Consider the following 72,089-nt stretch of genomic DNA (forward strand, 5'->3'; position numbering starts at 1 on the left):
TAACTGGTGCTAATATTCTAATAGCTTTTCCAAAAAAAAAACCCAAAAAAAAAACTTCTTGCTTGTTTTTGTTTTAAGTCAAGGGCTTGGCTACATAGCTGCTAGGGACTTATTGGCTCAGGCTGGCCATGAATCTCTCCATGCTCACCACCACACCTACTTTAAGAGAACTCAATTACATAAACATTAATGGATATTTTTCAATGACTTTGGTATACTAAAGATCTTTGAATCAATAAAAAAGAAAAGTGCAAACTGAATCTTTCAGATATATTCTTTGAGTTTTAACAACAAGGATAGGTTTACAAAGTTGAATTTAAATTTGTTACACCTTTCAATAAATAACGAAGGGTTTCACCAGAACTCACATTAACACTTGTTTTATTTCATTGGGAAAAATAAAAACTGGGAAATGCTTCCTCTCCAGACTGTTTTTTGTTGTTTTTTTTTCATGCCATGGGCACTGCAAGTGCTTTCAGCTCTCCGGTTACTTCTGCCTTGTGTTAAACCTGCGTCTCTACCAGCCGCAGCTACTAACAACACAAGCATTCATTCTTCCGTTCCTAAGAAACTAGGAGACCAATAACATATTTTTGTTTGTAAGTTTGGAGAAGGCAGCTGCTTTGACCGCCAAGGTTCTTTTCCAACTGAAATGATGGCTTTCAAGTGTGAAGTTCTAGCATGCGCTTCTGCAGGCATTGACAGGGCCTCACTGCCCTCACTAGTGTGGATACAAATAGTTCTAAGCCTTCTGTTTCTGATAATCGGCTGCAAGGATGGCATCGGGAACAAATGCAGACATACTGGGAAGACGATTGTAAAGCTGTCTTGCTGGGAGCATTCAGAGGAAATGTGCTGCCTCCCTGGCTCTGTCATGATATCATAGGCTGTTTCCCTCCCGCAGCGGTGCCCACTGGGGTTACCATTGTTAATTTTACACTGTACTTTTCCAGTTCAAGACACTTGGCCCTTGGCCTCTTTCTCATTCCCAGCATGTCCAGTGGGTGGCCTGTGCTGTCTGGCTGCTAACCTTAGGCGATACTTCATCTGATCTAATAGGTACTCAGCTCAGATGGTCGCCTGTGCAAATGCCACAAGGAACAGCTCCCGTGGGACCCGAAAGAGTATTCATTTTCCAAAGAGAATGAAAGCTCACATGGATAGCATATAAAATAAGAGCTCCTTAAAATGTAGAGTGACCAGGTTACTTCACCCCTTCCTTATGCTATTAGAAAAAGGCAAGATTTAAATACTGTAGAGACTTATATGCCTACTTGACACTTTAAAGGTAGAAAATGACCCATAAAATGTATTCGGATCCCCCTCACCAGCCTCTGCAGTCACCAGATTGGCAGCTCTTTTTTTGTAAATGTGTGTTTATTTTTTATCTTATTTGTGTGTGTGTTTGCCTGCCTGTATACAGACATGAATGCCTTGGAGGTCAGAAGAGGGCCTCAAATCTCCTAGAACTGGACTTCTGGGTGGTTGTAAGCCACAGTGTGGAATGAATGCAGAGCCTCGGCTTGAGCAACAAGGATCCTAACCACTGAACCACCTCTCCAGCCCCTTGGACCGTCCTTTTGCAGCTGATGTTTTCATTCTCCTCCTAACTTCCTGGTTTCAGACATTTGGAGCCTGCTGCTCCTCCCTGTGGTTTAAGCAGCAGGAGAAGCTCTTGCTGTGCTCTTATTCCCTCCAAGCCTTTGCTTCTCAGCACTGACATGCATTCCACCGGACTCTATCTGCATGCACATACGCTGGTCCCTGCCTGCAGATGCCCCAGGGTGCACCTTTTTTTCCTTATCTCCATTTCACTGAATGTTCACAGTGGTTCATGGTGTTTCAATCTCAAGCATACATCCTCTGCTCCGGCTTCATGGCTTAGTCCTATCTTCACAGGCCTTTCCTCACCCCTCTTCAATATCTCTTCTCTCTTTCAGACAAGTAGTCAATCTTCATTAAGTTTCATTTATTATTTTCTTCTAATAATTTAGGAGAAAGAGATAGAGCTTAGTGACCAAAGGATTCCCCTTCCTTGACAAGCATGGCAGGAAGGTGTGGGTCTGGCAGAGGCAAGCGAGTGAATCAGCATCCCATGAGATTATAAATGAGACCTTGCAAATACCACCAGAGCCGAGGACTGGTTCTCCAGGCAAAAGCAAGGAAGAAAGATTTAGGAGGAAGAGCTGATGGAAAGTAAGTTGCCACTGTGAAAACTTACTATTTTCTAGAACATTCTACAATGAACCATCATCTCTGTGGCATGAATGGGTTGATTTCCTGTGTTAATTTGACAAGGTTAAGAGACACCCAGGTGGTAAAGCATAATTTATGCTTAGTCACTGCATGGACTGCAGCCAGTGAGTGCTTCAGTATGCTCCCTGGCCAGCCGTAGCCTAATGAGTGGACTCCTAGGCAATGAGAGACCCTGTGTCAAAGAGGGTCATTCCTGAGGCTGACCTCCAAGGTTGTACCAGGGACATACATACAGTAAGAATATACACACAACACCCACAAAGATTTAAGTTCTATTAAATTGCCTCTACAGGAACAATAGGAGGACTTGAAGCAGTTCTAACATGTATACTCTAGCCTTCCCTAGGACCTAAAGGTGTTTCAGAAGAGTAGAGAGGGTCCCAGATTGAGAGGGAAAGAAAGGAAGGAGGGAAAACAAAAAGGAAGTTTCTGCAACTAGAATCCAATAAGGCTAAGTGTTAATGAGCCCTCATTCTAAAAAGCTAGTTAGTGACAATAGTAATTCACAGGGCCCATTGTTGACACAATGAATAGCTGCTATTACCACTTATTAGTACCATGTTAGACACCTTCACTGGTGTCTGGGCTGAAGATGGGATTGCAACTTGATAACCCATTGTAAATGGAAAATTAAGTCGAAAATTCGTGTCATACTCCTAACCTAAGCAACTTAGCTTAACACCTCATACTTCCTGCTGCAACCTGTGGTGACTGGAAGCCTGAGTGTGAAGAGTCTCGGGACAATATTCAAAGTTCAAATTCTGTTATCTACTAAATGTGACTGTAATGTCTCAGTGCTGACTCTATGAATTAGGCATCATTTTCCTTTGGTTTTTACTTGTTCAGTATTCAGGGAAGAAGCTGTTTGAGCCACTCAAGGGCATGGTATCAGAAGGGAGACAAAATGTCTCCATGTTCCTCCAGTGCCAGCCCAGATGCCAGGTCTGCAGTATGGCTGTGGTTCTGCTGCCCCAGACCGTTACAGGCCTGGGCCAGCCATTCCTCCAGCTACTTCCCTTCATCACCGCAGGCGTGAAGCCAATGAAACTCATTTCTAATTCCTTGCTGACGTTCACTTTGCTTCTCAAAGTACCTCCGATAGTTGTAAAAATTTGTATTTTAACTGCTGTGATGGTGTCTGCAGTAATCTAGCCCTGTTTCAGAAGAATATCCCTCAGCCATCATAGGCCGAAACCAGCCATCTGAAAGGGAAGCAAGTGTCAGGCATAGAGAGAGGAGAAATTAGCTACTGTTGATGGATAGTCTCAACTAGACACAGGAGAGTGGCGCACAAACACCAGGTGAAAGTGATCATGGTGCACTCTTTGGGGCCAGCTCCCTAACTGGGAGGAAAAAGGACACCAGAAGCTTCCTTCCTGACTACAGGGTTTTAATGAGTCTCAGATGATAGTCTTGAAAGTCAGTTGATGGGCAGTCATTTCCAAGGAGAAAGCAAGCCTGCAGCATGGCTTACAAGCATTGGGTTGCAAGGACACTGATTTCTGGAGCTCCCTTCTGTGAATGCATGGGAGCACACATTTCTGTCATGTTCCAGGTGATGCTGCTGCCAGTGGGAACTCTACTTTGAGAGCTACTAGCCTTGGTTAGAGAAACCAAGGCTATGCCTTAGAATCTCCTAGAGAGTTAAAATTTCTGAGGCAAACCCACCCAGGATAATTCAATCTGGACCTCCAGGTATGACCCAGACTTGGAAAATTTAAAGGTTCCAAGTGATATTACCAAGTACCCAAGATTAGGATTAGGAATCACTGACAGTGGATGCTTTTGTTCAGGATATTAGAAAAATTAAGTCATAGTTTGAATATACAATCTATCCCATGGCTCATGGTGCCAGTGCTTGATTTTCTAAAGGTGATGGTAATTTTAGGGGCCTCTGGGAATGAAGCAGATGGGTCCAAGCTAGGTCTATACGTGGGGAGTTAGGGTTCTATTATCCCTAATTGCTACCTGTCTTACTCTTTCTGTCTGGTCAGCTAAACAACCTTTTCCACACATTCCCTTTGCCATGATGTTCTGCTCACACAGGCGAGGACAAGTAACTATGGACTGAAACTGCTGAGTCCGAGGGCCAAAGTAAATGTTTTCAGCCTTATGCTGTTCCATTAGGTGTTTTGGTTAAAGTGACAGAACAGAACTAATTGTGATAAGCTTATTGGTTCAGAGGGCTAGGGACTTACCATTGGGATTTAACAAATGAGATCAGATATAGGATCTGTGTCCAGGCTCCTGATACGGTGTAATTTTAGCCTTTGACTGATGTATTCATCATCATCAACTGTCATCATTTTAAGTTCAGTTTATTTCAAAGTCCATTAATATTTCTCATTTTCAAGTCAGTATACATTTAATTTTTCAACTTAGCCTTTACCAAGACAATTGTTTTGACTTTTCCAAAAGACACAAGAATATGGAAAAAGTAAATTCCAGAAACTGTCACATAGCAAATTTGATGTCAACCCTCCAGAAATACCTTCCAAACACTGCCTATTTCTGGGAGCCAGCCCTAATTCGACAAATCAGTCTTTAGCAAAACAAGTTGGATTTCCTCCCTTGACAGGCTCACAGGACGGAATCAGCGAAACAGGACAGGCCAAAATATATCTTAATTTTAGCAAAGAATCTGACATCCTGTGGACAAGCTGAAGACATGAACGACAGTGGAGAGGAGTGAATTTGTAGCTGGCTGGACAGCTCTGCCCTAGGAATGTTGACTGTTTGATGAATCACTGCCTATCTGAGGAGCAGGGACTATGGCAGGCTCCCAAGAATTATCAGTGGCTTATCCCATCCAAAACATCAACTAATGATGGATGAAGACATACAAGATATTTCTATTCAAATTTCAGATGCGATGGACAAAGCTGATACAGAAACCTAACTCATTAACTGTCAGACAAATTAAGAGGCAAAGGGTTTCTAACAGCTGACATGAAAACCCAGTAAACTTAGAGTAAATGAAATTATCTATTTAAAGATAAATACAAAAGGATGGAAGGTCGAGGTTAAAAACAGCTTTGTTAGAAGTAAAAAGAGATCCCAGGAACTTTAGTGATTAGAGTCTCAATACAATGGAGGAAACCTTACCCTTTTATATTTGCAGGTCTCTTTGCAGCCATCTCGGTCCTTCCCGTAGTCAGAAATTGTTTACAATTTCAAGTGGCTCATGGAACCCTGGGATCCATCTCACTCAAGGTTACACACATCTCAGTGAGGATCTTTGAATAGCATAATTGCTGACATGCAAACTACAGGAAATTAGCTCTTTTAACAAAATACAATGATAAGACAAGAGATAAAGGCTATGATGTCAGTTAACTAGAGACTGAAAACTGGGACACCTAATGGTGATGGAGATTATTTTAACTAAAGAGTATTTAAAGGAAACCAAGGTGTTTGCCTTTAAAAATTGGGTGAGAAACTTACACCCTCCAAATGTCCAAAGCCTGCCTCTTGAAATAGGGTAGGAATGTACTCCGTAACAACATTACCAAGTGGAAATCCACTAACTACCTGTCATTTAACATTTATACTTGCCACAAATAAAATAAAAAAATAATTCATATTAATTGTACAAAACAATAAATTATGAGTGTTCTCTCTGGCTCATGCTTAGCCAGTTTTCTTATACTACTGGGGCCACCTGCCCAGGAGTAGCACCACCTGTTATGATAAAACTCGAGGAGGACCTTGCATGGGGCACCTTGGAGATTCTATGGCAGGCAAGGGTGACCGAGGCGGGGGACAAACAAGACAGGCGGACAGAGCTTAAGTGATAAGTTTTATTAGAAAGAGGAGGGAGGAGAAGGAAAGAGAAAAGAGGTAAAGAGACACAGAGACACAGAGAGACGACAGAAGAGAAGACAGAGACAGGAAAAGTCCTGTCTGCCCCAGGAGAACTGCTGGGGGAAAAGCTGAATGAGAGAAGGTGGAGAACGAGCGTAAGTGGGCGGGGTCTGTCTTTTAAAGGGTCCTTTGCACCTGCATGCAGACTAGTACTCATGGAACCCTGGGCTGACCAGGGTACTACCTGAGTGCATTCTGCCAGGTGACGGGGGCAGGCCAGCGTAATGCTGCCTGAGTCTTTACACCACCCACTGTGGGCTGGGCCTTCCATCCCAATCAACCAACAATCAAGACACTTCCACACAGACAACCATAGACAATCTCATCTGGGTAACAATTCAACTCTATCTTTTCAAGATAGAGTCACCAGGTCACCAACTTTATATTTGGGGACAAATGGCAAGCCAGCATTCCGTAAGATTTCACCACTTTAGTTGTGAAAGTACATTGACCCTGGCTCAGGCTCTGACATGAAGCTGCGAAGAGACTTCGGTCACACTACTGAGCCAGGCTCACTCTGAGCTTGTGTCCAGCACACATAGTCGCTGCCTTCATCAGCATCTCACTTTTAGTTCTACCTTTTATTTCCTGACTTGGAAGGACAATCGTGGAAATGTCCTCTTTCTGAGGCTATAATACTAGGAGTAGAGCTGAGATGGTTTTGAATCATCAAAGCTCATTTGATACCTAGACAACCAACCACTAACTGTGCAGATATGGCTTTCCAAACTCCAAACAAAGAGTCATATGTACTCTTAGGTGTGCCAGTTTTTTCACTAAGCACAGGCCTTTTGAAGTTCTTCTGTGTTCTTCTACCTCATATGGGTAGAAATACATTAATTTTTCCATCACTTGTTGGTGAACACTGGTTAGTTTTCAGCCTGAAGCTATTGTTCATTATTCTTCTAAGGACATTTGCACAGAGGTGCTCATAAAGAGATGTGGGGGTCATGCACATGGCAGCCACATTTTCTCAAAGCCAATGCTTATTTCTGTGTGTCCTTTCCAGAACATGGTACTGCCAGTGATGATGCTAGTGGATATATCCAATGGGAGTGTCTGAATGCTGCCAATATCCCACTGTGGCTTTTATTTGCATTTCCTTAAGGTATTGAACACCTTAAGTGTAGCCTCTTTAATCAGGTGTCCATTCAGGTGTACTGTGATAAGAACTTTAACATCAAAAAACCCTGTCTCAAAAAAAAAAAAAAAAAAATCAAAGCCCGACTCTGAGTCAGACCTGAAGGAAATGGGCTGTATCCCAGCTCACTGGAGAGGCTGAAGCTGGAATATAAAAAATCCAAGGCTTGCCTAAGCTAAAGAGTGAGTTCAAGGCCAGTCCTAGCAGATTCCTGAGACTTTGTGATTTGTAAAGGGTTTGGAATATACCTTAGCAGTAGACACTGGTCTATCCTAGGTCAGTCCCCAGCATCCTGACCAGAAGGGATCTAGCAAGCTTAGAAACTACGGATTCACCCTTTCCCTGAAGGACCGACCTGTCCCCATGAGTTATATTAGCATTTATGAAGGTAGAAAGTCACAAAGCAAGGAAGAAACAAACAATGGAACGTTGCTGGAGTCGAGTTTTCTCAGGACACTCCACAGACAGCCTAATGTTCCCTCCTCTAAGGGTTCTTTGACCTAAATGGAGGGGCTACACATGGCATCCATTCACTACAGAAAAGGTGGGCAATATATAAAGCATAAAAGACTGAAATGCCTCAGCACTCAGTATTTAAAAAAAAAACAAAACACTTTGTCACTTGTGGACATTTTAAATATAATGTGCATCAATTTAAAAATAAAACACCTAATTTCTAAAACTTTTCTAGGTTCCAGAGTGAAGAGAAATTTTGTCTTTGGAATATCTGAGGTGAGCCTCTTCTACTGACACAACTTCTGTAGGAGGGCCACGCCTCTTCTGTCCTGAGGCTCCATCAGGAAGGACATGCGTCTATTATCCCAAGCAGGGGTCTAGCACCGAGGTCCTCAGCCAGTATATGACAGAAGAGAGAAAAGCATTGGAGTAAGACTCCAAATGCTTCCCTTAACAGGGGAGAGACTGAGGCACAGAGAACCCGAGTGACTTCTCCGAGCTAAATCACATGAGAACTAGAGACGGCATCCTTCCCCATGTCAGCGCCCTTCTCAAGTAGCCCATAGCTTACTGCAATGTAAGTGAGCCATGCACCTAGCTCATTCAGAGCCCACTTTCAGCTGGGCAACTCTGCATTTTAAATTAAGTGCTCCCACACAATTCCCTCAGTAGTTGTAAGGTTCTTAGTGTGATAATAGAAATGTCATTTACTCCACAAAAGGCACCTTATAAAGTTGCCTTCTCAAAGAAAAACCTTGAAAGAATTCCCTCTGCCATGTGCAGAATATCTACTTAATTAACATGAGCACTCATCTTACCAGGCAATTAAAATGATTTATTCAAAGAGCTTTATAGTTCTGCCTTACTACCAGCCTACAATAAACCAGAGAAATAAGAGCAAAAATGCATGGTCCTACTCAAACATAAGCAGCATAAATAATACTTCTACCCCTAAGCAATCCATATATCCTGCCCAAAGAATGAGACTAATATGAGGCTTGGGATCTTTTCAGAGGGAGAAGTACATGATTAAACTTTATTTTGTTTTTTTGTTTTTTTGTTTTTTGTTTTTTTTTGTGAGGCTGGAATTCAAGGATTTTTTTCTGCCTCATTTTGGACCACTTTCTCCTTGAGAAAGAAAACTTTAAAGGGCACCCCCCCCCAAGTACAGCAAAGAAATGCACTTAACATCCAGTCCCTGGTTCCATGCCCTCCCGCCACCAACTGCATTGCAGTATAGCTCATTTGCTGTTTGTTAGGAATGTATTCATTGCTTCTCTTGTTCATTATTGGCCTGCCTTCTTTGGGATTACATTCTCACAAAGAACACATGATGGTGTGTGTGAGGTGTGGAGCAGGCAGGGGGTGACCTTGAGTTACCCAGCTGTGTAGCCTGCCCTCGTAGGGCTTTATTGCTGTCTTTGCTATGGGCTTGCAACTGCCCAGAGCACACTCTGGCACACTCAAACACAGATGCTGTTGTAGAACTCTGTCCCCCAGGTATAGCATAGCTATGGCCAACTTTAAATTAGAACAGCTGTGATTAGCTTCATGAGACCCTCAGGAGACTGAGCCCCACTAGCCTTCCCCTGTGGAACAGGGAGAAGTCTCACAGGTGCACATGGCTTCTTCCCTCTTCAAGGACAGGCAAGTGTTTAACAATCACTAGGAGGAGGGGAGCATCCCCTGCATTATAACTATCTACCGGTTGCACATGCTCCTCTAAGTAGTTGAACTTATTGGTTCACCACACTAGACTTGGGTAGACTCATTTCTTCAGACTGCCATTTCCTCCCTATCTGAAGTGAATAGAAATAGATTCCCCAGGAAAATGACACACAACAGATGCAGGTGGGGGTCCTTTGGAGCTCCGGTATTTTAAAAACCTGAGCATTGGGTCCTCTAATGCAGCAATTCTAGATGAAAGTTTTTCCCTCATTTCTTCAGGAGGTACTACTTACCCACTTTTGAAGGATGGTATCCACCAAACCAAATCTGAGCACTAAAGTTGGGTAGCCAGCCAACTTCCCAGGCCCTCTTACTCAAGTCTTAGAGAAACTTATGGGGACCAGCAAACACTGAACACTTACCAGAAGAAAAGGGCCCAGGGAGCAAGGTGAAGGAGCTTGCAACCAGTTGGAGGACCTGATAAGGCATTTTTAAGTAATGGCCTTGGTCGTAGGTATGAGACACAGGGAAATAGGAAAGGAGGGCATGAAAGGACTTTAGCTTGCTTTGGTGTATGTAGAGAACACTGGTGAGTGTATGACTCTTGGTTGGCTGGCAGTCAGCCTCAGGACTCTACTGGAATATTCTGCTTCCAGGCAGGGTCTACACTTCAATGCCTATCCTGGCAGTCCTCTTGAGCCTTTTCTGTTTCACTTCTCTGGACAATACCCAGCCGTCTTCCCTCTCATACTCCCCCTCCCTTCTCTTTCTCTGTCTCTGTCTCTCTGTTTCTGTCTTTCTGTGTTGTGTCTCTGTCTCTGTCTATCTCTGTCTGTCTCTCCCATCCCCATCTCCTGCTTCTTAGCTTTGCCCCTGTCCTTTGAAAGTATTGTTCATTCAAGTGAAGGAGTGGGTCTCCAACTGGGTCACAATGGGATGGCGGGTCCCTCAGTATTTGGAAAGCTGCTTTCATTGCTGTTTCCTGTACATCATGTCCTGCACTGCTGTAAATGTGTTGGCTTTCCTTATTTCTGGATTTGGTCACCTTTGGGGTGCCAAAGTGCAATCTTTAAATAATTAAAGCCTTTTGTAGGTAGTGCTGGGGGCCTTCTACTCTTGAAAGCCAATGAGACACTGTTCCTTCAACTCTCCTGTATTTGCAGAAGTCACAGGAGCTGCAATGTATTTTATTTGTCCTTTTAATAGTGTGTGTGTGTGTGTGTGTGTGTGTGTGTGTGTGTGTGTATGTAACATTTACAGTGTGCGTCAACATTGCTCTGTTGTTACTTAAGCACAAAATAGTTTCCACAAAGATAATTTCCTATAATAAAATAGCAGTGAGTAGTTGTAGTATACTGTTGCACATAGGGTGACTTAGACAACAGTAATATACTGTGTTTTTCAAAGAACTAGTAGAAAATAATTTAATAATTTGAAAGTTTTTTCATAAATAAATTATGCATGTTTGAAGAGAAATGTGTTTAGTATATATGTATTTGGTTGTCACAGTATCACATGGTACCTCATAAATACGTACAGTTTTTGTCCACTAAAATTGAATTTAAATTTAAATAAACATAATACATGAAAATCTTAACACAATTGTCCCTTCATCAACACATTTAAAGTAGCTTAAAATTTTGCACATTATCCTAATGCTTTTACTTTCAATTCCTGAGCTAACCAGAGTGTCACATTTATGCCTCAGACACCTCACCTTTATGAGTTGTTTTATGATTACCACGTCCTCCCACATATCAGATTTCATTGACTTTACTCAACAGTTCTGTGTAATTTTTCTCATTTTACAAAATGACAAAAATGAGACAGGGAGTCGCTGAGTGTTTCTGCCCAGCTGGGAGCATCAGTGGCCACCTGCGGAGAGGGTCACTGAGAAGCAAGTGCACCCTGATGTGGTCTTATATGCCAGCAGGGGACAGAAAAGCCCCTTACAACACCTTCTAGAACATGTCCCATTTTCCTCTAAGATGCTGTAGCCATTTCTGATGGGGAATGTCCTCTGTTCTTCTGTATATATGTTTCTCTTATTGGTTAATGAATGAAACACTGTTTGACCAATAGCCAGGCAGGAAGCATAGGAGGGGCAACCAGACCAGGAGAAGGCTTGGAAAAAGAAGGCAGAGGGAGGCCTAGGAAAGAGACACCATGTAGCCGCTAAAGGAGTAACACGTCCAGGCATTCTCCAGTAAGCCAAGACCATGTTAAAATACATAGATTAGTAGTTATGGGTTAATTAATAGAGAGAGCTAGTCAGTAAGAAACCCTAGCCATCAGCAAACAGTTTTATAATTAATATAGCATCCTTGTGTTTATTAGGGCAAAGTGACTGAGGGACCTGGCAGGTCCCTCCAGCAACACACTTTTTCCATTATTTATTTGTTTGGTTGGATTTTTTGTTTTGTTTTATTTGGGGGTGGTGGTGATGGGTGTGTGTACACAGACATGAAATTCTTACTCCTTCCTGTTCATCTTAATGTGAGCAAGCAAGTCTAATGGTCTTAGCAGGACCAGAAGGAAAAGTTAAGCTCAATTTCCAGGGTCACAAGACTTGTGAGCAGAAGGTAAAGCTAAGTGTCACACCCAAGATCCTGGTACTCCGAAGCAGAGGCAGAGGGACCACCTCACTTTCTTTTTTTCATTATTTTATTTATTTTCCATACCAACCACAGTTTCCCCTCCCTCTCCTCCCTTCTACCCCCATCCACTCCTCCTTCATCTCCATTCGGATGGAGTAAGGAATCAATAAAGCATGGCATATCAAGCTGAGGCGGGACCAAGCTCCTCCCCGTGCATCCAGGCTGAACAAGGCATCTCACCATAGGAAGTAGGTTCCAAAGAGCCAGCTCATGCATCAGGGACAGATCCTGGTCCCACTGCTAGGGTCTCCACAAAAGACCACGCTACACAATTGGCATCCAGATTCAAAGGGCCTAGGTCGGCCCCATGCTGGCTCCCTAGCTGTCCATTCAGAGTCCGTAAACTCCCACAAGCTCAGGTCAGCTGTCTCTGTGGATTTCCCTGCCGTAATCTTGAAACGCCCCCTTGCTCATATAATCCCTCCACCCTCTCTTCAGCTAAACTCCTGGAGCTCCGCACAGTGCTTGGATGTGGATCTCTGCATCTGCTTCCATCAGTTACTGGATGAAGGCTCTGTGACGACAACTAGGGCAGTCACCAATCTGAATACAGGGGAAGGCCACTTCAGGCACCCTCTCCACTATTGCTTGGAGTCTTAGCTGGGGTCATTCCTTTGGGTTCCTGGAGGTTTCCCTGGCACCAGATTTCTCCCTAACCCCATATTGGCCCCCCTCTATCAAGACATGTCTTTCATTACTCTCCTCCTCCTTCCTACCCCCAACTCAACCATCCTGAGCCCTCATGTTCCCATCCCCCAATCCTCTCCCCTCTATTCTCCCCTGTCCACAGTTTACCCAGGACATCTCATCTATTTACTCTTCCCAGGAAGATCCATCCATCCCTCTGAGGGTCCTCCTTGGTACCTAGCTTCTTTGGGGCTGAGGATTGTAGCCGAGTTATCCTTTGCTTTACATCAAATATCCACTAATGAGTGAGTATATACTGGTTTGTCTTCTGGGTCTGGGTTACCTCACTCAGGATGATCTTTCTCTAGTTCCATCCACTTGCCTGCAAATTGCAGGATGTCGTTTTTTTTTTTCACTGAACAATATATATATATATATATATATATATATATATATATAATATCACATTTTCTTTACCATTCTTTGGTTGAGGGGCATCTAGGTTGTTTCCAGGTTCTGGTTATTTTGAATAATGCTGCTGTGAACATTGTTGAGCAAGTGTCCTTGTGGTATGGTTGAGCATCCTTTGGGTATATGCACAAGAGTGGTATCACTGAATCTTGAGGTAAATTGATTCCCAATTTTCTGAGAAACCTCCATACTGATTTCCAAAGTGTCTGTGCACTCCCACCAGCAGTGGAGGAGTGTTCTCCTTACGACACATCCTCTCCAGCATAGGCTGTCATTAGCATTTTTGATCTTGGCCATTCCAACAAGTATAAGATGGTATCCCAGAGTCATTTTGATTTGCATTTCTCTGATAGATAAGGATGTTGAACACTTCTTTAAGTGTATCTCAGCCATTCGAGGGTCTTCCATTGACAATTCTCTGTTTAAATCTATATCCTATTTTTAATGGGGTTATTTGGTATTTTGATGTATAGTTTCTTGAGTTCTTTATATATTTTGGACAACCTCACTTTCAATGCCATCTTGGGTTATATGGTGAGACTCTGTCCCCTATGATTCACCTAGGCATTACTAATACCCGGAGAAATCCCATGAAGGGATGGGGGCTAAGAAGAGAGAAGTGTGAAGAATAGGCAGATATTAGTATTGGTCTGCCTGTATAGACAGATTTGCAGATAGACTCCTGACCCACTGTGGCAGGACTCCTTGAGGCAAGTGAGGAGGTTTTGTAATTCACAGGCCATAAGGACAGACCAGTAAATTGAATGTTTAGGGAACTGGATGGAATACACCCATGGCATCTGCTACAAGTACTACTAATAGAATGGTAACTATTTATTAGACACTGATAATATTTTAACTTTTTTCTTTTTCCTTTCCTTTCCTTTCTTTCTATCTTTCTTTCTTGTTTGCTTTTTTGGTGGGAAGGGTTGTTGTTTTTTCTTTTGAGAGAAGGTCTCACTATGTAGCCTTGGTTGGTCTCAAACCCATACTAACCTGCTTCTGCCTTCTAAGTGCTGAGGTTAAAGGTGTAAGTGAGCATATCCAGCCTTCATTCCCAATTCTTAAAACAGTCCTACTGTGGCATAGCTTCCTGGGGAGACATGAGCAAACATCTATTCACCCAAAGGTACCACAATAGATCAATGAAACAATGACACTCACTCAAGCCTGGCAAACCAATGGGTTTATTGAAGTGACATGTAGGAGCAGGCCAAAGGTTACTTATAAGGGTATGGATGGTCCAAGGGCAGCTTGGACCAGAAATCTCACCCTTGCCTGATGACAATTCGTGACAAAGGCACCAGAGAGCTCCTTGCACAACTTGGGAGCGGCTGTGCTAGTCGGCACTTCCTCCTCTCCCGCTCAGTTGTTAGTCTCAGAGAGGGTTCCTGTGAATCCTGTAAGTTTCAGAAATCCCCAAGCCTTGTGTTGTTAGCTCCTTGAGTTTTAAGAGCCTCCCTCTCCCTCCAGGAGTTAATGCTCCAATTTGGAGGGAATAGCTATGTAACACTGTCTTAGTTTGGGTTTTTATTGCTGTGAAGAGACACCGTGACCACACACCTCTTTTTTTTTTTTAAGAGAGCTTTGGAAATTAATAGATTTTTAAAAACTTATCTATTAATTATGTACACAGTACTCTGCCTGTACGTATGCCTGCACCTCCAGAATAGGGCACCAGACCTCATTATAGATGGCTGTGAGCCACCGTGTGGTTGCTGGGAATAGAACTCAGGACCTCTGGAAGAGCAGCCACGGTTCTTAACCTCTGAGTCATCTCTCCATCCCTGCCATGGCAACTCTTACAAATGAAAACTTCAATCAGGTGACTCACAGTTTCAGAGGTTCAGTTGATTATCACCATGATGGGGAGCTTGGCAGCCTACAGGCAGACATGGTGCTAGAACTGAGGGTGCTACATCTTGCAGGCAACAAGAAGTCGACTAAGACACTGAAGGAAGCTTAATCAAAAGACCCTAAAGCCCACCCCATCGTGACAGACTCCAAAGAGACCACATCTACACCATCAAAGCCCACCCCACCGTGACAGACTCCAAAAGACCACATCTATACCACCAAGGCCCACCCCACAGTGACAGACTCCAAAAGACCACGTCTATACCATCAAAGTCCACCCCACAGTGACAGACTCCAAAGAGACCACATCTATACCATCAAAGCCCACCCCACAGTGACATACTCCAAAAGACCACGTCTACACCACCAAAGCCCACCCCACAGTGACAGACTCCAAAGAGACCACGTCTACACCACCAAAGCCCACCCCACAGTGACAGACTCCAAAGAGACCACGTCTACACCATCAAAGCCCACCCCACAGTGACAGACTCCAAAGAGACCACGTCTACACCATCAAAGTCCACCCCACAGTGACAGACTCCAAAAGACCACGTCTACACCACCAAAGCCCACCCCACAGTGACAGACTCCAAAGAGACCACGTATACACCACCAAAGCCCACCCCACAGTGACAGACTCCAGAAAGACCACGTCTACATCATCAAAGCCATACCCAGTAGAGCCACTCCCTTTGGGGCCATTTTCTTTCAAGTCACCACAAACACCTACACATACCTTCACTTTATATAAGAGTGTGGTAGTTAGCATTCATTTTCCACTTAACAGACTCCAGAATCACCCAGGAGCCAGGTTTCTGGGCATGCATGTGGGGAATTATCCTGATTGCATTAACTCCGCTGAGAAGACCCTCTCACTGTGGTAGTGCCACAGACTACCCCAACTGGGTATGGGGATCCCTGGGATGAGGGTCCTAGAAGACTAAGTGGGTAAGGACTCAGCAGTGACAAACAGAAACAAACACAGAGGCAGTTTGAATCTGAGTGTCACCGCTAAATCCTTACCCACCTAGTCTTTGAGGACCCTCATCCCAGGGACCCCCCTCATACCTGGTTGGGGTGGTCCGTGACATGGCAGCACTATTGCATTGGCAGGAAATCCTAGGTGGCATAAAAGGGATGAAGAAACCAAGCATTGTTCATTTACCCCTCTCTGCTTCCTAATTGTGAGCGGGATGTGACCAGCTGCTTCAAGCTCCTATGGCCTTGACTGTCCCATTATGAGGGACATTACCCCAATACTATGTGCCAAGATAACCTTTATACCTCAAGTTGCTTTTGTCAAACTATTTTGCTACAGTAACCAGAAAATAAACTAATGCAATGAGGGAGAAATGAGATAGCAGAAAGCTAACTTGCTCTCAGGTACCCATAGAGCTGGGCACTGGCAAGACAGAGTTGAATCCTTATAAACTGACTCCAAAGTCTAAGACTTCCACTGGTCAGTTTCAGTTCTATGTCTGTGCTCAACAGTGAGATGAAGAGGGAGGTTCGTTGCCAGGCATTGGCACAAAACTGAAGCTGGAGCCACTGATCAGCAAACGTCTTAGGGCTATACCTCACAATGGAAAAACCAGGCACAAAAAGGAAGAGAAACGATCAGAAATACAGATATCCATTTAACAAGACCTACAGTGTAATATCTAGGTAGCCTTCCCGTGTGCACCATAGGGTGCCCAGGCTTTTGCTTTACAAAAGCTGTCAGGAGACCCGTGCAGAGACCCGTGCAGCCGGTGACTGAGCTAGATCTTTGGAAAAGATTTGGATGGGTATGATCAATAAGTCTATGTTTTGAGACACATCATTTAGAAGAAAATGGAAGAATGGACAGCCCTTTCTGACCCTGTGATTCTATCTCCTCACTTAGACAAACGGGGCTGGTGACAGTCACTCTTCTTTCCTCCTCCCCCCCCTTTTTCTTTCCCCTTTGCTCCCTCCCTTCCTCTCTTTAGAAGACGACATCTTACTCTGCAACCGGGATGTCTGAGGCTTTCAAACCTCCCTGCTCAGTTTCCAAGTATTGGGATTATGGGTGTGCACCACCATGCCTGGACTTAGGGCCTAAAGTCTTTAAAAAGACAAAATAAGTTGGGGCTGTGGCCTTGGCAGCTGTCACACAAAGAGCTGTTTCCCTCACTGGTGCCAGATGGGGAGTGGGCCCCCTAGAGCCTTGAAGAGTTGGGGGGACTTTTTTATGCTTCTTTCCCCCTCCCCCAACTCCTTCCAGATCTCCCCCCAACTCTTCATGCTCTATTTCACCCTTCCTCCTCCCCCCTTTAGTCTCCCCCTCCATCTCTTTCCCTCTCTTACTCTCTCTTTCTCTTCCTTGCTCCCTCCCTTCCCCCTTTCTGTGTCAGTCTGTTAGTCCGTCTTTCTCTCCCATTGGGTTCCAGTTTTGTTGGGTCAATATGCCAGCTATCACACTATTAAAGAAAACTGACTTCTTTCAGCAGCAATGTAATGCCAATAGCTCCTCATCTAGGGGTTGGGACTTCATATCTAATTCCCCTCCTCCATACTTGGATTGTGTCTAGTTTGAGCTTGCACAGGTTTGGGGTTTTGTCTAGCTTGAGCTTGCCCAGTTTGTGGATTTTGTCTAGTTTGAGCTTGCACAGGTTTTGGGTTTTGTCTAGCTTGAGCTTGCCCAGGTTTTAGACTTTGTCTAGCTTGAGCTTACACAGGTTTTGGGTTTTGTCTAGCTTGAGCTTGCACAGGTTTTGGACTTTGTCTAGTGTGAGCTTGCACCAGTTTTGTGCATGTTATCACAACTGCACCATTAGGCATATGCTTCCAGACAGTCATTATCATGGCTGGAAGAGCTCAGAGCTGGGTGAGATTGATGATAACTTCTTTCCTCCAAAAGCAGGCACAGCGCCTTTCTACGAAAGTTAGGCAGGACGGATAAAGCTTCTGGTTAAGTACCAGCTAGATTTCCCCATGTTTTATGGCTCAAGTATGTGGTGTCTTCAGTAATAGGATATTAATGGCAAATTCTAGAGAGTAAAAAAGAGCATTGGCAAAAACCTGAAGTGTTTTGGGGAAAAGTATTTTGAATCCCTCATAAAGAGGTAATCCATTCCTGGTACTGAGGGTTTTATTTAATAGGGTGTGGTATTTAGCTGGGATATATTCCACCTATTATATTTGAACTCTTTTTGTATATGTTTATACACATTTTAGAAAGTTTGTACAGTCATAGACTTCCATAATGACTTTTTCAAAAGGTCTTCAGTGTTATCACTCTCCATATTTCCTCTCTACCCTGCTCTCCCAGACCCCATTAATTCTTCCTGTTCCATTTTCCCACTTTGCTCATTTATACACTATATTCTATTTTCCTTCCTCAAAAGATCACCACCTCCCCCATGGCCCCTCACTAGATACCTAACCTCTGTGGTAGTCCAAATGAAATACACATATCTAAAGCTTACAAGCTAACATCCACATATGAGAGAAAATATGTGCTTTGTCATTTTAGAACTGGCTTCTTCACTCTGGATGTTTGTTTCCACTTCTCCTTTATTGTTAGTTTGTCAGGAAATTTGTGCAATGTGTTTTGATCATACCCATCCTCCCCTGGATCTTCCCAGATCCGTTGCCTCTTCCCAACTTACCCAAAAAGTCTAACTCGTGTTGATCATATTTTTAGTGGCTTCACTAAAGAGTGATGATGGCCTTCACTAGAGAGTGGCTAAACAACCAGGAGCTGCACCCTTAAAGAAAATTGACTCTTTCTCTCCCACGCAGCAGCTATCCATCTCCAACAGCTCCTTAGCTAGGGGTGGGAGTCTATGTCCATTTCCCCTTTCCATGCAAATTTTTTTTTTTTGGAAACAAGGTTTTTCTGTGTCTTTTCAGAGCCTGTCCTGGAACTAGCTTTTGTAGACCAGGCTGGTCTCAAACTCACAGAGATCCACCTGCCTCTGCCTCCCAAGTGCTGGGATTAAAGGCATGCGCCACTACTGTCCAGCATTCCATGCAAAAATTTTATCTGACTTGAGTGTAATCAGATTATGTGCACACTGAACTGTTATAAATTCATATATTTAACCTCTCTACTGTGTCCAGAAGAGCACTGTCATTTTTTATAGTTATCTTATGTTCATATAGTCACTTCTGGCTTGTAGTATCTTTCTGCCTTCTCCCCTCATACTCGTTACAATGATCCCTGAAACTTGGGAGGAGCAGTTGTGATATAGATGTCTCATTTAGGTATGACAATCTCAGGCTCTTATTCTCTATACCATTTGGGGCCTCTATATTAATCACCCTATACTGCAAAAGGGAGCTTCTCTGATGAAGATCGACAAATGTATTACGGATATATGGATAAACCATTAGGATTTAATATTATGCCTATTTAGCAAAGTAGTAGTAGTAAGTTCTCCACTAAGGCCTATGGTTCTTGCCCAAGCAACAGTGCCAGGCGTAAGTTTTAATTTATGGAGCAGGCTTTAAATCCTGATTAGAATGTGGTTGGTTACTTCCATGATAGTCATGCTGCTGTTGCATCAGTGGACTTGTTTCTCCAGACTTCTCATTGTTGTAACGCTAGAGGGTTTACATCTCAGTAAGATCAGTGATTCCTTTTCTCCTTTGGTAGCATAAATAGAACCTTTAAGCATTCTGAAAGCTATCTAGTGGGGAAGAAGCATCCAGCTGTATACCAACTTGGTTCTTGTCTTAGTCAAGGTTTCTATTGCTGTGAAGAGACACCATGACCATAACAACTCTTGTAAGGAAAGCATTTAATTGGCACGGTGACTTCCAGTTTCAGAAGTTCACTCCATTATCATCATGATGGGGAACATGGTGGCATGTAGGCAGATGTAGTGCCGGAACTGAGAGTCCTACATCTTGCCAGCAACAGGAAGTTGACTGAGACACTGGGCCTTATCCTGAACGTAGGAAACCTCAAAGCCTGACACATTCCCTCCAAAAAGGCCACACCCACTCCAGTGAACACACACTTCCTATGGGATCATGGGGGCAATTCCATTCAAGTGGAGAAGAGGCTTCTAGCTATATACCAACCTGGCTTGTCCATGCTCCATGACTCAAGAATGTGCTATCTTCAGCAATAGGATCTTACTCTCTAGTTCTGAGGGTATTCAAGAGCATTGTCAATGGCCTGTGATGTTTGTCCTTCTTTGTGGATTTTAACTTTCAATCTCCACTTATGTGTGTTCCATTTGGAATGGCAAGGAGGTCAGGAAACTTGTAAAGGGCCATAGGAGTAGGGGTTCAAAAGAGGAAAGATACAATTTATGATGTAAAGGTTTGAAGGAGAATAATGAACAAGAATTGTTAAGTGAGGATGAGAAGGCAGGGTAGAGAAGGGAATATAGAGATGAATAGTTAATGCTAAAGACATTTTGAAAACTCATATAGAAACTACAATAGAAGCTTCCAATAATCTACACATACACAAAAGAGTACAAATGAATCACCCTATAGTAAGGCAACAATGCCCCTGCTACACACAACAAGATTTCAGTTCCAGGGTAGTGGGTTATTCCTTTAGAAGTTGGTGGCCAATGAGATACCACAGACCTCCAAATACTACAGAATATTGCCAATGCATTTCTAAGACATGATTTTCAAAGTTTTTAGCTCCCAGGAGGAGGAATGCCCCCTCCTTTTAATCTTACTGCTCCTCCCCAAATCCTTCAGGATCCATTTTCTGTAAAACTTTGTTCTGGTCTTATAGCTACTTGGGTCTTCCTTCAGCCCACCCTCCTCTTCTTTTGCTTTAACCTGTTTGTGTTGTATGTATAAATAAAAGACTCTATAAATAGAGTCTATAAATAAAAACACCATGGTTTGTTTTAAGACAACACAGAAGAGAATTAATACAGAACTCAGTCTCCAACAATATCAGTACCCACAGATAAGGAGCTCATTGGAGCTCTAGACAACTCATAAGAGCTTATGGCTAATAAAATTTTCTTTTCAGATGAATGATTTTCAACAAAATTATTGTTTACAATATGTTGTGGTGAAGTACATAGATCATTAAATAACTGAGGTGATTCTGATTGAAAAGAAATGTTTTAATTTATAAAACCTTATATAAATTCTAAAAATTTTGATTTTGATTTAAAAACACAATTTAGTTGCAGAGAATTGGTAGAACAATAAAATATAGTAGGGGAAATGTCTATGAACAATGCTGAATGGAAACACTGTTTCAAGGAGAAAGGAAATAATGTAACTATTCTGTTAAAGAAGTTTGCATTTTCTAAATGGATTACAGTAAGTATCACATTTCTGTAGTGTTTAAAATCTACTGGGCATGTTAGAAAGAGCATTGTAACAGTTTTCTTTTAAGATGTCAATATTTATAAAATGCTGGAAATTCTATCCCCAGAAACTACTTAAATTTATAATGAAAACTTTAGATGTCAACTCTAAAAATGTATAAAGGTCTACAAAATTTTACAAATTCTTTTAGCGTTTATATGAGAAAGCATGTTTGAAAATAAAATGAGTAAGGCAAAAGCAAGCTGGTTTGAAGACAGTGTGGTGGGTCACAATGAAAACTGCTGAGAGGTGAGAATACAAAGGGATTGACAAGGGGCTGTCACTCATGACACTGGTAAGAGCAGCTTCAGTAAAGAGGCCAGATTCTTATACGAATCACTTGAACAAAATGGTAGGTGAGGAACAAAGGATTAATTAAAGATTTCTTTGATGCATCTCACTATGAGGAAGAACATGAAAAGAAGGTAGTAGTTAGAGCATCAGGTGAGATCCAGAGGCCAAAAGAGAAAAGGGAAACCACACTGAGTGATCAAAGTAAGACATACAAAAAGGTGAAACTGGCCATACATGAGGGGAGGGGATTGTTACTAGAGAAAGGGTGAGGAGATAAGGTTCAAAGCTCAGGTGATATGTGGACATATCTTCCATTGGAGTAAGAAGGAAAGAATGTGATTGCCTGTTAGTCAGAATTGTAAGAGACACCATGGCCATGGCAGCTTTTATAAAGGAAGACACCCAATTAGGACTGGCTTACAGTTCAGAAGTTTAGTCCATTATTGTCATGGAGAGAAGCACCCAGGCAGACTAGTGCTGGGGAGTTAGCTGAGAGTTATACATCTGGATCTATAGGCAGCAGGAAGAGAAAGCCACACTGGGCCTGGCTTGAGCATATGTAACCTCAAAGTTCATCCCCAGGGACACACTTGCTCCAACAAAGCAATACCTATTCCAACAAGGCCATACATCCTAATAGTGCCACTCTCTATGAGCCTATGTGGGTCATTTTCATCTGAACAACCCAGTTCCACTCCCTGGCCCCCATAGGCTTGTAGTCATATCATATCATATCATATCATATCATATCATATCATATCATATGCATTCAGTCCAACTCCAAAAGTCCCATATTCTATCAGTCTCAACCCCATTTAAAAGTCCAAAGTCTCTTTGGAGATTAATGCAATCTCTTAACTGTAACCCCCTGTAAAAAACAAAATAAAAAAGAAGACCACATACTTCCAACATACAATGGCATAGGATATACATTACCATTACAAAAGGAAGGAAAGGGAGCATAGTGAAGAAGTACACCAAAGCAAGACCAAAAAACAGTTGGGCAAAGTCCAAACTCTGCACCCCTGTGTCTGATGTTGAAGTGCTCTTCAGATCTCCAACTCCTCTCAGGTTTGTTGACTGCAGCACTTCTCTCTCTTGGGCTGGTTCCACTCCCTGTTAACAGATTTCCTGGTCAGGTATTATATGACTCTATCATCTCCAACATCTAGGGGTCTTCTAAGCAATATAGTTTTCACCTTCACAGCTTCATGCAATGGCCTCTCTAAGCCCCCATACAGGGACATCCCTGACACATGCCTAGCTTCAGTGGCTTTCCTTAGTCTCAGAGGAAGGTCCCCTAACCCCTTTCTTAATGTTCCTGACTCTAAAGCCAGAACCATGTAGCTGAAGCTGATTGCTGGGGGTGGAACATGCCCCCTCATCTAATTACATCTGCATCAGCTTTCTGTTTTCAATGGTTTTCTTCACTGCCTAAGCTTGGCTGTCCTGAAACTCACTCTGTAGACCAGGCTGGCCTTGAACTCAGATCTGCCTGCTCCAGCTCTTGAGTACTGGGATTAAAGGTATATACCACCACTCCAGGTCCTAAAATTTTCTTGAATTCATTTTCACTCTTCTTTAATTCCTCTTCATAAACGGGAAGCTTAGCTGAGTAGGGTCTTTCTCTGAGGTCACCACTTCCTTTATTGCACTTACCATCATGCTTTTCTTGAATCTGTTTACACTTCCTGCTGTTCCTTTTCTCCTCAAACCGTACATTCTGTATTTTTCCTTGCTTGATTTGTTCTTTTTTTCATCTCATATACATCTGTATATGCATGTCCACTAATAACCAAGCAATACAGTCAATAAAAGGCTATTTGGAAATCTCTGACAAAGCTGATAGTCCACATCTTTTCAGTTTAACCTCAGGCAGATTTTTTGGACAAGGGCAGACAGCAGCCACATTCTTCACCAAAATACCACAGCATGATCTCTAGGCCACTTACTAATATCCTTCCCCTCTGAAACCTCTTGGGCCTGGCCCTACAGTTCAAATCACCCTCAGTACCACTGTCTTCCATGCTCCTTCCAGTATGGCCTTTAAGGCACAGTTAAAGCATTCACCTGTTTTCCTAACACAAAATCCACATTCTTCCAAATAACAACATGGTCCATCCTGTCACAGCAGTATGCCACTCCTAGTACCAAAACATCTGGGTTTTCTATTGCTGAAGAGACACCATAACCATAACAAGTCTTATAAAGGAAAGCATTTAATTGGGGCTGGCTTACAGTTCAGAAGTTTAGTCCATTACTGTCATGGAACGCATGGGGCATGCAGGCAGACATGGTACTGGAAGGGTGACTGAGAGTTCTATATCTGGATTGGCAGCAGCAGCATGGAGAGAGAGCCACACCCACCAGGCCTGGTTTGAGCATGTGAAACCTCAAAGCCCACCCCAGTGATACACTTCCTCCAAACAAATCCATACTTACTTCAACAAGGCCACACCTCCTAATAGTGCCACTCCCTATGAGCCTGTGAGGGCCATTTTCATTCAAAACACCACAGTGGGTGTTCATTTTGTAAATGAAGAGGGTTGTGTGTGTATGGCCTGGCATGTCTCAGCCCCAGACCACAGGTCTGGCCCCAGTGGGGGAGCGTGGACTTGGGAATTCCTAGTAACCCAATAGTGATAAAGACTAGGCATAGGCATCTTGTCATCTTTAGAGAGCTCTCATTTCCATGCTGCAAAACTGGAATCTCTTCTTTATTTAGCATCTTCCTAGCTGCTTCCTAACTGTGCTTCCCTAACCCTGAGATGGTTTCTCCAACCCTATCTCTCTCTCTCTCTCTCTCTCTCTCTCTCTCTCTCTCTCTCTCTCTCTCTCTCTCTCTCTCTCTCTCTCTCTCTCTCTCTCTCTCTCTCTCTCTCTCTCTTCCTGTAGACCTAACTCCTAACTATCTATCCTCACTTGTACACCTAGCCCTCCTTCCACCCTGGTGCAGGTCTATTCAAATGCTTAGTCCTGTAGAGATGCAAACTCGGGGACATTCTCCACTGAAGCTATGCCATTCAACAGCAAATCAGCTAGTATCAGCAATACAATTGTAGACCAGAGCTCCTGGTTAGTGGAACCAGAGGTTTGGACCCCAAGAAATCCTCTAATGGAATTTCCTTCCGGCTCCCTGGGAGGAAACCATACAGTTATGTATGATAAAATATGTTGGAGTGTCTGGAGGCTGGTGGTTCTTATGTGGTCAGAAGTTATTGCATTGATGGAAATAGGAGAAATTGATATAGAAGTGTATATCAAGAACAAGAATGGTTGAAACTGGTGCTGGAGACATGGCTCAGTGGGAAAGAGCATTTACAGGTCAAGCCTAAAAGTCTGGGTTTGATCCTAGGATCTCACTATGAAAGTATGTGAGATCTGGACCAACTCTGGACAATTGTTCTGTAACCTTCACAGCACACCATTACACACACAGAGAGAGGGGGGGGAGACAGAGAGGGAGAGAGAGATGGAGAGAGAGAGATGGAGAGAGGGAGAGAGAGAGAGAGAGAGAGAGAGAGAGAGAGAGAGAGAGAGAGAGAGACTCAAAAGGTCACTGGAATCGACAGTCTGGAAGTGAAGAGCCAAAGATTTGGGGTAGATTATCCATGGGTGTGTAGGAATCCAAGAATAGAATGGAAGACAGTGAACCAGTTAGCAATTATAAACTGAGGGCTGTAACTGGGAGACTGGAAGAAAAAGACTATACTCAAATATTGGGTAGAATAACAGGATGCTATGAGCTTTCAAGGAATTGAGGTTTCTGGAAGACAAAGGAATATTAGTAGTTTCTGATAAGTGATGAATGGCTACTGTGACCTCTACCTCCACTCCACGCTTGAAGATTTAGAGAATGTAGGGGAAGAAGTGGGCATTAGTTCTTATAGATAGATGGTTATAGATAGATGGTTGTGAGCTGCCTGATGTTCATGCAAGGTACTGAACTCAAGTCAACCAAAAGAAGCAAGTGCTCTTAACCACGAACTGAGCCCCCTCTCCAGACCACCCACAGAAAACTGAACGGACAATCAGAGCTTGACTTTCTTATCGAGCTATTCATGGAGAAGACTTAAGAGGAAGAGGCTATTAGATCTTTGTTTGTCCACTTGAACTAACCTAGGCTGTCCATCTCCCCCTAATCAGACTCACTAGCTTTGATTAGACAGCATTACCACAATCACCATTCTTCTGGAAATGGAGATGAAACCCTTCACAGATGTGAATCTAGTTAACTCAGAAACAGTAGCAAGGAAATACAAAGAAGAAACTAACATTTGACCACAGCTATAATTTGTGTCATCAATTGTTACATCAGGATTATTTCCCCATTTCAGAGAAAATAGAAAGGGGTTGAGGGAAGTTAAGGAGCACCCAAACTAACATCACTGGACAGTAGGATGCCAAGATTTTTCTAATTCTGCTGGTTTCCACTGCTACCCTGTATGGGACATCACAGATAATGGAGAAAATTGGAAACTATGACTGTGATATGTCCTCATCCTCAAGGTAGAGAATTGACACACAAAATAGTCTTTGTGAGCAAAAGTCAACCCATGATCAAAGATGCCCAGAGGATCCACAAAGACAAATAGAAGATCTTGGCAGGGGCTTTGAGGGGTGAGCAGGAGTTCAGCAGGAAGACACATCCTCAGTCACAGCTCTGTTCTTAGTAGTTGTCACTCCTTTTGGGGTAGCAGTCCTGACATAGGTTACTTCAGCCAATTTCATTTCATTGTGTCTAAGCTCATCAGGGGAAGGTTGTGTTTGTCTTCTTCACATCCCAAGAGTCAGGGCATCTGCTTAGTGTTACTGCACAGAAGATGCAGTGACCGGGAAAGGAAAATGAACAGTTGAGTGTGGCCAGGATATCACAAAAGATGGAAGAGACTTTGGCCCCTTCAGTCCCAGATTGCTTCCTAAAGTGTATAACTCCAGTGACATGCAGGATACCTTTCCTTTGTAACTTGACACAGTGACAACCAGAGGCTTCTGTTAGGGTTTAGCTGAGTTTTTCCTTGCGGAAGAATAGTAACTGAAAGTTATTTCTTCCCTAGGCATCAGAAAGGAAAAGAAAAAAATGCAGGGTAGAAAAGAACACTTCAATTGTATTTATTTGCTTCATGTATATGTGTTCTGCCTGCGTTATGTAGGTATGCCACATGTGTGCCTGGTGCTGATAGAGGCCAGAAGAGTGCATCAGATCCCCTGGGGTTGATGTTACAGAATTGGGAGCCCCCGTGTGGGTGCTGGAAACCAAACCCATATCTTCTGCAAAGGTGGCAAGCGCTCTTACACTGTGTCAGCTTTCCTTCCCCTCTTCAAGCAAATATAAAGCTCGCAGGTGCATTTAGTCATTGACACAGCAAGCTGAGGGCTCAAGTGTGTTGTTTGGTAATAGAAAACTTGTCTAGAGTGTACAGGGCCTGGGGTTTAATCAAGTTCTAAAAAAAAGAGAGAAAAGAAAAGAAAAGCAGTTGAAGTAACAATTATTATCTCCACTTTCAAGATGAGAAAACTGAGCCTTGGAGACATTGAACATGTTACCAACCTTCCCAGGAGAGCTAACAGTTTCATTTCTAAAATATTTACCAAACTTGTTTCTCTATTTCTTTTTTTAAAATACTTCTCAGTACCAATATGGATAGTAGCTGCTACCACCCTTAAATACATAATCGAAACTTATAAATACATACTATTACAGACCACAATATCATATCCAAGCTTAGAATGACTGTAAATGTTATCTGTTGTTGGTTGTTTTCACTCTTTGCTCTTCTGGGGGGCCCACGACCCAGCTCCCAAATAAATCACACATGGAGGCTTATGCTTTCCTGTAAATACCTGGCCTTAGCTTGGCTTATTTCTGGCGAGATTTTTCTCTTCTTTATTCTCTCTACCTGCCAGTCTCACCTATCCTTTTTCCTGCCTTGCTGTTCAGCTCTTTATTAGACCAATCAGGTGTTTTAGACAGGTACAATAACACAGTTTCACATAGTTAACCAAATACAACATAAAAGAATACACACATCTTTGCATCATTAAACAAATGTTCAACAGCATAAACAAATGTAACACATCTTAAAATAATATTCCACAACAGTTACCAGCTGAGAATAATTCAGAAGATCAAGAACTACAATTCTGCATTCCTATTCTAAGCACTGCCTTTTTCACCCTTAGAAAATAAAAGCTACTTAAACCTCTCTCACACTTGAGTTTAATACATTGTATCTATAAAGAGAAAGTTATAACTGTAGCATTGTCTGCAACATTAAAAACAATTGGCTACTCTTAAGCCAATAAACAAATTCAATTTGTCATTAAGCTATTATTTCAAGACAGAAACCAAAGCTTATCCGATTTCTTTCTCCTACAAACCGTGCTTCTGTGCTCCAGAGAAATCTGTTAAAAGATAACAGTTAATGAACTTGGAGACTACTCTTTATGTGTTTATCAGAAGCTGCTGTCATTGTTTGACTAGACTACTCCCAGATGGGGGACAAAAATGTGTTTCCATTCCACAGAGATATTAAAATAGGGTCTGGCAAATAGTGGAGATAAAATGAGGGGCAAAAAAGATAGCTTCATATTTTACAATAAATATGCCATGTACTTCTGAGAATTTGCTTAAATCAATATTTTAAGTCTGATTGTTGCTCAATGCTATTAGGCAAATGCAGAGAGTTCACTGCAGGATAGAGCTAAAACACTCTGCTAATTTACATTTATTGATAAGGACTTGGCTAGAGCAAGAACACTCAGCTTTGCTTCAATAAAGAAACTGGCCTTAGACTCTGGGATTTGATGTCACTGCAATGCTAGTGAAGAAACACAGCCAGAAGCTCTTCCCTGCTCTGCTTCTGTCTAGGTTAGATGCCCTGAACTCTGACTCTAAGGAGACACCATCCACACAGTGATGGCTCTGCTCACCAGGTCAGTGGTAAGTCATTTGCTAAGAGTCTTGACTGCACTCAATGGAACCAATTCTGGAACTATATGAGATTGCTATACAAGTCCTACAGAATTCATAGGGTTTGTGTAGTGTTAGAAACACATGTCTGAGGAGACAGGAACCAAGGACTGTGTGGCATTGGGAAGAGGGCCCCGAGCTGCAGACACAGCAGGTTGACCCCAGTCAGCATATTGCTGCATTTTTTCTTGTCTTCTCTTGCATGGTTGCCAACATACTGGAAGAGACTTTTGTATTGGCTAAGATTAGAACACAGGCCAATCCCTGTCTGGGCAGAGAGGATAAAAAAAGGCAGGTTGTGTTCCCTTTGGCTTCCGTAGGTATGTAGATTTGTATTGCCACCAAGACCTTATCTAATTGGGGGGGAAATTTCCTGAGACGCTGCTGACACGGGGAAGGGGTGCCAGGGAAATAAGGTACTACACACTTCTACTGTAATAAGGTACTACACACTTCTACTATAAGCTTAGGAAAGACCAGTGATCTGTGCTGACAAAACATTGGTAGCATTCTAGAGAGGCCCATTGTAAGGATCCTGAGCTAAAACAGGCTTTGGAACATTATACAGCCAGGCACAGGTTTCTGGTTCACTGGGGTTCATTTTTCTGATAGCCAAGCCAACCTAGGTTATAAGCACTGATATTAGAGGCAATTGAAAACCCAAAACCAGAGGCTTATCAAGATTAAGCATGGTTTTCAACCTTGGCACTGTTGACATTTGGGGCCACAAACTCTTTGCTGTGGAGCCGTCCTGTGCACTGGAGGCTCTTCTCACACATCTCTTGCCTCCCCCCTGTAGGTGGTGGTACTACCCTAGTTCATCACAGCCATGGGCAAAAAATGGGTCAAAGACCTCAAGGTAAACCCAGCCACACTGACTCTCCTAGAAGAGAAGGTAGGTGGTACTCTTGAACAAATTGGTACAGGAGACCACTTCCTGAACATAACACCAGTAGCATAGACATTGAGGTCAACAATTGATAAATGGGACCTCCTGAAACTGAGAAGCTTCAGTAAGGCAAAGAACACAGTCAGCAAGACAAAACGGCAGCCCACAGAATGGGAAAAGATCTTCACCAACCCCACATCTGACAGAGGGCTGATTTCCAAAATATACAATGAACTCTAGAAGCTAGTCTCCAAAACACCAAACAAACAGTGCAATTAAAAAGTGGAGTGCAGAACTAAATAGAGAATTCTCAACAGAGAAATCTAAAATGAATGAAAGACACATAAGAAAGTGTTCAACATCCTTAGTCATCAGGGAAATGCAACTCAAGACAACTCTGAGATACCATCTTACGCCTGTCAGAATGGCTAAAATCAAAAACACCAATGACAGTCTATGCTTGAGAGGATGTGGAGAAAGAGGAACACTCCTCCATTGCTGATGGGAGTGCAAACTTGTACAACCACTTTGTAAATCAGTATGGCAGTTTTTCAGGAAAATGGGAATCAGTCTACCTCAAGATCCAGCAATACTTCTCTTGGGCATATACTCAAAGAATGCACATTAATACAATAAGGACATATGTTCAACCATGTTCATAGCAGCATTATTTGTAATAGCCAGAACCTGGAAGCAACCTAGATGCCTCTCAACTGAAGAACGGATGGAGAAAATGTGGTACATTTACACAATGGAGTACTACTCAGTGGAAAAAACAATGGAGTCTTGAAAAATCACAGGCAAATGGATGGAACTAGAAGAAACCATCTTGAGTGAGGTAACCTAGTCACAAAAAGACTAACATGGTATGTACTCATTTATATATGGTTTTTAGACATAGAGCAAGGGATTACCAGCCTACAATCCACACCACCAGAGAAGTTAGGAAACAAGGAGGATCCCAAGAAAAGACTGCTTAGTCTCTCAAAGAGGGGGAGAGGGACAAGAGCCCCTGAGCAAATTGGGAGCATGGGGCGGGGGTGGTGAGGAAGGAGGAGGGAAGGGAAGGGGGAGGAGAACAAGAGGACTGAGGCAGGGGAGGAATAGAGGAGGGCAGGAAAGGAGATGCCTTGATAGAGGGAGACAGTACAGGTTTGGAGAGAGGTCTGGCACAGGGGAAATGTTAGGAAATCCACAGGGATGACCCCAACTAAGAATCTAGGCAGTGGTGGAGAAGATGCTTTTGATACCCTTCCCCTACAATGAGATTGATGACCTTGATTACCATTCCTAGAGCCTTCATCCAGTAGCTGATCAAAGAAGAAACAGGTACCCACAGCTAAACACTGAACCATACTCCTGGAATCCAGTTGCAAAGAGGGTTAGGGTTAGATTTCTCCTTAAAACTTCTACATGATGGAGGGGGGATGAGCAAAGTAGCCAAGACCGTGTTGGAGAATCCCACAGAAACAGTTGACCTGACCTAGTGAGAGCACAGAGACCCTAGTTGTAAAGCTGGAAAACCAGCTTTGGACCGAACCAAGCCCTCTGAATGTGGGTGTCAGCTAGGAGACCAAGACAGTCTATGGGACCTCTAACAGTGGAGCCAGTGTCTATCCCTAGAGCACAATGGACTTTGTGAGCCCATTCCCTATGGAGGAATACTATTGTAGCCCAGATACAGCAAAGATACATATCCCCCAAATGATAGGACACACATTGACTGTCCCCTTAATACATTTCATCTTGTTGACAATAGAGAGATATGCCAACATAGCTTTGATTTGCAGTTTTCTGATAATTAGCGAAGGTGGGTGTTTTTTGTGTGTTTATAATCATTCATATGTTGTTTTTAGAGAAACATTTCTTTTAGTGCTTTGCTCATTTTAAAGATAAGGTTGTTTCCTTACTGTTGAGTCTCTTCTATATTTTGTATATTAATTATCAGATGCTTGGTAACATCTTGCAAACATCTTCTCCTCTCTAAGAGAGTTGTTGTTGCCCTCTTATTTTTTTCTGTGCAAACCTTTTTCAAAAGCTAGATACAATCAAATTTGTCTTTTCCTGCTGTTGTTTTCTGAGCTTTTGGAGTCAAATCAACCAATCATTGCCTGTACAATTGGGGTATCACACTTCCTCCTATGCTTTCTTCTAATAATTGTACAGCTTCAGGTCATACATTCCAGCCTTCTGTTCTTTCTGAGTTGATCCTCCCCAGGAATGTGAGGTAAGGGCCCAGTTTCATTCTTTTGCATGTGACCATTCCGTTCTCCCAGAATTCTTTAGTAAATAAGCTGTTCTTTTCCCAGTGTGAGTTTTGGCACAATGGTCAGAAGCCAATTCACCATGAAAGTGTGGGTGTACACAGCACAGACTGTCATTCCTCCTGACAACACTTGGGGGGAGGTACATTGCAAGTTTGGTTAATGTCATGTTTCTCTAAGGAAATTAAGTTTCACTGAGTATTGAACTTGTCCAGTATTCCTTCATTCTCAGATTTTTAAGAAAGCACTAAAAAACTTGTGTTTAGTTTTTGTTTTATTTGTTTTGTTTTAGTTGGCTCCTGGTACGTTTTTTCCCAATATTACTAACTGGTAGAATTAAATTTGGACACAAATTCCTTGATCAAAATGTTAATAAGAAATATGAATTACCCCTGAATGATTAGGTCATACTATTTTAAAATAGGTTTTTTTTTTTAAGTCAAGAAAAAGAGTGATGTGGAGGGAGGCAGGAGAGAGGGAAACAATGGCATCTGGATGCTCTGAGCCTGTCTCCCCACCCTCACTAATGGACCCCCTACATTTAATAAGTCCATTTGCATCCCAAAAGAACTAAAGAGGAAACATCCTTTGGGTTTCATCCCAGGATGGTTTCTAACATACTGAATGAAGTTTTATTTCTGACTCATTGGGAAAACTGAGTCACAAATACCACTTTACCACTTAACCTTTCATTGAAGGTCTCCTAGCCAAGACCAGGTCGAATCCAAAGCAGCTTGGAGTGGGGGATCAGATGAGCTCATGGTCCAGAGCAGAATGGCTGCAGATGCTCAAGAAAGAAAGACTTTGACAGCTGGGACCTTCGTGACTTAAAAGACAAACAAAATTCCTGGCTAATCAGGAACCAAGGAGATGCCTAAATAGACAACAACATGCTTTGGCTAGTCCCTAGACCTCCCAATCTTGTCCCATCTGTGAGTAAGTAGAGACCAGTAATGATGTTCCAGAAACACAAATGTGCCTGATGCTGACAGTCTGCCATCATCACTGGCCTATCCAGCCACCAGAGGCCACATCAAGACCTTGAGATTCAGCAGCTGCCCCAGCTTTGGTGAATGTGCAACTTTTGGGCACAAGCAATGGGAATAGATCAAAAGGTGGTTAAACCAGGTTACTAGCTCTTCTGCCTCCCTTACAGCATAACCTGTTGTTGTGAGGTAGACAGAGCTTGTAAAATCAGCACACTGTATTTCAACCTCAAGTCTTCCAGTGGGTACACCTTGACCATACCCCTTCGCTTATTTTTGACTCAAGTTTCATCATCTACAAAATGGGGATAATCATATCTGCTTCCCCAGGGTTACTGTGAAGGCTAGACAGCTGTGTGTATGGAAGACACTAGTGCAATTTCTTACATACACAAATGGCTATAAAGTCCTTCACTGCAGAATGAAAAGAAATTAACAACAACAAAAAAATAATCCCCAGCCCCTTAGCCAATTTTCTCCACCATGGCTGTCTTCTCTGCCATCAGTGAGCATACATCAAACTCAGGGATGTGAGTTTCACCCCCTCCCCATTTTACTCAGGCCATAATCTGCCATAATACCATTTCTTTTAACTTTAAGGAATCTCTCCCTCCTTTCATGAACCACGTTCACTTCCGAGAAATCTTTAATGAAAGCACTGGATAGAGTGGTCCTAAATGCTCTTCCAAGCAATTGCTTCCACCGCAGACTCCTGGCACAGCATTCTATTTACTTAGCTCTAGTTGCATAGAGTAATTCTAAGCACACACCCCTTGCTCTCTGAGAGCGCGTGCTTACTGATATTCATTCATGCATATGAACTCCTGCATCTTTAGAGAGTAAAAGCTGGGACTTTCTTTCATTTCTTGATAGAAAAAGAATCCCATGAAAAAGATTGCCCTTAAAACCTTCACCTTAGGGAGGAGGGATGAGCAAAGGAGGCAAGACAGTGCTGGAGAAACCCACAGAAACAGTTGACCTAACCTAGTGAGGGCACAGAGACCCTAGTTGTAAAGCTGGGAAACCAGCATTGGACCAAACCAAGCCCTCTGAATGTGGGTGTCAGCTAGGAGGCCTGGGCAGTCTATGGGACATCTGACAGTGGAGCCAGGGTTTATCCCTAGGGCACAAATGGAGTTTGTGAGCCCATTCCCTATGGAGGAATACTATTGCAGCCCAGATATACGAAAGAGGGACTAGGCCCTCCCCCAAAGGATGTGATAGACTTTGATGATACCCTGTGGAAGGCCTCACTATCCTTGGGGAGTGGGTGGGGGGTGGGTTGGGGGGTCGTTTGGAGGCATGGGAGGGAGAGGGAACTGGGATTGGTATGTAAAATAAGATTGTTTCTAAAATTAAAAAAAACCCTCCACATTAATAGAATTCTTAATAATAGCTACATGTAGGGAAAATACTAACAAAATCATACACATACCCAAATACCTAATCTGTTATGCCTCACTTCACTCCAACTAATTAAAATGGCAGGCTCACCTTTATTTCCTACTCATAGACATGTCTCTCAAGAAGAGATAGGAAATTTGGGACCAGAAAAATAAAGAAAGTTTGGGTCTACAGTATGGCTCAGAAGATAAAGGCACTTGCTGTGCAAGCTGAGTCACTTGAGTCCAGTCCCTGGAAGCTACATAAAGATGGAAGGGAAGAAAGGCCACCTCCACAAAGGTCTTCTTTGACCTCAGATGAGTGCAATGGCACATGCAACCCCCTACACACACACACACACACACACACACACACACACACACACACACACACTTTAAAAAATAGGTAAATAAAGGTGTCAAACATTTCAAATAGAAGTATAAAAAGATTCTGGGCACTTCAAGTTGTTTCTAGAGGAAACTGTTTTTCCCAGAAGAAAGTAGCAGACAAGCTTGTCTACCCTGTGGCCTACAGGCCACATGAACCCAGGATAACTTTGAATGTGGCCCAACACAAAACTGTAGACTTTTAAACATTATGAAGCATTATTTGAGGGAGAATTTTTCTTTTTTTCTTTTTTTGGTAACTCAAGCAGGCAGTGAGCTTTGTAGGTGGTGTGGTACGATGTCAGAGGGCTGGGCATGCCTGGTACTATAGCCATGCTGAAGAACACTGTGCTGTGTGCAATGGGCCCATCAACAAGGCGAAGTTTAGAAGGGAAGCAGCCAGCAGAGCAGCCCTCCTGACACCCAGCTCTGCAGAGGGGGGATATCCTTCAACTTAGGACTTGCTCTTGACTGGTGTCAAATGTCTTTCTGCAGCTTTTGTGAGGTTCAGTGGGAACTCTTACATGTGTTGCAAACATCCTCTCCATGGACAAGTGGCAGGGTGTCTGGATGTCCTGGTAACCATGTTACCCTCCTAATGGTAATAACATTCTTTATTGCCAGGAGTGAAAAATCATAAGCCCCTGTATTGGTTACTTCCCTGATTGTTGTGACCAAGTACTTGACAAAAAGCAACGTAGGAAGAAAGGTTTTATTTGGATTCATGGTTTCAGAGAATAGTTTCCATCATGGTGTGGAAGGTATGTCAGAGTTCATTCATATCAGAAGACCAGGAAGCAGAGAAGGGAGAATTCTTTTTCCCTCTTTGTCATGTCCTTTGGTCTCTGAAAGATATACCCAGAGGTGTGTCTTATAGATGATTTCAAACCCAGTTAAGTTGACAATGGGGAATGGCTAACGGAGTCCTCATTATCTAGATGTGGTCATACTCATCCTGGCTAACAAGTGTCAGGTGACCACTTTGCAAAACAGTGTGCATGTGACTTTTGTTTTGTTTTTGTTTTTGGAGACAGAGTTTCTCTGTTTATCAGCTCTGGCTATCCTGGAATTCACTCTGTAGACCAGGCTGGCCTCGAATTCACAGAGATCTGCCTGCCTCTGCCTCTGCCTCCTGAATGCTGGCATTGAAGGTGTGCATCACCTCTGCCCAGCTTGCATATGTCTTTTAGTGACTCTGGTCTCCCCTATTTCCTAAAGAAGTACCCACTACTAACCCAGGCTTAGAAATAAAGTCCCTCTGATATGATGGTACCTGGGATGAGAGGCAGTCATACCCTAAGAGAAACACAGGAGAGATCACCTAGCTTCCTGACCCATGGGAATCACAGCAGCTCTGGACCACCTGCCTCCTTTACATAATACATAAATGAATTTCCACCTTGTCCAAGCTGTTTCCTTTGAGTTTTCTTTGACAGCAGGATGCAATCCTAGCATAATAGATGAACGTTGGTGAGATATCAGGTTAACCCCCCAAAACTTATTGATTTCCCTGGGGTCTCTACAGGCTCTTGTTTATACATTTTGCTTTGAATGAAGAGCTAACGTGTACATTACTTCTGGAGTGGCCAACCACTGCCGAAAATGAAGTTGTAAAATAAACCCCATTTCTAAACTGAGAGGGCCCTGGACACACACATGATATATAAGCCCTTTGCTTGGAGGTAGCAGGCGGCTAGGTGGAGAGCAGTCTTCCCAGCATGCCACATCTGGGCAAACTCCAAGAGCCAATCCCTCTTTCATTTTGTCAAAGGAGTAGAAAATGACTCGTCTCCAGCATGGGCTTAAGTGTCTCCTGATTTATTTACTTACCTGCATTCAATTAGAAAAGTGCTCATGTTTGCTATTTATTTATAGATGTCATTTGGGTTGTGCCGGCTCTTTACTATATGTTGCTCACTTCCTCTGAACAGAGAGGAGTGTTTACAAAGCTCTTCCCCATAATTAGTGTCACTCATTGGAACAAGGAGTCTCTGTTTCATACCGGCCACAGCTGTCATCCTCCCTCCAGAAGGAATTGCCCTGATGGAACACTTCAGCCACCCATTTCTTCAGAAAGTAACATAAAAGCTGTTCTTGCAGTGGCCAGGTTCTCGGAAGCCACACCAGGGATCCCACTGGGTGACAGCCCATGGTCCAAGAGAACCCCTCTATTACACTTCCAATAAGTATGCCTTTCTTTTCAATAGTGCGGTGGCATAAAAATGAGGCAGGCAGTCATTTTGGGTTAACTTGATCCTCTCAGGAGGTGGCAGATCTTGGATGACAGATTAATTGGTGGCTGTTGGTGTGGGTATCCCATCCATGCGAGTGCCAGTGAGCGTATCTGAGTGGTGGAAGCTGAGGGATTTCAGAGTATTCTTATGAGTATATATTTCATTAAGATTCCAATAAAAGGATTGTGCCTATTTGAGAAAAGCAAGATGTTCTATTGCTGTTTAATTTTTCTGCAGGACACTACTCTATTATCATGAATTGCTTGAAGAAAAGAGTGGGAGAGTAATACTTTTTCCTCCAAATATGAAGTGTTATTGAAACTTCAAGACACTTTTTACAAATAACTACCCTGGCCCTCTTAATTGCTATGAGACCTTCTGATGTAATAGTCACAGGGCAAGTAGACTTTGTCCCATGCTATGCCAAGTGCCAGAAGCAAGCAAAAGAGCTGAGGGTGAAGGAACAGGCTAGACTCTTTCTATGACATTAGACAATGTGCTAAATAGTGTCACCCCAAGCGGACAGAATCATCCGAACTCTGCCTTCCCACCATCAATGTGCTATGTGGACTATAGACACTTCCTTCTCTTGTTGAAAATCCAAGCAGTCTGTACCCAGCTGAGCTATAATGACAGATGAAAGATTCTTGGATGAACTCCTGTAGTCCTAAAGATGCCTCTTATGTACAGAAGACATCACCAAGTCTGTAGGCAGAGTGTTTGTCAGGACAGCCCATCAGCTCTGTCCTGTCAGCTGCTCCCAAAAAACTACACAGAGACCTTTTGTTAATGATAAATGCTCAGTTGATAGCTTAGGCTTGTTACTAACTAGCTCTTACATTTTAAATTAACCCATATTTATTAATTTAGGTGTTGCCACATGGATCTGGCTTGTCACCTCATTTTCTACAAGTCCTGCTTTCTCCACATCTTGTTCATGATCCTGAGACTCCGCCCTTCTTCTTCCCAGCATCCTCCTAGTCTGGGTCTCCCACCCAATCTCTTCCTGCCCAGCTGTAGGTCAGTCAGCTCTTTATTAACCAATGAGAGTAATACATAGTTATAGTGTACAAAGATTGCTCTATAGCACATCAGGGCTTTCAGAGTTAGTTTTTCTCATTGACACAGACTAGAGTCACCTAGGAAGAGGAAACCTCAACTGAAGAATTGTATCCTTCAGACTGGACTGTAGGCATGTCTGTGGGACATTTTCTTGGTTGTTGATTGGTGTGGAAGGGCCCAGACCATTGTGGGTGGTGGCATTCCTGAACAAATCATCCTCAATTGTATAGAAAACAATATAAGCAAGCCATGGAAGCAAATTAGAGATCGGCATTCCTCGATACTTCCTGCCTTGAATTCCCTCAGTGATAGACTGTGATGTGGGAGTGTGTGATGAAATAAAACAGAAAAGTCAATACAATACTTGCTTAAGGAAAAATTGAGTATTAGTGATGTCCTGGAGTTCTGATGATCTGCTGAACTCATGCTGTTATCTAGGACCAGGAGTCATTCCACCCTTTGTGACAGCAGGCATGCATTCTTAGGCTGGACAACACTTTGGGGGTCAAAAATGGTTCCAGTTGTCAGGTTCTGACATGGTCTTCTAGTGCATCTCTCCTGTCTACAGGCTAAATTCTTTCCCAGAAGTCCACAGTCAACCTGTCACATGCTCATCCCAAACAAATGTCTGGGAAACAAAGATTTCAACTTTTCAATGTCCTAAGTTTGACATGAACAAAGAAAAATTGACTAGGAAATAGCCAGTGACCTAACCAACAAAATCTACTGCAGGGAAGCCCCTGCAATGCAGTGAGGATGAAGGCATTAACTAGAGAGGAGCCTTCCTCCTCCTCTAACTCTGGATTTGTAAGCATAGTTTTCACTCTTTGGGAGCCTATTCTGTAGCCTACAATCAGAGATCTCTATGATTACATACTAACCAAATCCTTCATCTGTCTCAGGATATGGTCCCAACACCTTTCACTTATTATCTCTAGAACTCTTATCTATAATTCTCTTTGTCATGACATTTGGATACTTTCAGTTTTTCAGACATATCCCATGCCCCGAGTTTGTACATTATCCCCTCACTGAAACACTAGCCCACATGTGTGCAACACACATCTTTGATTTTGAGTTCTCAGTAAAGAGAATGCAACTCAATTTCTCTGGGAAGCTGTATTAGCTACTTTTCCTGTTGCTGTGAGAAATACCCAGACAAAATCAAATTAAGGAAAGAAGGGTTTATTTGGCTCGCGGTTGAAGGAATATGGTCTCATGGTGCGTCATATAGAAGGCGTGGTAGCAGGAACTTAAAGCATATCATCACATTGTATCTTTGGTCAGGCAGCACAGAACAGTGAATATTAGAGCCCAGCCCCCCTCTTCTGTACAGGATCCTAGCCTAGGGAAATGCGTGAACACAGTGGGTGAGTTTTCCCACTTCGTTTAACCTAATCGAGATCATTGTTTGTAGGCATCCACAGAGAATCACCCGTGCCCTAGATTATTCTAGATCTGTCAAGTTTATGATCAATTATGAAGAATGTCACTCTTGAGGTTGTGTAGGTTATCAAGCCACCTTGAAGGGAGCCAACCCAAAGATAAACTTATACAGCATATCTGAACAAAAGGACAAAAATAAGCCAGGTCTTAAACACTGACAAGTGATGAACACACAAGCTTGCTCCTTTTCAAGTTATAGATCTGATACTGCCAGAGACTAGGCACGTCAGTCATTCCCAGCTGATGGTTTCCAGTTGTAGATATCCGAACTATCTTAGGAAATACACTCCTGTGGTGACTGTAAAAATGAAAGGAACTAAGCAAGTGAAGTGGACCCAGAGCAGAAGAAGCCCTGGTCACGAGGTATAGATCATCATTAATGAGGAGACTCTTCCAGGACAACGATAAAGTTGTCCTCCATGTCACTCAGGCTGGTGCTCATAGCTATGGAGAATAAATTCCCAAAAGGAAGAGACCTCATTTGAATGAAAACTCCTTCATTTCTATCATCATCCAGCCCAATGCCAAAGACTCCATGGCGAATAATCAGAATAGTATTGCTATTATCATATTGCAAACACAGTAATTCTATACCTATCATATGGCACCAGAGCAGTACCCCCAAATTACTATTGTTTATTAAAAAAATAGTTTTAGGTGAACTAAAATCAGACACCTTAAAAGTGGAGACCAGAACTACTTGCACATGGTCTCTATGAGTGGTCCAATTATCTAAACTGTTTGATTTATTTGGAGGATGTTAATTTACATTGGTTCCTTTCACTCATCACTACCCATTTATTACCAAGCTTTATGACTGCGAACTACACATTTCTCCCTAGCATATGGGCCACATAACTTTCTTGGATAACTAATTAACAAGGATTTTCCCCCTAAACTGTAATTATAACAAAATATGGTACATTTAGCTTAATTTTCTATGTAATGCTTGAAGGTGCATAGGAAATGCAGCTCTGTGGCCCAGAGAAGGGGAAAGCTGCCATGTATACACTCGTTCTCCAGAGAAGGTCTGGGAAGCAGATGTTCTGAGAAGCAAGGGCGAGGGGAGGCTCATGCAAAAGTCTCTATGAAATGATATCGATGATTAAAGGCCAGGATGTAGTTCATGTTCATTAATAGATGGAAGGAATAGGAGCGGGAACTCACAGAGTTATCAAAGAACATAAAAGACTCTGCTCTTGGCATGGCAACCTGCTGTCCTCTGGCTCCTTGGCCATCTTTCTTTCTCCTTTGTGTAGTCTAGCAGGTGACAGGCAGGTGATGGGCAAGCCTCTGAACATGAGTAGGAACTATCTCATGGGAGTAGAAAACAGTAAGGACAGCTTTGAAAAGGCTAGTGTGCACAACTGTTTGGATGCATGCGATTGTTTGTGCTGAGTAGTTTCATGAAGTTATACGCAAGAAAGTAGAGACTCCAAAAATCATGTGTTGCACATCAAAACTCCAAAACGCCTTCTCCTCTCATGCATTCTTTTAGTTCTTGTCGTCTGGCATCCCAGCCACTGATCACAGTTTTGTGTGTGCGTTCAAAAACTAAAATTTTAAGTTTTTAGAGCTCGTTAATTTTAGCAGAGATGTGTACAATCCGCCTTGGAATACATTTTCCTTCTATCATCGCATGGAAGTGCTTTATGGGAGTCAAGGTGCAGCTCAGCGGTAGAGCACTTGCTTAGCATGAGCAATGGCCATGCTTCTACCCCTAGCGCCACGGATAAAGGACAATGGAAAACTGTGAGAACATGATGTGAATGGTGCCCAGAAAAGTTCAGCACCCCAGGTAGTTTTGGGCACTCTTTCATGCCATGGCTTTTGTAAAGCTCAACACAAACAGGTTGGAGCTAAGACAGGGAATGTCTACCAGGCATAGTGGCACACAGCTATGATCACAGCACTTCAGATGCTGAGGCAGGAGGATTGCAATTTCAGCTAGGACCATTATGCCATATAAAATAAGGCAGTCTGAGATATGTGTTACCTGAACTTTAATGAATATAAAATGTATATGTTATGAAAGAAGGGGACTGCAGAAGGGAGGAGGAGGCGTAAGGGAAGCAGGAGCCAGGGAGGGTAACAGAATATATTGGACATGAAAGCAGGGGTCTACTAGAAGGAAAGAGGGGGCAAGGGGAGGCATTGATGAGAAAGTAACAATTTTAATACATTCGTATAAATATGTCTTGGTGAAACCCATCACTTTGTATACCATCAGAAAACATGAATTAAAAGAAAAGAAAGAGCCAGGTGGTGCATGCCTTTAATCCCAGCACTCAAGAAGAAGAGGCAGGCAGATGTCTCTGAGTTCAAGGCCAGCCTGGTCTACAAAGTGAGTTCCAGGACAGACAAGGCTACACAGAGAAACTATCTCAAATAACCAAAAGGGGGAGGGAGGGAGGGAGGGAGGGAGGGAGGGAGGGAGGAAGGAAGGAAGGAAGGAAAGAAAAAGTATTATGTCACCAACTGGGAAATCCCACATTAAAGTTTGCTTCAGGATGCTGTACATGAGCATACAGTGTTAGCAGGTATCTAGTCTCCATTTCTCCAGCTTCCTTTTGTAGTCTGCCTTCATCCTGAAACTCCTCACAATGCCCTCTGCTTCTTGCCCCTGAAGCTCAGAGCTCTTAGGGTCATAAAACAAATATCCTGTTTCCATTCTTATGCTCTCATACCTGGCAGTCTCTTCCATGATCAAAGAGATGAATTTATATCCAGAAACCAGCAAGAGTTTTTTCATCTTGTCTGTTACTGGATTCATACAAAGCACTGGGATTATAGGTGTGTGGTACCATACCCAGCTCTCTCTGTCTCTCTGTCTCTCTCTCTCTCCATCTCTCTATCAAAGTTTAAAGGAGGTGAAAAGTCTACCTCTCCCACGATCTGATAAAATGGAGGAAGAAAGACTTCCCCCAAAATGTAAAGGACTATAAACCAAAAGGAAAATCAAAAAGATGTGTTGAGAAGGAGACAGCAACACTTCCATGCCTCAGTTGTTTGTCCCCAATGGGTGACCTCTCATCTCTCAGATGCTCCATGGAATGGGGCACTTTGGAGGGGAAGAGATGAGTGAATAAGGAACCCTTTGTAAGTAGACACAGATACATATATGGATATATGCTCATACAGAGAGAGCTCAGTCCACTCCTTAGGGTAGGCTTTCCCATTTGGGATCTAAAAGATAAAACTAGCACACAGACTACAAAAGATAAGCGATAGATTAACACCTCTGTAGAGAAAATGTTTTCCCTTGTCTTTCTATTGCTCTTTCTCACCCAGTTTATCACTTCGAAGGTCTTGATTAGAACCAACAGCAAATAAGCCAAACTATTTACCTGTAAATAAAATAAGAATTTTTATTTTCACAATGGGCATCATGCCAGCCACCTTCTCCCAGAGCCTGTATACTAGAACAAAATTCACAGTACTCTCTCTAGTGTTTAATATACATTCCGTTGGGAAAATACTTAAATTATATTAATCTGATCAAATGGATGAAGAAGAGACAAATGCAAGGATCAAAACGAAGAGGAAAAGTGACTTGTCCCATGCCCTAGCCATACAGCACCTCCCCATGCCCTCTATCAGAACTAAGGTCCCTGGTTAGGCAGAAGATCATCTATTCTGGCATGAATTGAGAAAATAATTGGCACTTGGCTGCCTATAGGTCAACTCCCTCTCTTGGATCATGGGATACAGGGGCTCTGAGAGGACAAAAAAAATTAGAAACTCATTCTACAGGCTCTGGCACCAAATATCAACACCACACTTTTCATTCTCTTCTTCCTCTTTTCTGACATCAATTTAAAAGGGTGGGGTGGGGTGCTTGGGACAGGAGGCTACTAAAACCCATCATATTTCAATTGTGCCTTATAATGTATTGCTAATTTGACTTGCAAATAAGAGAAGCTAAGAATAAAAGTGTGCTCCATCTGCCCCATTTTCTTCAGAGGTGAAGTAAATCAAGAAGCAGAAACTGGAAATAGACAAAGGTACATTTTTCTATTTCAACATCCTTAGGTCAAAAAACTATCCAAAGACCCCAGAGAGAACTCAGAAAACAATAAAATCACAGAAAAAAATGAACCCTTCCTCCCTGGTCATCTGTGGTTGCTATGTAGAAGATGGCACCCACCTGGGGTAGTGAAGAGGCAGTAACTTCAGACACTTGAGTCGCAGAGCTGATGATGAAACCAAGAGGCCAATGCCACCATGCCACCAGTGAGCCTGCAGCTGGCAACATTTGTCTGTGGAATTCAGTTTTCTTACCACATGTCTTTCCTCAGCACTATTACTATCATTTAAGAAATAAGGACAAGAACTGAGCCAAAGTCAGGTTGGGTCTGCCATAAATAACTTCATGTTCAAGGCAATTTATGCAGCAGCCTGGTGAGCCAGCCAAGAGGCTGGCACACACGCCACTGTGCGCATGGTCCAGTGGGGAACGTTCTGCACAAAGAATGTGGTCGTTGGCACAGGTTTGTTTTTTACCTGGACCAGCTTGAATCACTGTCTCCTTGCCAGGAAACCTAGTGTACCATTGGGAGTCCTTTAAGAGAAAAGCCATATATTTCATGTGACTTGTGAATGGAAAGATGGATGCTGTCAGCAAGCGGTTTTGCCTCCAGATTGGGCTTAAGACTAGCGTAATGGGAATTTAGATTATACAGAAAGACCTTTTTCATGGACCTCATTTAGTAATAGCTAACAATAACGATAGCTTCCAGTATTGTATGCCTATAATGGGCCAAGAAGGATGCTGGCTTGCATTTATAGCCCACAGATACAGTGGTCCCTCAGCATCCAGGAGGATTAGTTCCAGGATCCCCTCAGATAATAAACCCTAAAGTGCACAGGTCCCTCATATAAAATGACATAATATTAGCGTATAACACATGACATCCCCCTATGTACTTTGAGTTTTCTTTAGATTATTGATTGATAATAGCCAGCTCAAGGCAAACTCTCTTAAATACTGCACTAAATAGTTTAAGGAATGACTAAAAAAAATAATAATACATCCATGTCCACTCCAGATGCAATTTTCCACAAATATTTTTTATTTGTTGTTGATCTTGCAGATTCAAAGCTAGCAGAAAAGAAAGGGATGGTTTCAGTACCATCATGCAATAGGGTGTATGAGTGTATGTGTGTGAGAGAGAGAAGGGGGAGACAGATAGAGGAAAGAAAATGAGAGCATGAGGGCATGAGAGAAAGAGAGATCACTTTATGAACAAGGAGAGCTGATGTTCAGAGAAAACATCTGGCTTGTCTGAATCTAGGGCTGCACTGGCAATGAACTAGATCAGTGTGGTTCTCAACCTTCCTAATGCTGTGACCCTTTCATACAGTTCTTCATGTTGTGGTGACCCCAACCATAAAATCATTTTCTTTGCTATTTCATAACTATAATTTCCTATTGTTATGAATCATAATGTAAGTATCTGTGTTTTCTGGTGGTATTAGGTGACCCCTGTGAAAAGGGTCATTCAAGCCCCAAAGGGGTCTCAACTCACAGGTTGAGACCCACTGAGCTAGCAACTCAGTTGTCTGCAACGTAGACCCCATGTCCCTCTGCCTCAGTCACACTATCTACAGCTATGTCCCTCGCCTGCCCTGCGCCACGAGAGGCTGCATGGATAGCTGGCAATCCTACCCAGACCAAACCTTGAACCTGACCAGTGCTTGAATAGATACCAAGGAGTCCTAACTTGTGAGTCAGTCCTTCCCCAAACTAGGGCAGCATTTCCTTCTGCACAGGACATTGTCTTCACACCACCTTCCTAGCCAGAGCCCCCCTACTCAGAGCACTGGATCCAAGATGAGCTTTCAAGCCAGGTGGGCAGCTTGGGACAGAACATTCCCTCACGGATCCCAATCCTCCCGAGCTCGGGATGGAGGGATCTGCTAACAAGTGGTTTGAATTATAGGGAATTTGAATGTGTTCCCTCGTCTTGGACAGAGCTGATGCAATTATGAAATAACCCCATTTTTTAAAGTGTGTTGTCCATATGCCATTACAGCTGAGTCTTTTCATGAACAACAGACGTCTGGCCATTTCATGCAGAGTCACACCCCACATGCAAAGTGGACATACATAATAAGGGACAGGACTCTGAAGTGCATTGGAAGCTATTGCATGGAAGTGTCAAGCTTGAAACCTGGACTGGCCAGAGGATGGATGGAGCAGATTGGCGTTATCCAGAAAAGACACAACAGCTGTTTAATGATTGGATAAGAATTAGAAAAAAAATCTCACAATTTGCCAAGATGGACCAAATGTTGTGACATACTGAATGCTGACAAGGCAAGCTCTGATTGGTGTTTCCACTACCAACTCACTCCATTTTGTTAAAGGGAAAACTTTTGTGGTGTAAGAATTTTCTATCCTCGGGCTCAATGTAAACACTTCCTTCCATCTTCCTTTCTAATTGGAATTAAATCAAAGGCCTATGAGCTGTGCAGAAGAGGGCTAACCACTTTGCAAATCAGTTCATAAATACATCTGCTCCAGCCTTGAAATGCGAAATGGATGGAACAGTATGGCAAATATCCCAATAAAAGAACTGTAATTGAAGGGCCAAAACTGCACACAATGCCTTGAAAACTATTTTCTTTTTTCAAATTAAAATTGCATGTTTGCACATTCTGAGTCCATTTGGTTGTTTGACTATTTTTATGGTGTCATGAGGCTCCAAGGCCATGATGCACAAGCTTCGCTAGAATGAGCTCAGAGAAATAAGCCACAGATATCCACAGAGGCCCTTAATATTCCTCTGCCTGTCTTCCTTGGCTCTCACACCTACGCTCACCGAGCTTCCCCAGTCCCTCTCCCCCACCAGGGAATCCAGGGGTAACTTGTTTCTAAAATGGGAAATACGTGAATGTCCTTGGACAGTTCCCCTTTTATCTCTCCTTCAAGGTCTATCCTGGGGAATGTAATATAATCATTTTTTCCCTTTTATATGAACTAAACTTTTAATCTCCAAGCCCTATCACTCATAGCCATTGGGCAGCGACACCCCCAGGTCCTGGCTTGTGGCAGCCCATTGTAATGGGATACTTTCCCTAGATCCCGTTTTCTCCGGCTGCTGGACAATGGGCCTCAGCTGTTCACCATCTTTGAGAACTGCTTCAGTTTGTAGAAGGTGCCTGGCCAAAGTCATGTGTACCTCTAGCAGCCTGATTAACGCAGGGTAGGGACCTGGCGATCTCACCACTGCCCTGACACCCAAACTCAGCACAGCTCTCGGGGATTCGCTCAGGTTTTCTCATGGGATCTGTTAAGGCCTTTGTGGAGATAGCACTATGGTCTAGATATGCACTCCCGCCCCCCCCCCCCCAGTTCCTATGTTGAAATCCTAATCCCTAAAGTGATGGTTTTAGGGGCTGGCCTTCGGAAGCCCATGGGTCTTGAAATTCTCAGCTTCCAGAACTGTTAAGAAATACATGTTGTTTATAAGTTACCCAGTATAAGGCATTTTGTTACAGCAGCCCAGGCAGTTTGAGAAATCTGGGCTCTGTCTCCACTCATTCTGTGTTCTGTCACCTTCTTCTGTGAGTGTCCTTCCCAAGAGCTTTCTTTCCTGTGTGGCTTCCATCTCAGAATCTGCTTCTTGGAACCTGGCCTGTGCCATGCGCTCAGCCCTCTAGTGCCCCCTTCTGGTCATATCAGGTCTGGTCTGCATCTGACCAGAGCTTAACCAGAGACCCAGTCTGCTGCTACAGGGCTGGGCTTCCTGCCTGAACCAACACGCTAGAATAATCTACACCACCACAACCACCCTGGTGAGGACAAGCCCCAGCCTGCTCAGTGGTGTTGAGCATGTTACCTATGCACAAGGTCCTGGCTGCTGGCCAAGGACATGGTGGAGCTCTGCTCTAGCCTCTCTGCACTAAGCAGCATCAGTTTCAAGCTCCTTTCCTGGGCTGACTATGCGCCAGACTAGGCCATGCTGCTACTACCTTTTGCCTTTGAAGAGAGTACCTCAATCTCTCATTGGGTTGAAAAGCACATCTCTCCATCAAAACCAACTCAAAGTCCACTTCCTGAATACAATTTTCCCATCCTGACTCTTTATTCTCAAAAAGGGACAAATGAACAGTCTGTTGAGTGTGACTTCAGCCCTCGTAACTTGCAGAGCAGAGCACTGACTAGACAATCAGTGGGTAAGGGCTCATTGCTATGGTGATAGGTGGGTCTTCCATGCATAAGGCATATTCTTGGGGACAAACCAATGTGAAATAGCAAAGAGCTGTGGGGCACATCAGGCACTGTGCTAATTATGGCAGGGATATGAGACAAAAGAAGATACAAACCCTTTCCAAAATGGCCCACAAAATCCCAGCCATTAGAGATGTTTTATGTGGGAGATGAAGACAAGACATCCACAAGGAATACAGTATCTACCAGGAAGCAGGTGTCCTGAGCAACCCAAGTGTATATCTCCCCTTGAATAGTCAACACAACAATCTGACCGAGAAGAAAACAAAATAGCTGTAGAGTAGGCATGAATAGCTGCTATGGTACAGTATAGAGTTTTGTCCTGGATTCACTCACTGGATACAACTGACAGAGGGAAATATAATCTTCCTAATAATAACAGGGATAAATATGAAATAATAAAATCTCCAAAATTTAAAGAAAAATCAACAGCATAGGAAAAGTATTTTATGAGGAAATTTAGCATCCAAGCAGAACAAGACCCACCTCTGATGACAGACACATGTATAAAAATCCCAAGTGAATCCTTTAAAGAGTGCACATAGTTAGTGACAAGCTAGAACGCAAGTTAAGATTAGAGTTTTAATTAATGGCAGAGTCAAAATTAAGAGTAGTAGTCTGCTATTAAGAATAAAAAGGTAACAACTAACCTGCAAAGCTGACAAGATTGTCAGCCATGTTAAAATAAGTGCAGTGTTCAAGTCAAAAGCCATAAGAGGCTCTCTGTATTGGCAAGGCTAGATTTATGGGTCCATGTGTCAAAATGGCTATCCCATTTTAAGAGGAACATTAGCATCCATCAATAGGAGATTGGTTAAATAAATTACAGTAATCCACACAATGGAAACCAGGCAGCTATTAAAATGATGATGTGTAGCTGCTTTTATTGACATGGAGAGATGTCTATGACAAGTTAGTTAATGAGGAAAGCAAGTAGGTTCCTGAGTGGCTTGTATAATCCGATCCAGGTAATACAAAGTCATGGATCCATATGTTTTAATGTTTCTAAAATGCTTAAATCAGTACTAGAGATGGCTCAATCAGTAAGGTGTTTGAGGACCTGGATTCAATACCTGGAGTCCACCTGATGAAAGATCTTGCTCCTGCAGACTGTCTTCTGACTTCCATGTGCATGCCAGAGCACCGTGTGAGCACACACAGTGCTCACAGTCACACAGTCAATTAAAAAAAAAAGCAAATGAAGGAAATTATAATGATTATTGCCAAGCTAAAATCGTAGGACACAGAGATAGGTCGGATGACATAGAAGGATTCAGTAGGAGGTGGAGGTGTGGAGAGAAAGGAAAGGGGAATGTCTACATGGTTGTCCGTGCTTAGCAACATCCAAGCTTCCCCTCCACCTAGCCAGGAAGGGGAAAGCTAAGTCACTTTTGCCAGGCATATGTGCAGCCATTACAAACCAGTCATCAGCCTCCATGATTGGAATGCAGAAGCTTAGCCTTGGGAGGTTAGACATCCTCATCACGGTTGGGGGCAGGCATGCTCTTGTCTGGAGTTCTGGAGGAGAACCTCCTCACTGTGGGCATTCCTTGGCTTTCACCACACTGCTCTTTGATAGCAGCACGTTTCTAGTCTCTATCTCAGTCTTCACACGGCCTTTGCCCGTGTCTGACCCACTCTCCCTCTACCTGCATCCTATAAGAGTGCTCGTTCAAAAGACGTAGGTTTGAATAATTCAGGACAATATCTTCTCAAGATCCTTAATTACAAAAAAAAAATGACTTTTTCCCAAACAAAGTTCCATTGCAGGTCCTGGGTGTGCAAACCTTTAGGGGGCACATAGTACATCATTGCACCCACTATAAGTGGCTGAGGTGACAGTGCGGTAGACATGAAGTATCGTCTTCCTAGATGTCTGTGTAATGAGTGGGAACAAGAGAAGTCAGGCAGAGAACCATGGGACATGTCCAGATCAAGATCTAACTAATTGCTTGTATCAGTAGTTCCCACTAGACAATGCATTAACAGTAGGATTGTTACCTCTGGCTTCATAAAAATGAGACACTGGATTATAAATTAATACTTGTTGCTATGGTAGAGACAGAATCTCACTATGTAGCCCCAGCTGTCCTGGAACTCAGAGTATAATATAGGCAGACTTTCAACTCATGATCCTCCTCAGCCTCCTGAGTGCTTGTATTACAGATATGAGCACTTAGCCTGGCTTTAAATGATACCTTTTATGTAAAAAGTAAACACACACACACACACACACACACACACAAACCAAGCACAGGTGTATGTACCTACCACATAGATGGATAGACAGTGTATTTATGGCGTTATGTTTTTATGGAGTAGAGATGTAATTACGAGGAGAAAAACAATAAGGCTCACTTAAAGAATAATAATAAAAAAGCTGAGGAACAGTGAAGTAGCCCAGAACCCCCCACAACAGCAAGAACCCTGTGTAGTCAGCACAAGGTAGGCAAAGGGTTCAGCAAGTGCTGATTCAGTAATTAAGTAAATGGCTGAAATTTCAGGGAGACGGACTGGGCCCTTTGCCAAGTAAGCACTAGGTCAGCCTGCAACGAAGTGAGCAGCCCATCTTCCAGCACTCAGGCAGAAGCAGAGACGAGAAGTTTCCCCAGGAGTATGCCAGGACTTGTGCAGAAGTATTTGTTCTGTTCTATCAGTGCATGACACACAAATGTCACTGTACCATGAACATTCCTGGACATCGGTCTAGCTGCTTTGTTGTTTAGACGACCCAATCCAACCATTTGCAACTCTGAATGTCTCTCAGCAATCACTCTAGACTTTCTACTACTATGGGTTGGAAAATAGCTCAGTCAGGCAGTAAAGTGCTTATCATGCCAGCACTCTTTAAAAACCAAACAGTTTCTTTCTCTAGGGCGGTCACACAGGCAGTGGCTGTGTGAAGCCGGGCTCAGGCAACATATACTACAAATTTAGTGGCTTCACACAGAAGTTGGCTGGAGCTTGGGCCTCAGAAGCCTATAGTCTGCAGGGGTTAAAGCTGGTGGTTTCCACAGAAGCACTGGCTATCATATTTGTCACACCAACTAAACTGACCTCCAGTGTGACAGCAAATGACTATGCTTGGAAGAACAAAGTTCTAGAGCTGCAGAAATTTTTCCAGAAGGCTGACTGTGTGTCCACCCACCTGAAACAAAGCCTTCCTGACCAAATACTTTACCGGACCACCATGACACTGACTGTGGGAGGGACCATCTACTGCCTGGTTGCCCTCTACATGGCTTCCCAGCCCACAAATAAATGAATTAGCCTGTGAAACAAACAAACAAACAAACAGACAGACAGGCTTGTGACACAAGTTTAAAATCCCAGTGCTAGGGAGGCAGAGACAGGGGGATCCCTAGAACTCCATGGCCAGCCAGCCTAGCCTACTTAGCAAGTTCCAATCCAAGTGACAGACCTTATCGCAAAAGAAAGGGGGGGCGCCTACAGTACCTGAAGAACCACACACACAGAGGGGGGGGTTATTGCTGTCCTGTCAACCCATCCTTAGCTGGGGATTGTCATATCATACATAGTGCCTGTTTTGTTTGTTTATTTTTGCTCTTTTGCCTGCACTATCTTGTTTGAAAGGAGGCTAGGAGTACTAAAAATTAAGTGAGTTATCAAACACTGTGAGTCTTGGGTAATTCCTACTTTACTTTCAGTCTGTTGTCAACAGTATTTCTAGTCTGGTCCAGTTACAAAGCTTGATGAGGTTTAATAACATTAGAGATCAACGGTCCCACTGGAAAAACAAATTAAACATGCAAAACAGGGGCAAAAATTAAGCCTCGTGTTTACATAGGAGATGGTTTAACCTTCTCCTCAATTGCATAGGAACTGGGTAAAATGGCAAGATAATTGATCAAAGGGCTATAAATCTGAATCACTTAAAGTAGCTGGTGTTTCATCAACAATGTGTGATGCCAAGGAAACCTTCACAACAGGAAATATCAGACTCAAGCAAGAGGCTGACTGTGATAAGTCTACCTTTTGCATTTAACACAATGATTTACAGATGTCCTCAGAAACCTGTGAGCAAGCGAGGCCATCATGGGCCACACTCACTCTTCAGTGGCCCTAACTTCACAGGTACTCGAGGGAGGTCCCACAGCACTGCTCTGCTGTGGCCCAGTCAGGGGACATGGCAGGAAATGTGTTTCATGATATTATATCCTGAAGACACAACAACTCAACAAAGCCATCATTTATACTGTGTGGCTCACACAGTATAGAGCCACAGGGAAGCACTGGCCTGACAAATTGTGAGCCCTATTCTGAAGATACGTCAGGAGAATTTATGCCGCCCTCTCCTGTTAGCACCGTGCGGTGCCAAGAGTAGAAATGGCCACATGAGGGAGGGGGTAGAGGGGCTGAAATTCTATCATTGGCAAAGAGGCCACCTTTCATGGCTCTGACTGTATATGAAACATCTTACTCTAGGGAACCTTTTTCAGAGAGAGACAGAGACAGAGAGTCAGGGCAAGGGGCAGCGTTAAACAAGTTGGCAACAAGTCAAAATTGCCGCGGTTCCGATTTTTATGAATGTTTGACATTGAATCTGGGTCTGTTTTCTCGGTGCAGGATCTTTGGGCAGGGAGCCAGCCCCAGAGGAACAGATTTAATCCAAAGACTCTGCTCCCAGTGCCATTCCACACGGGCTGGAAGGCACTGCATTGTGAGGGTGAACTCGGGAAACTTGTAGAAATGCAATCACCAGCAGATCCCCTAGTGTGTGGCCCAGCACCAACACAATTATAACCTGATCTACAGTAAGGAAGAGACAATAATGCAGGGACAGGTGGCTTCAGCCAACAGATATGGAAGTTGTTATTGTTCCGTGAGATGAGAATGGTCACTCCTTTTTAGAGAGAAGTTGCCTGGTATGTTGACTCCAAATAATGGCTCAGAGAGCTGCAGGAATCACTGTTTCCCCCGAGTGGTGACTGTCACAGGTAGGTCACCACTGCTCACAGATGCCTGTCACTCACAATAGCTGAAGAACAAGGAGGACACATCTCTAAGTTCAAGTGCAAGTCATATTATGGCTTTACCAGAAATGTATTTGCATATAGTTATCCTGGAATATTATCACAAGATATTTAAGAGTGTCGTCTGCCCCCAATATCCTAAAAGGTGTTTTCTTTTATTTTTTCAAAGGATGGCATATCACAGCTGAATCATACCAGGAGCTTGTGAAAATTTCCAATGCCTAACCCCTTCCTAAACACATCAGCCCAACCCCTGAAGCAATGAGCATTCAGGACACTCCCCCTAGATGCTTAATTTTGAGACAATATTGAGAACAACTCCCCCAAAGTAAAGTGCCTCCTAACGGTGAGAGCTGGATCCACCTCAGCTTGGAAGTGTCTCTGCAGATAGTAAGTACTTGGCAAATACCACTCTTCTGTTATTGCTGATTAGGCTGAACACTCAAAAGGCTTTTGACAGCCAGGCAATCCTAATGGAAAAGAGGAGAAACAAATGAAAATTTGGCCACGCCTTAAAAATACACAGCGTTTACTCATTGACTCATACATGTCCTTTAAAAGCTGTTTTCTTGTCAAGGATATTCGAAACTCTTTGAGAGTGAGATCTGTCTGCCCCTCACCCAAAAAAAACGACAAATGAAATGTACTTGAACCCCTTTTGTGTTTGGGAGTGCCTTGATTGCTCTGTGGCTCTCAGTTCTTTCCTGTAGTCAACCACAGGCAGGATGTACAAAGAGAAAAGTTTATCAGTTGGATTTTACTAAAAGAAAGGCTGAGGCAAGGGAGCCTTCACACCAAGATGAAGTAGCTATGGAAAGCTACCACCCACACAACGTGTCTTCCTCCCTTATAGTCCTCAGGGCTCACTGGATGCAGGAGATGTCTCGCTGGTTTTCAGGGAACCCTAAAAGCAGACAGAGGACAGTCCACAGGTGGGAAGAGTGCCACAGATGTTGAAACAGTATGCCTCCAAACACGAACATCTACTTTGATATTTTGATCTCTCAGGGATTATGAGAACAGATGATACTCTTAATACAGGATCTAAACAAAACCAAACTTTCTCTTTTAAGGGAAATGCAATATAAACCCATATATGTCCAAACTGGTTCTCAAAGAACACTCTTATCTGCCCAAGTACGACTCACAAACAATTTTCATACCTCTGATTGCATTTTCTTTCTCAGGAGGAGGTGTGAAAACTATTTCACTGAAATTTTGAGAACTCTGTTTACAGATGTTAAAAGTATTGGAAAAATACTTGCACCAAGCCCTTTCAGCAGGGTGTGTGGTCACAGTGACGAGAAAAATGGAAGAAGGAATGAAAAGCTCCCGGGGGATCCAATTGCAAGGGCAACAGAAATGTCAGATCATGGCAGACCTGGGAAGAGTCGAGACAAACAAGAGATGCCGGTGATAAATGCTGTCCAAACACAGGCTGCAGTGATACAAAAATTACATGCTAGCAAACTTTCAGTTCTCGTCATCATTTGTTACCAAAACCCACTGTGTCCAGGGAGCCCTACTGGCATGCAGGTAAACATTGGGTCTAGATAGTTCAGTCCCCTTTTCTTCAAAGCAGCCCATTGTGTTTCACTGCAGTGTATAAATCAGGTCATCACGTTGTTCTGAGGTACGTGACAAAATGCAGATTCTTGGATTTGAAATATTTCTTGGAGCCAAAATTTATAACTCTTGAGTAAGGCTAATGCATAGCATACTTGGAAGAAATAAGCATAGCTTGCCTGGCTATGTGTCCACTCTGTGTTTTAGAATCAAAGCCAGATACAATTGGCTGAGTACAGTGCCTGTGTGTTCGTCTGTTTCTACCTACCTGGGACTTTACTTAATTGCACGGAGACATAAAGGGGTGTGGATGAAAAGTTTATAGTGCACACATGAAGAAGCATGTGGGATGGAGATGGACAGAGACGTTTACAGTCCACACTAATGAGAGTTTATGAACTGAAGAAAGGTGAATCTTATATCTCATATCATCAGAAGCCTTTGGAATGGTTTGGCTAATATTTTAATAGCTCTCTGGCTACTGTGTAGAGAAAGGATTATAAGGGAACAACAGAAGCAAATATATTAGTCAGGAAGGTCACTGTAGTTGTTAAGACTAAAGAAAATGATGACATGTCTGACAGAGATAGTATTAGAAATGGAAGAAATGGACATTTTAGGTATGCGTTCAGATCAGAGGTTTACTGATTTGTCGTGAAAGAATAAACAAAAGGGAAAAGCAATCTAGTTCTAGTCTTCCTCCAGCAATTAGTGGATGGCAGAGCTGCTTAGAGGTGGAATGACTGGGGATAGGGAGACAAGTTGTAGAGAAGCATAGCAGCCTCTCTGTCTGTTGATGGCAATCAAGTTCCCTATCAGACTTGTGTGGAGATAAAGACAGACAATCAGGTAAGAAGAATCAGAAATACCAGCACACGATCCACAGAGCAGGAAACCCAGATTTGGAAAGCTTGGATCAGTCATACTGAAGGCCTTAAGGTTTATGAGAACATCCAAGGGGGAAAAAAAGTTGCTTGAGAATAAAAGATGAACCAGGAATTTGCTCCAGAAACCGTCAATATTTACTCACTTTTTAGGAAGAAGGAGCCAGCTGAGGGATGAGAAGAAACAATCTGTGTGGGCAGAGGAGAATCAAGAGTATGGGGCTGTATTAAGGTGGTAATGACTTTTCTGTTGCTGTGATAAAATGCCATGGCCAAGACAAAATATAGAAGGAAGAATTTACTATGGTTCATGGCACCTGAGGGATGAGAGTCTACCGTGGCGGGGAAGCATGATAGCGCATGGCAGTCATGGTGGCAGGGACAGGGAGCTGAGTGCTCCCATCTCCAAGCAGGAAGCAGAGAGAGTGACCTGGAAATGGCACAAGGCTCTCCATCTCAGTGACATAGTTCCTCCAGCAAGGCTATACTAACTAAACTTATCCAAAGAGAGCCACCAGCTGGGGACCAAGTGTTCAAATACATGAAAAAAGGAGGACATTTTTCACTCAAATCACTATTGGTTCCATGGAAGTCCAGTTGGGGATTTAAGTTTTAAGGCATGTCAGAATGAGGATATATCATAAAAAGCCAGACCACTGAAATGGATAGCCTGGAGGGAATGGTAACATTGACTCAAAAAGTCCCAGGAGTGGGTCAGAAACTCAAGTGAGATGACTTTGGCAGAGAGTGTGAGGAAAATGCCCTGTCAGTGAGCTGTAGACAATGTTTTAAGAAGTTCTGCTGTGTACAGAAGAGAAATGGGGCAGACTCTGGAATGAATGGGGTTAAGTACAGACTTGTGTTTTGTTTTTTTAGACAGGAGATAGCACTGTGTTTAACAGCTGTATTAATTGGCTTTACCCAGAATCACAATTTCCCCTCATAGAATTCCTTTCTCAAGCCACGTGCTTGAGGAGTGTTAATGTAATACCTTTGGTCTAAAGAGCACTCAGAGTATGTAATATCTGCCTTATAAATGCACCTTGGGGCTCACTGGTGATTAAAACATACTCCCCTTCCCCCAACTTTCACAAATAAATAGACTAGTAGACAGATTTATCCAGTATGTAGGGGTTCTGTCAAAACAGAATGGAATCTAACTTACACCCCTTTCACTAAAGAATTGTCTGACAATCAAAATGAGGTTAGAACCTACTAACAACTAACTCCCACATATTTTGAGCTGTGATCTGTCCCAATTTTTGTCTAAATGAAGAGGAATGGTTTTAACTGTAACATAGTAAAACTATATATATATATATATATATATATATAGTATTTATAATATCTAGTCTACCTGTATTTGACAAATTTGGAGTAATTACTATCTATCCTATCTTGATGGTTTAAAGTTTTGTACCTAATTTACCTTCTATCATAACTAAGGAAAACTGTAACTATAACTATCCACTATTCAACTCCTTCAAGTTCCCAGAAAGATATAATATTGCCTGAGCAAACAGGAAGTGCAGTATAAGCCACTTCTAAACCTATAGAAATGACAGAGACATCTGGATGCCTGGGCAGTCATCCAAGGTTCCTCTGCAATGTTGGGGCATCCATCTTTGACCTACATGCCTAACATATCTGGCAGACTTTTCTATGAAACAGGAATTTTGAAGGACTGTCTGTCCAGACTTGTCTTGCCAAAGTTCAGCAGTCTTTTTTCTTTGTGTCCTGCTTGTCCATTTTGTACAGCATTCTGCCAGCAATCTAGGCAAGGGCAATTTCTTGCCCAATTGGCTAGCTTTGCCCCAGTGAAAGCAAACTCCATATGGAGGTTCTTTGATGCCCATTATCCTTTTTGAAGTAAATTGGTGCTGCCAGGAGCAGACTGTCTCACTGTCGTGAAAAGCCTTAGGTTATTAAAACATCTTAAATGCCATATTCTGTAGGTCTCTGAAGTGTTTGAAGATCATCTATCTAAAATGTATCTGTTTAACCTTGAAAACATACCTAATATGACTACACAATTGATTATTATAAATGACTGAGTATTATTCTGTATTTCTTAATTATATATTGCATTTTAAATGAGCCGCATAAACACAATACCCCAAGCAAGAATAGAAACATACATACAGTATAACAAAAATAACTTTAAATTTGTATCAATATACCAAAATCCACACCATTGTAAAATATTTAAGGTTAATTTTTGTCTTTTTATCCTATATTCTTGTAACCGCCTAAACAATGACAAACCTACATAACCCACCAAATAACCAAAAACCACCCACCCCACCAATTTGGAATGTAAGCATTGTGTTCTCTAGACTGTTTCCTGTTGTTTGAGGGTGACAGCATTTTTAGGGGACCTTGAGAAAAATGAGACAATGGTCAAGTCCTGAGAAAACTAGTTGTAACTTTTGTTGTCCAGTCTCAGAACTGTTTCCATGTGGAGGGATCAGTACATACGTAACCTGTCTTGTAGTTTTTTCTTGGTTTATTTATGTCTGCAGCCAAGATTTTTCAGATCACACCTGATCTCTATTAACCTTGAAGGAATTCACAGCCTTTCCTTTCCTGTGAAAACAAAAGGAAAGCTTCTTCCCCAATGCAATACATTTTCTGACTTTCATTTTGAAGTTGATTCATCCCTAAAGTATCTAGGCTGGTATTTAAAAGTCCGTTTTATAATCCAGTGTCTGTCAGCAGCTGTCATTTACTCATCAGAATTCAAAAAATTCAAAGTCAACACAACACCATTTAGGTTCTAGTCTCCCTGTGTATTTCCCATTTGTACATGGCTTTTTTCCTTTACATTACTTTACTCTCTCTTTAAAGACTTTATTATTATTTTTTAAATATTTATTTTTTCTATGACTGTCTATATAGCCCTTTTCTTTCTTAAGTCTGTGTACATTTTAAACACACTGTAACCTGTTCAGAGAATTTTTCCATCTGGACCTGCCTTTATTGTGTGACTGTGTAAGCCAAACCTTAAACTGCTAAGCAGCTTTGTGCTGGCTGGGTCTGTGAAAGTGGAGCTTTACACCACACAGGCCTGGCTGAGAACTGTGTTCAACTGGGAGCTGCATCTAACCAGGAGCTGCATTCAACCACCCCAGCTGGTACCCGCATGGTGAAGGCATTTTTTCTTAGCTTTTTGTTTCTATTTAACATTCTGGCCACTCAAGTGCTTGCTGTATTACAGAGCCTCTTAAAGAACTGTATCTGTTTCTCTCTCTCTCTCTCTCTCTCTCTCTCTCTCTCTCTCTGTGTGTGTGTGTGTGTGTGTGTGTGTGTGTGTGTGTGTGTGTGTGTATTTCCTAGATCCCTATGTGGAAATTCAGGCCCTGTACAGGAAGACCAAATGTAACAGGCTTCCATTTGGGGCACCAACCAACTCTGAAATCATGACATAGGCTTATTATTAGTTGTCAATGCTCTGCCTTATCTTATGCTTGTCCCAGTAGCTATTATAACTTAATTTAACCTGTTCCTCTTCATCTACATTTTACCTTGGGGCTTTTTACCTTTCTTTCATTCTGTATGTCCTACTCTGTGTCTGTCTGTCTGGCAGCTGCCTGGCCTGGACATCTCCCTTTCCTTCTCTCAAGTTCTCTCCTCTTGCTTTCTCTTGAGCCTAGATTCCTCCCCCTATTTATTCTCTCTGTCCACCAACCCCACCTATCCCTCTACTGCCTTGCTATTGGCCATTCAGCTTTTATAAGACCAAGCACGTGCCTTAGGCAGGCAAAACAACACATCTTTACCTCGTTAAACAAATGCATCACAAACAAATGAAACACAGCTTTGAGCAGTTAAATAGTCCACAGCAGCTCTGTGCTCAGTTCATAGACATGTGACTCAAGACCCCACTCTCCAAAGAGGACCCATGCCGGGAGGTGTAGTATCTTGGGATCACAGGCTTAAAAGTTGTCAGTAATTTTATCTTTGAATGTTTTTGTAAGTCCGGTCCAACAGGACAAGGAAGTGCGTGCTGTGACTATGGCCCTCTGTACACGTGCAGTACCCTCCTCACTGGCTGTCCTCCCAGGTCCTCAGTCACCCTGTATCCCTGGCAAAAAGACTGGACATTAACAGTGAGAGTTGAATTGTGGACACACACAGTGCACAATGTCACATATTTGTAAATGCCTATAGTTATCTAGAAATCACTCTGCATGGGAAGAGAATTTCAGCAAATGACAAAGAACTCCATGATGGGCTGAGGGATGGAGTGAGAAGAAGATAGAGGGTAGGAGGAAAGGATGGAAAGATGAAGGTAAGAAGCCAGAAGGATGGCGAGGAAGAAAGGGAGAGGGAAATCACACATGTAGCCTACCCTGCCAATTTAGTGCATGGGGGAATGCTAAAGAGGAGAATGTTGAATGAAAAGAAGAAAATGAATTCCAGCAATGATAAACACACTTATGACACAAAACAAATGGTCCACACTCCTGGGTGGCATCCCTATTGCCTTCCAGGCTCCAGTCTGTTTAATCCTCTCCACTATCTTTTCAGATCACTGGTGCATCTGTCCTTACCGTCATACAGAAGGCAGAGTAAGGATCACCCAGGTTAGTAATTTGCTCAGGTGATGCGTGGTGATGCTAAGGTCTGTTTCTCTGGAGAATCCATGGTCGTCACTGCTTCCCACACCACCTCTCAGTATTGTGTATCAACTCCATGGACTGGTACTTGGATGTTTGTTTCCAGGGAGAACTTTTAGAATATGAATTTTTGTTGCTTATGTTTGCCTTTCACTCATAAAGCTTTTTTTTTATTTTAAGTATTGTTTCTGCTTCAGTGACCCATAACTAATACAAACGCTGAACAAACCTGACTGTGGAGGGAAGAGAGCATTCTGATATTTAAAATGTCTTTGCTTCAATAGACAGCAAGTATAAGAAAGTGTGATTTACTCACCTCTAAGTAGCTTGGCTGAGGACATGGGCTGGTGTATGGACTGAAATCTGCATGTAGAGCAGTCTTCATATTTCTATAACCCGGAAAGAGCTCTGCTTTGTAGACAGGCCACCAGGCTACAGATAGGGTTGTAACTCAGAGAGAAGGAAGCCTGACAGGGAAGAAGGCAGAGTTAGACTCCCACACCCCTGTGTTGTTTTATAAACTTCTTTCTGAACTTTTGGCTTTCATCCCTGTAGCCACCAGCTCCACTGGATAAGGGGCCCTGACAGGGGTCCTTAAAGTCCCAGCTATAGAATTTCCTCACCTTTGACAAGGAAAATATTTCTTCATCATGCATTTATGCCCTTTACACACTGTGCTGAGTACATGAACTTGGTTTTGTGTCAAACTAAAAGAAGGCTGAAGAAATGGCTCAGTGGGTAAAGTGTTCGACAAGTATGAGGACCTGAGTTCAAATCACCAGCCCCTGGCAATGCCTCACTTGGGGGAAGAGACAGGGAAACTCTGGAAAAAGCTGTGAGCTCTGGTCTCAAGAGTCATCAAGAAAGATATTCAGTGACAACTTCTGACCTCCAAACATACTCATATACACATGGGTCAACAGCACGCATGTAAGTTTGCATACATACATATACATTATATGTATATTATACATTATGCAGTATGCATTCACTACATTTGCCCCCCAAATTACTTAAAAAGAAAAATGGAATTTTCACTAAAACCATTTATAAAAGAACTTTTCCCCTTGAGAATAAAAATTTACCCAGGTAGCCACTTTCCTAGTTCTTGAATCCAGAGACTTTGATAAATTAACCCTACTCCCAAACACAGAGATTAACACCTGAAAGGGTTGTCCAGAAGATGGTGAAGAAGCAAACACTGAGGGTGGGTACTCCAACCTACACGGTGCTGACTTTGTTCTTGCAGGGAATTTTGGGGTGGGCTGTGAGGATGTGTGGAAAGAAGGGCTCAAACACACCCCCTTTCATCAATTCCGAGTGGCCACAGGAGGGCTTCCAGACAGAGTTAGACTGGAAAATGGCATCTTCATGAATACTTTCAAAGTCCAGCCTTTCCTTTTCTTTCAGCCAGTGAATAGCAGGGGAATCTTGCACTGAGTCTGGGAATCACAGGATGACACTGTTCTGCTGTCATTCACCTCAAGCTGCCTTGCAACTCACCATCATGGAAGGCTGAGCATCGTCTGATGTGAATATATATGAGTGTATGGTATTTTTTAAAGCAACAAAGCACATAGGGATTAACAAATAAAGTAAGCCCATTTGTGCCTAGTAGTTAGTCCCTCTTGCCCTTTGACCCATTGACTTTCTCTTTTACCACACAGCACGACAGACCTAACAGGGATGCTACTTCTTTCTTCCATGGTCTCTGCCTTTCTCAAGCTAGGGACCAGGGCTTGAAGTTTGTTCTAGGCCCTGACCAAGAAGAAACTAGAAGGGAGGACTGGAATGCACTCACATGTCTCTCCGACAACTGAATTAGCATATTAAACAGGCAGATGTGCTGGCTTCCTTCAGTTACGCTGATGAAATGTCACAGATAAGAATGTTAGGAAAGAATTGGAATCTGTTGAGTGGAGGATGTTTGGAGAACACGTCTGGTACTTTTCATTTTTCCTCCCCACATAATGGTTTCAAGGTGTTCTCAAACTGCAGAAATTCGAGCAAATGGACTTTGGTGAACATTGAAATGTCCCCCTCCTCAATAGGGCTGCTTCAAATTGAGGACAGTGCCTTGTGCCTCTCCTAAGAGCCCAGTATTAAACTCTGAGGAGATTAACAGCACAGTCCTAAACCAAGTTCTGGCTACCTCTCAGGCTCTCCCAGAGCATGCCCTCCTCAAAGTGGCATTGAGTCCGGTTCTTGGAAAAAGAGGACATGATCAGAGTCAGTGAGATGACAATCATGAGATTGACAAAGTGAGGTAACAACAATATTGTAACCATATATTTCTTTAAAATAAATACACCTACATTTTCAGTTTTACCTACAGACTCTTTAAGGGGTACAGTGAGCATATTCTGAGACTTAGAACTTCATATGCTCTTACAAATAGTACCTGTTCAGCTTTGAAATACACTCTTCTCTGGCATGAATATTCCCAGAACATCTGCATCTTGTTTGCTGATGCATCATTGTTGTTGTTCTTGGAACAATACATTGTATTCATTACATCAAAAGTGCAGCAGTCATGTATCAAATTGAAAGTTGTTCTGTGGTGACCTAAACTGAGGCAATGGGCTTATCTCAGAGAACTCAGAGCAAAGAATCACAGGCTGTGGTAGGTTGGAATTTCAGAACCATTCCAAATTTTAAAAAAATCCTAGGGATAAATACTAAGAATACTTGGTGGGTTTTTAAACTTCATATGTTTAGAAAATAATTCACTAGAAACATGGATATATTGGAGTCTTTGAAATACTCTTACGATATTACTGGAAAGTTCCAGAAATGTATTTGAAACTTTTTAAAAAATGACCTAAAGAACCTTAAGTAGATTCTATATCCATTCTTCCTCCTCTAATGGTTGACTTTACCTTGTCATGAGAGACTAATGTTTGCAATATTGAGTGGCCATCAGCTGTGTGTGTCCAGCTAAATGCAGGAATCCTTTGTGAAGCTCAAGAAATAGAGACCCAGGCCCTCTACTTATGCTGGAGCAGAAGTGAAGTCTAGTGTGGTGCCCACAGCACAAAAATATAAAACACCCTATATGTTAGTACTGATACAAATATCTATTGGTGCTTACTAATGTGCCATGCACTATGCTAAATAATTTGTATATATTATTTAATTCTTCTGATACCACAAAGGAGGAAGATAAGCCAGGGACCAAAAGAAAACACCCAATGCATGAGCTAAGCCATGGGTTCATCCCCAACACCAAAAAGGGGGAAAAGGCAAAAAAGAAAAAAAAAAAAAAAAAAAAAAAAGAAAAAAAAAAGACTTTGTTTTCTGAAATGTGAAGTTTATGGGATGCAGCAGGTAAAATAGAGCAAAAAAGCATTCTTTGCCACATGGGAAGCCACTGTCAAAAGTCTATTTCTCTCAAAAGTGACCATGGTTTGTGCCTACTCCCTATTGATGCAATAGGGATTTCTCCACTTCACGTGACTATAGAGACATCTGAATGCTGTAACAGCATCTCTCTATCTTTTCTGCATAAGACACCAATTTACACTGTCACAGAGAGAAACTGCAACACAGACCCAGGTGGCAGGAAACAAATTGTTACCAGAGAAATGCTGCCTGGAAGAGACAGCATGGGCCTTTCCAAACACCCGGCCCCTTGCAAATTCCTGCTAAGCATCACTGTAGAGGTCAAGTCCCTCAGTATGCTGGCCAGTGACACAGCTCTTCAATGGGATTTCAGTCTGAGGAGCTGGCATTTCATGAAAGATAGAGTCATGCTTACTGTTGACATAGCTGAGCACCCACTTTTCCAACGACACTGCAAAAATGAGGAGTAGGCTGGCCCAGTTTAAATATGCATTTATTTGCTTGTTTGTGTATGTGTGTATACACCGTGTGTGCAAGTGTATGCTCAAGCAGAGGAGGACATTTTTGCTTCATTCCCTTGAGGCAGGGTCAAGGGAACCTGGAACTACAATGGCAGCCAGGAAGTCTCAGTAATTTTCCTATCTCTGCTCCTCATAGTAGTCACAGGCAGGCATGTGGTAACACTCAGCTTTTCACATGGTTCCTGGGATCTGAACTCGGGTCTTTGTATTTGCAAAGCAAGCACTTTGTTCAATTGATCCATTCCCCAGCCCCCAACTGCCCATTATAAAGACCAAGCTACTGAGGCTTGGAGAGACCCTGGACATCTGGTTGTCTTCTACTTCAGGCCTTTCTACACTAGTCAGCAAAGGAGTTTTACAAATCTTAAATGTAACTGTGGTGTCAGCTGTGGCACAAGCTGCAAAAATTGCCTACCTTGAACCCGGAAGTGACTGCCAGTTGCACAGGAAGCAAGATAAAAGGTCCTGTTCTCCTTGAGCACATTTCTGAAGTTACCTGCTGGGGACTTGACAGGCCTCGCCCCTCACCTACAACCAAGATGATGGTAAGAATGATGATAGATGCTCTGCAATACAGCAGGCCCCGGGAGGGAGGGTGCAGCTTTCATTGACTCAAAAAAAAAAAAAAAGATCTTTGGTTGCCAAGCTCTACAAATCCTAACATATCCTCTCCTCTTTTCCCCTCCTCTCCTCTCCCTTCCCTTCCTCTCTCTTCTCCTTTCCTCTGGGCTCCACATTTAAACAATAAACTAATTACTCAATCATTACTGGCCTAGCAGTCTCCGGGGCAACCATTCTGCTCAGCTTTTCCCAGGCATGGGCAGGTTATCTGCCTTGTTCCAAGGGCTTCAGGCAGATGTCTGAAGATCATCCACTGACAGATTTATGCTTTTCAACCTCTGCAACACCCTCCGCCCCTATCCCAAACCATATCCTACTTGTGGGCGAGTGCCTGGAGGCCAAGTTCACCAAGTCCTCTGGCAGAGCTAAGATGCCGACTCTGTGGTGGCACACACACCCCCAACACACACACACACACACACACACACACACACACACACACACACACACACACACACTAACTCGCAGTTCCTCAGCCTAGTATGTCTTTCTGGCCTGTTTTCTACCCAAGATCTGGAACAACTTGGGATTCCAGGCTTTTGAAACAAGATTAAAAGGTCTCTTTTACAGCATTTGCTGAAAAACTCCTCAGAGGAAACGTGGTTGGCAGGTAGAAAAACCAGGACCTGTCTCCTTGAAAATCACAGCTGTGTTATCTTTTTCTTCCACTGATTGCTTCCAGATTATCACTGGGGCAGCCGGCCAAGGAGCCAGTCCTCGGTGTCCTGAGCCGGCGCTGTCGAAAGAGCTCATTTTCCTACAAAAGGAAACACTTTTGGAGATGCATAGCTTGCCATATGCAGACCTAAGAAGAAAAGTTTGCAAATGATTGTGGCCTCACTGCCCAGGCAAGTCAGCTCAGGAAGGTGAATCCAGAACTGGTGTGGCAGGAAGTTTACCAAAGCATTGGGAAGGGTCAAATGCAAAATACCCTTTTCTGAAAGGAAAGAGGGTCAAAAGGGCGGGGGCGGGGAATGAAAGCCCAGGGTGAACTGGGCAGAGATGAAATCTGCTGTGAAGAAAGGGGCCCTGCATTCACACACAGTCTCCCGAAGCCCTTGGAGTACAGGTTCTCAGGGGAACCTAGCCAGCAGAACCAAACCTGTGGTCAGGTTTGGCCAGTAGGAGAAATGAACGGGAGGCAACCAAGTGTGGCCAGCAGGCAGGATTGTGGCTTCTCCAGAAAGACCCCTCAGATTTGGCCACTCAGACATACATAGGATCAGAAGTCTATGGATGGAAATCTTGCGCTGTAGTTATTGCTTGAAGTGATAATGAGAATAAACTGCCCCCATAGAAAGTCATTGTTTGTTTGGGTAAGAAGCATCCAGAAGCTGGCCTATCTACATTTAGCCCCATATACAACCCTGTATTCTGACGGTTGGGACCACACCAAGCACCAAGGTCACAATGCCTCTGAGGATTTAAAGGGTACATAGTTCAACAGCTCCATGCTGTGTACTGAGGTGTCCCAAAGTCCCACAGGGCGCTGAAGGTCTCATCAGGAAACAAAGCCCCTTTCGCTGGGCTCACGTTTAAAAAATGCTGTGTTAAATGAAGTTAAACGGGTTTCCTGAAAGTTGGGCAGTTTGTAGCTTTTAATGTGCCCCTCTCAGTAGCACCTGCCAAATTTGTTCATGGTAGACACACCCCTCTGGAGGCCTGATGGGACATCCGTGATTCACAGTACAGAGCTTACTATAGTTTCTTAGTGGAAAAAAAGTCAGTGTGGCTCTGGAGCCATGCATTTTCAGAAAGGCCCAGTGTTCCTTTTCTTTGGGGTAAAGGTTCTAATCCCACAATGAGGGATGCTGCTCACTGACTGTTATCCCAAGGTTCAAAATCCATGCACTCTTTCTTGTGTTGATGGTGAGCACATAAGAGCCGCAGCATGCATATGAAGGGCCAAGGACAACTTTGAGTGTCAGTCCTTGTCTCCCACCTTTTTGTCAAAACTAGGTCTCCTTTTGCCACTGTGTACACGAACTTCCAGAACTCTCCAGGATCCATCTGCCATCTCATTTTACAGGCATAAGCTGCTGGATCTGGCTTTACTCCTAAACTCGAGAATCTAAACTTGGGTCTTTGTACTTACACAAGAAGCTCCTTACCCTCTGAGCCATCTCCCTACCACCAGGTTCCATTGCAGGGGCAGGAGTTATTCTGCAGTCTCTGTGATGAGCGTGTTATATCTAATATCCTGTGTTTCACAATGGTCTAGGGGGGACAGGTACTGCTCGCCCATTTTAGATCAGACAATGAAAGTGAAGCTCAAAAATATTAATGTCACAAAAAGCGGTAGCATTTGCACCCTACACTCAATGGGGGGGGGACACAAGTATCTTAACTTAGAACGAATAGTAGTGATGGGTAACAGAGACAGTACCATCTCCAAGGAGAAAATGCAGAGTTGTCTAACATGCCATGAAATTTCAGCCAATGATATGCTGCATATATGATGAAGGTCCCTCGTATTGCCCATGATATAGCTGACTTAGTTCTGTTTGCATGGTCACAGAACCACAAATGTTACATCATCTAAAACACAACCTCACTAGTAAGTGATATGGCTGTACTTAGAATTTTAGCCTTTGAGTGCAGAAGAGAACTACGTTTTCCCTCAAAGTATTTTCCTAAGCCACACCTGATTTAATATGGCTGTTGTAACTCTAATTGTTAATTAGGGAAGTTTCATCAAGTATTTATAGTGAAGTATTCATGATCCTCCCTCCCTCGTGTAGGTATAAAAATAAGCAGGATAGACCCCTTCAGAGACAGTAACTGCATGCTTTCCATATAGCTTTCTGGTAAAGCTATATGTGTTTCCTTAAAATGAGACCCTGGCCGAAGCTCCATTAGAACGTCAACCCCTAAATTAAGTCTCTGGTTCTTTTCTGAAATATTCTGAGAACTTTTATGGCAGTTACTTTGGCATGACCAATATTTTTTCAGTGGTGTCAACGTTTTGTGCTTACCTATTCCTATTAAAATTATATATTTTAGCAGTTCCCAATAAAACTCATTGTATGGCATGCTAGAATAAATCTCAAAATCTCCCCAAAGTGTTAGGAACTTTCAGATATATATCCATTAAATATTTTATTTCTTCAGCAAGTGACTTGTGTGCCAAAATATGCATTTCATTGCTGGATTGGTCATGTGTCCATGAGGCTTTGGTAAAACTATGGAAGATCATTGACTTGTCCATCACTTTAAAATCTGTATTCTTTAAGCTGAGAGCAGCTGCTGTAGTTTTTCCAGGAATCCCTAAAGGAGACAGTTGCTGTGTATCCCCTTCCCCAAACACCTTAAATGAATTTGCTTGATTGACATTGTTGTCTCTGAAATAGATCATTTTATTTTCTCCTTAGAATGGCTTAAGGTTTTTGCCGTATTTTCTGAGTGCCAGTTATAGTCAGTCTCCTTTTTTGCTGGGAGAATAGTGAATCACAAACCAAATCTAATAAAAATGCTTTCTGTTAAAGCTATGATTTTTTAACTCTGTTGTCAAAGAGGAATGGCCAAGAGCCTTTGGGCTCAAGGGGTAGGGAGGCAGATTTCAGACTAACACACAAAAAAATGTTCCCTCCAATTCCATGTATGCATATTGTCAGGCTCTTGGAAACTGGGCTAAGAAGGCTCAGAAGGTAGAGAGTTCTCTGCCTCTGGATGTACTAGGTCTTATCTAGGTCAAATGTTCTTCAAGCATGGTTCCCAGACATGCAGCAACAAAACCTGGAGACATGAAAGAAATGAGAATTCTCAGGATCTGTCAGGACCTTTGGTTCAGAAAGTCTCTAACTAAGGTTTAACAGTCTGGAGCTCGGCAAGTCTTCAGGTGTTTCTGACACCTATGAACATGTGAGAAGCAGTGGCCTAAACTACAACTTGGCAAGAATATTGCAAAGAGGATTCAACCAACAAATGAGTGTCCAAATGGATAGGTCATTCATTCATTCCTGAAAGTCCCTGAGCCTGGTAGGTGTCTTGTTCTACATTTTGTTTTCTTTTTGAAAATGCTTTATCAACACTCAGTCCTGACCCAAGCAACACCGAAAATTTCATAGAGAAAACTAAAATGTATACTCACAACTGTTATAAAACTGGGCATTCCTTCCCCTATAGTGAGATTGATGACTACCATCTATGCCATACTAGAGCCTTCATCCAATAGCTGATGGAAGCAAAAGCAGAAAACCACAGCTAAACACTGAGCTGAACTCCTGGAATCCAGTTGCAGAGAATGAGGAGTGATGAGCAAAGGTGTTAAGGCCAGGCTGGAGAAACCCCACAGAAACAGATGACCTGAACAAGGGGGAGCTCATGGACCCCAGACTGATAGCTGGGAAACCAGCATAGAACTGATCCAGACCCCCTGAACTTGGATGTCAGTTAGGAGGCCTGGGCAATCTATGGGTCTTCTGGTAGTGGATCAGTGATTATCCCTAGAATACGAATGGACTTTGAGAACCCATTCCACATAGAAGGATACTCTCAGCCTAGACACATGGGGTAGGCCTAGGCCCTGCTCCAAATGATATGACAGACTTTGAAGATTCCCCCACGGAAGGCCTCACCCTCCCTGGGCAGCAGTAAGGGGATGGGATAGGGGGTCGGTGGCAGGAAGGAGAGGAGGGAGAGGGAACTGGGATTGACAAATAAAACAAGCTTGTTTCCAATTTAAATTTAAAAAACTGGGCATTATCTAAGGAGCTTAAAAATGAAAAATTGGAATTCATCAAGATTTCTGAAAGCAGAGTTTGCCTTTTATCAGGTTGTTCATGTTAATTTTCTCATTTATTTGTCATAATACGCTTCTGATATAGACATGACTGCCCCCCAATTTTTGTTTTTTCATATAATATTTTTTGATCATACTCTTTCCCTCCCCCAATTCCTGCCCAGATCCCTACCTCCTTACCAACCCAACTTTATGCTCTCTCTCCCTCTCTCACAAAAAGAAACAAACAAACCCAACTATATAAAAAATTACTTAAACAAAAGAAAAATCCTATAGAGTCCACTTTGTGCTGGATAACTACTCCTGGGCATAGGGTCTACCCTGGTGCCACCACCATTGAAGAAAACCAGTCGTGCTGTGTCCAGATGACAGTTTCCTTGGAGTCACTTCTGGCTCTCACAATCTTCCCCCTCGTCTCCTGCACATGTACACGGGCCTTTCGGGAAGAAGTTTGATAAAGATGTGTCATTTAGAAATGAGTGCTCCGAAGACTCTCACTGTCTGCACATTGTCTACTTGTAGGTCTCTTTGTAATTACAATCAACTGCAAGAGGAGGCTTCTCTAAGGAGGCTTGAGTGATAGACACACTGATCTATGAGTATACCAATGTATCATTAGAAGTCATTTTTATTGCTATGTTCCTTTAGCAGAGTAATAATAGTAGGGTTTCCTCTAGAGCCAATGACCTATCTAGTCTCAGGTTCTTGGTCACTTTAGCAGTGTCAGGAATGGTTTTGTTTTGTTTTGTTTTTTTTTGAGTGTCCACCATGTACATTTTATTTTTTTCTGGTTAAAAAAGACCCTTGATTAGAAAAATTGATACAGTTTGCACTGAGGCAGAACTTTACAAGAAATAAGAGAGCGATGTGCTGAAGAACTCAACCGTTCCTTACTGAATATGATAATTCTTTTTTTCATATCTAAATCTCATTTTAATATAGCAGAGGACCTAGAGGCAATGGGAAAAGGGAAAATGGGACATTTTCCCCTATTTAACAGGAATGGTTTTTATCTCATGGAGTGGGACTTAAATCCAAGTCAAAAAGTGCTTGGTTACTCCCATAAAATTTGTACCAGTATTGCAGACAAGTCTCTGATGTAGTTCACAGAGTTTATAGCCAAGTGATATTAATGATTATTTTTCTCCTCCAATAGTGTGCAAAGTAGCTTCTAGCATCATGAATTTAGTCATTAAGGGTAAAGCCTCTACTTGGGAATGAGTTCAATTTCTTCAAGTTCCATGACCTACGTAAGTGGTATCTTCAGCAATAGGGCATTGCCATCAGGTTCTGAAGAGTAACTCGTAGCCTGTGGTGTTTGCAGAAGGGAGGTCTTTGGGACCCTTTTAGCAATGACTCAACAAGATGCAACTTGTCTTAGTTACTGTTCTATTGCTGTGAAGAGACACCATGACCAAGGCACCTCTTACAAAAAGGAAGTGTTGAATCAGGAGCTTGCTTACAATTTAATTAGTCCATTGTCATCCTGGTAGGGAGCATGGCAGCATGCAGGCCAGTGATGGAACAGTAGCTGAGAACTTATCCTTATCCCTAAGCAGAGAGAGAGACTCTGGGTTTGACCATGGATTTTTGAAACCTCAAAGCCCACCCCCAGTGACACACTTCCTCTAGCAAGGTCACACCTCCTAATTCTTTTCAAATAGAATTTGAAGTCATATTTGACTTCACTCCCTAATGACTAAGCATTTGAATATATGAGTCTATGGGGGTCATTCTTATTCAAACCATGACACTACCTAACCTTTGGATATTCTAAATAAACCACACATATATAATGCTTTAGAAAGTAACATCCACATAGAAGAGAAAATGAGATATATGTCTTTTGGGGTCTGGGTTACTTCACTAGGGATGATCGTTTCTACTTCCATCCATTTACCTGCAAATTCACTGAATAACATTCTATTGTGCAAATGTACACATTTGCATTATCCACTAATTAGTCAATGGATAACTAATCTGTTTCTAACTTCTGCAACTGTGAATAGGGCAGCAATGAGCAAGTGTCTCTGTAGTAGGATATTTGAGTATGTGTCTAAAAGCACTCAAAGTCAGGAGCTGCACCACGCATTTGGTCAGTTCTGTAAGGAATAAAGAAGAGAGGAAGAGGGCTGAGCTCAAAGACAAGCATGCTGTACAAGTGTGCAAAAGAAGCCTGACCTTCCTCCAGCTGGGAGCATCAGAATCTGAGAGACACCAGCCTATGAGAGGAGGGCTAGATGGGAATTGTTCAGATATGGGCAAAACCAAGAGAGTCAGTTCAGTAAAGGGGACATGGAATCACCAAGTAGACTCTCAAGTGGACAGACAATGAGAGACAAACAGGATGCCAGCCCAGACTCAGGACCAAGATCTACCTCAACAGACAAAAGGGAGCATTCCTCCTCAGACACATGACCAACAACCAAGTTTTGTGTGACTTTTCCCAGGTATATCTGAACACCAGTGGCAGACCAAAGAAGTGATTCCACAAAAATCACTGGTGGTGAGCCAAGGATTTCCTGGGTCTGCTTTGAGGAGCATAGGTAAAGGGATACATATAGGGGTCTGAGTGACCCCCGAACAGCAGTATCACCAAAAGGTCCATACAACATAAAAGATAAGTACCATAGAGCTGGCAGTCAACACAAACAAAGCATCTTTACTTCCCAAAATCGCTGTGAATCGTCTCTCAGTGGGAACTTCCTAAGCTTTGTAAGTTTCATTAGCTTCCCGAGTTCTATGAGCTTCCTTCCTCCTGCCAAGTGAGATTGTTTCAGTCTGGGACAGATAATCTTGACAACACCACACTGGCCAGCTGTGCATGTAGATGGGCCTGGAGAGAAGAGGAAAGCCAGAGGCCAACACTGTATGGGAAAGTGTCCTTGGCTTGCTAGCTCCCCTCATATTTACCAAGTACAGACTGTGAGCCAAATGGAAGGAGTACAGAGGTATGTGAGGGCTATACAGAGGAACCAAACCATAGGACAGATCAATGGATGGATGATAGATAGATGATAGATAGGTAGATAGATAGATAGATAGATAGATAGATAGATAGATAGATAGATAGATGTGCATATATAGAGACTATAAGAAATTGGCTCACTAAACTGGCAAGTCCAAACATCCACAGGGTAGGATGGCAGACTTAGGAGAGCTGATGCTCTAGTTGGGGTTTTAAGGCAGTCAGCAGTCAGCTATGGAGCTCTCGCCTGCTCAGGAAAGCTGAGCCTTTTGTTCCTCTACCCATTGGTTAAGGCATACACACATTATGGAGGGCAGCGTGTGTTAATCTCTTCCAAAAACATGATCACAGAAAACCTG

At 42.8% G+C, this 72,089-nt stretch overlaps 1 protein-coding gene across 1 annotated transcript; it reads left to right on the top strand.

Moving 5' to 3' along the window:
• Nucleotides 1-3,207: 3,207 nt before the first annotated feature.
• Nucleotides 3,208-50,739, top strand: LOC100763871 (cytochrome c oxidase subunit 7A-related protein, mitochondrial-like). The gene is made up of 2 exons (XM_035449055.1): nt 3,208-3,345; nt 50,350-50,739. Exons 1-2 carry the CDS (start codon nt 3,208-3,210, stop codon nt 50,737-50,739), a joined length of 528 nt encoding a protein of 175 aa, XP_035304946.1.
• Nucleotides 50,740-72,089: the final 21,350 nt, after the last annotated feature.

The sequence above is a fragment of the Cricetulus griseus genome, chromosome 8 (genome assembly GCF_003668045.3).
Source record: "Cricetulus griseus strain 17A/GY chromosome 8, alternate assembly CriGri-PICRH-1.0, whole genome shotgun sequence".
NCBI classification, from domain to species: Eukaryota; Metazoa; Chordata; class Mammalia; order Rodentia; family Cricetidae; genus Cricetulus; species Cricetulus griseus.

What these genes read in the sequence shown, in the direction of transcription:
- LOC100763871 (XM_035449055.1), top strand. Translation starts at nt 3,208, where the DNA reads ATGGCTGTGGTTCTGCTGCCCCAGACCGTTACAGGCCTGGGCCAGCCA. An exon ending in CGTTCACTTTGCTTCTCAAA is followed by an intron (nt 3,346 to 50,349) that starts GTACCTCCGATA and finishes TTCTTTCTCTAG; the next exon opens with GGCGGTCACACAGGCAGTGG.